The sequence below is a fragment of the Vicugna pacos genome, chromosome 16, assembly GCF_048564905.1.
Source record: "Vicugna pacos chromosome 16, VicPac4, whole genome shotgun sequence".
NCBI lineage: Eukaryota > Metazoa > Chordata > Mammalia > Artiodactyla > Camelidae > Vicugna > Vicugna pacos.
In genome coordinates this window covers 33,429,518-33,500,723 of record NC_133002.1, presented here as the reverse complement: position 1 = coordinate 33,500,723, position 71,206 = coordinate 33,429,518, and the positions used below count along the sequence as shown (strand labels likewise).

At 39.5% G+C, this 71,206-nt stretch overlaps 3 protein-coding genes, 1 non-coding gene and 1 pseudogene across 6 annotated transcripts; 1 reads left to right on the top strand and 4 right to left on the bottom strand.

The window, feature by feature from the left end:
- Positions 1-5,045: 5,045 nt before the first annotated feature.
- SMARCE1 (SWI/SNF related BAF chromatin remodeling complex subunit E1) lies at positions 5,046-23,867 on the bottom strand. Its single transcript, XM_006214281.4, has 11 exons — positions 23,635-23,867; positions 21,603-21,654; positions 21,384-21,427; positions 18,289-18,393; positions 13,181-13,261; positions 12,231-12,362; positions 11,794-11,965; positions 8,718-8,890; positions 8,093-8,194; positions 7,252-7,462; positions 5,046-5,319 (listed from the first exon to the last, which is right to left on the bottom strand). Exons 2-11 carry the CDS (start codon positions 21,607-21,609, stop codon positions 5,111-5,113), a joined length of 1,236 nt encoding a protein of 411 aa, XP_006214343.1. The 5' UTR covers positions 21,610-21,654; positions 23,635-23,867; the 3' UTR covers positions 5,046-5,110.
- Positions 23,868-28,411: 4,544 nt separating this feature from the next.
- On the bottom strand, positions 28,412-37,322 carry KRT222 (keratin 222). 2 transcript variants are annotated; one of them, XM_072940024.1, is made up of 6 exons: positions 37,063-37,322; positions 33,920-34,048; positions 32,993-33,213; positions 31,225-31,301; positions 30,916-31,051; positions 28,412-30,492 (listed from the first exon to the last, which is right to left on the bottom strand). In XM_072940024.1, the coding sequence occupies exons 2-6, from the start codon at positions 34,022-34,024 to the stop codon at positions 30,264-30,266; spliced, it is 768 nt and encodes a 255-aa protein (XP_072796125.1). In that variant the 5' UTR covers positions 34,025-34,048; positions 37,063-37,322; the 3' UTR covers positions 28,412-30,263. The 2 variants fall into 2 exon arrangements, with proteins under 2 accessions (XP_072796125.1, XP_006214347.3); XM_006214285.4 differs by having other exon boundaries at positions 37,145-37,322.
- Positions 37,323-50,856: 13,534 nt separating this feature from the next.
- Positions 50,857-51,939, top strand: LOC102536457 (forkhead box protein H1 pseudogene; annotated as a pseudogene).
- An 8,137-nt stretch (positions 51,940-60,076) lies between these two features.
- Positions 60,077-64,703, bottom strand: KRT24 (keratin 24). 2 transcript variants are annotated; one of them, XM_072938681.1, is made up of 8 exons: positions 64,002-64,703; positions 63,114-63,196; positions 62,586-62,742; positions 61,906-62,067; positions 61,691-61,816; positions 60,973-61,190; positions 60,632-60,762; positions 60,077-60,433 (listed from the first exon to the last, which is right to left on the bottom strand). In XM_072938681.1, the coding sequence occupies exons 1-8, from the start codon at positions 64,578-64,580 to the stop codon at positions 60,330-60,332; spliced, it is 1,560 nt and encodes a 519-aa protein (XP_072794782.1). In that variant the 5' UTR covers positions 64,581-64,703; the 3' UTR covers positions 60,077-60,329. The 2 variants fall into 2 exon arrangements, with proteins under 2 accessions (XP_072794782.1, XP_031541857.2); XM_031685997.2 differs by having other exon boundaries at positions 60,078-60,433; positions 60,632-60,759.
- Positions 61,388-61,459, bottom strand: TRNAG-ACC (transfer RNA glycine (anticodon ACC)). The gene has a single exon. It is a non-coding gene; the product is annotated as a tRNA-Gly (tRNA).
- Positions 64,704-71,206: the final 6,503 nt, after the last annotated feature.

Sequence of the window (71,206 nt, the reverse complement as noted above, 5' to 3'; positions counted from 1 at the left end):
TTCTGAAAGGTTCCCCGAGGCTCACAGATTGACAGGAAACCACAACAGTGTGAAATGCAAACATAACACACCCTATCAGACACGAAGGCCGTTCTCTGTGCAGTACAATAACTTGTATCATGGAAAAGTTTGTAATGCATTTATTTCAATTCTGCATGTGTATGTGTGTATATCTTTTCCTTTTGGTGGATCGGGTGTTCTGAGGGAAAGGAGGTGAAGACTCAAATGGGAATAACTTTTACATGTACCTCTCCCATTATAAGAACACTGATCTCCAAGGAGATTCTCTTGAATCTTCTGGATTGTTAGTCCATGGTGATGAAATCCCTAGGACAAATCTTCAATTTCTGTACCATTTAGTACCTTGCGTTGCAGCCCGGGGCTATTTTTTTTCCCCCCAAGAATGATTTGTAGGAGTTGATTGAGCCCGAGGTTATAAACATAGATTTCATTGGTAAAGTGGTCTACTCTAAAACTGACTTCAGGAATTAGAAAATAAGATTCAAAAGTATGAAAAGTGCATGGGTAGATAGTAAATGCTCAACAGATGGTGGTTTTTATTATTATTAGCTGATCATGGGATTCACTTTCATGACTTTACCCTTGAGTTATACACCCTGTTGACTCTGGGATAGTTTCTGAGAAGACAACATTCCTAAAATTCCAAGTAGTAGGAAAAATAACTTCCCTTTAGTGCAGTCTACCCCAAAGATCTTTATCCAGGCAGGCTATGTGGTGGGATCCTTCAGATGATTTTAGATCGTGTGCAGATCTTTTAAATGATGTTCTTTAAAATAGTATGTATTTAAGCACAAACGATAAAATGTCCATGTTTAAGTATCTTTTTTATGACAAAAGCCAATGGTTTTGCATTTATGCTGATATAAAGTTTCCTTCTGAAATAAATTATTCAAGTGGAATAAATGAGTTGATTCAAAGAAAGCTATTAAGTAACAACAGTACAGATGGTACCCAGAAATGGTCAAAATTGTGGCAGTGGTATGCAGATGACTGAGCTTTGAGAAGTACTGTGTGATGAATTGAATCTACCTCCTCCCCATTTTGCTACATATGAAAATATTAACCTTCCCCATTTTATAGACTTTACATTTATCAGTTTTAAAATTTTCGTGCTGGACAAGACCTTGAGATCATCCCAGAACAACCCTCCTTATTTTAAACAGGAGGTTCCTGAGGTCTAGAGATGATGCTGTTTCTTGATTAAGTGCAGTACATTCCAGAGGAACTGGGATCAGACCCTGTTGGAGAAAACATTCGTACTTCCTGGTGGTCTAGGCCACAAAAGGAGAAAGCGATAGTCCTTTATCCCCAGTTCATCAGGGGAGACATTGGAAGAAACTGTTCTGTGGCAGGATCTCAAGCAATACTTGTCTTGAAATATTTGGAGGTTCTTTCTTTGGAAGAAGGTTACATTTATTCTGTTTGACTTCAAGGTGTAGAAGCAGAACCAGCAGGGTGAGATTAGAGCAAGACAGATTTTAGCTCAAAGAGAAAAAATACTTCTTGTTAACTCAAGGAGGAATGAGCTGTCTTAAGAGAGGATAGGTTCCTCAAGACCAGAGGCATTGATTTTCGGTGACAACCCTGGAGGATGTGGGGAATGCTTTCTGTCCAAGGACTGATGGGTGCTTGAGGTGGCTGATCCAGCATCCTTGCCAGTCCTGAATGTCAAGTAGTCTGAGGTGGCCTTTCCTGCCTTTCAAAAGGCTCACCAGAGGGGCCATTATCTGCATTATTGCCTCAGTTCTATGTGAAAAGCAATTAAATCATTTGGGAATTTCCCTTCCCTACGTAACACTTCTTACTCTTGAATATATGCAAAAAATAAGGAATTTTGGTGCTAAACAGGAAAACACGTGAACACAAGCCATATACCAGCTCGTTTAACTGTTTGCCGCAATACATTAAAAAAAATCATGCTGTTAAATACGTGGTAGTTTGGGATTTGCATTTTCATCAGGGTTTTGTATGCAGTAATTATTAGGGAAGTGTATTGGTCAGTCCGGAAAATCCAAAGTTCCATCATTGCACACTCAGAGAACGGCTATTAAGAGTTTATCACTTGGACCATAAACTGCAGAATTATTAGGCTGAACCAGATGAAACTGACATCTTGTAGATAAAAACTGACATTGGCAATTTCATATGGTTCAACCTAATACTGAGATATTTATAGTTTTATCGCCATTAATACCTGTAGACATTTTTGACTAAAAGAATTTTCCCCACTGTACTGATCAAAGAAACATCACCGTAAACCACATGATAATCCAGCATGATTTCTTCTAAGAAAGCTTGGAGTTCCTTTTAGCTTGTTATTGTGCAGTGGATTTTTCATTGGTAAAGACACTAAGCCCTCTGATGTGCAAGTCATTAAGAAGGTAATTGTTGTCATTCCAGCAACGCCTGCCCAGCGGTGAAAAGCAAGATAAAACTCCTGCATTTGCTGAAACAAGGTGGGGAGACTGTGTGTGGTAGTGCTTGGGGGTGGAGGGGAATGATTTCTGAAGTGAGGATTTAACACTGTATAATCCCAGCTTCATTGCCTGTTCACACGAGAAACCAAAGCTTCGACTTAACTGCAAGCAATAGGAGTTTCAATCTGTCAGCACTAATTGTTTAAAATCCCCAACCAGTATCTCAACGGGAAGGGTCAAAATTGAAAAACGAGAGATTTAAAACTCCAGATTCTCTCTCAAATATAGTGAATCAAGTATTATATCGTTTACATAGGATGTTCATATTATCATGTTAAAATGAGCTAGCTCCTAATTAATTTTTCCTGAAAGCTCGGCTATACAGCATACATCATTTTCATGTACTGAAAGCCACTTAAAAAGACACACTTGTTGACAAATGGGGAAAGATACGAATGTTTGAAACTCCTGTAAGAAAACTGGGGAACTCCCATTTGTTAAAAATTAATAAAAATTTAAGCCCTCAAACTTCATGCATTCATACTAAAAATGCATTAAAAATCATAGCTACATGGAGAAGGGGACTGAAAATAGTTCCATCTATTTTTTAGCTGAAACAGGCTCAGAGTTTGACTTGCCCATTGCCTATGGGGATATGGAAAAAAAATCAAAGGTCTTGACTATATCCCACATTATCAAAGAAACTAGGAAACAACTCACACGGTGGTGGTTGCTACATTATTGCCCCGACAAGGAGGAATTTAATTCAGCCTTTCCCCACTGCAGTTAAAAGCTGTCAAATCCCAGCTGACTTAATTCCTTCTCTGGCCAGTTGTCCTAGCATTGTACGGGCAGGCTGGGTCTAGAAACACTGGTTTTCCCAGTGCCATTTCCAGCTTAGCAAAGAGCTCTTCCATCCTCTTGAGACTTCAATACCAGAGTAAATAACCTGGTATCTTGATTTGGCACTGTTTCCCACCCATATTATGTAACTGCTTCCCTGCCCAGTTTTGACATAAAGTACCAAAAAGGAGATCCAGTTTTTGGGGGATGAGATTGCTCAAGTTCTTAACCCCACAACCCAGAACTGATCAAGTGGCTTTTGATTCAGAAAACAGGAGAAAGATTCCATATATTTTTCAGAAAAACAGGTATCGAGGGGGATTTCCACCCAACTTTGTTTTCTGTCCCCCTCTCTTAGGAAGCTGAACAGAGTGGAGTCATGGTTATTATGTGCCATGAGCGCAGTAGCAGTGAATTCATTATCCATTAAGTCTTGCCCATACAGAGAAGTTATCTACGTGTAAGCAGGAACCTTTATTTATTTAGCTGTATTTTTTTCAATGCAAAAATTTTTTCTCATACGTAAATGCAGAAACTTACTTCCTTTACTTTTGGAGTCAAGAGACCATACGTGACACAATATTGTGAGTAAACTTAATACTGCAGCCAGTTACACAGTTGGCTGAGACAGGTCCTTACCTGAAGATGCAAATTCTTAAGAGCTGTGAGTGGGCACTCCTTACTGTCACAACAATAACAATTATATGCTTGTCTTGCATAAAAATATCTACTGCATTAAAAACACTGAGACTTTTTTTTCCACTTTTTTATTACATTTGGACCTTTAAGAAACATATATCATCAGATATACCACTATTCAGTAAAAATCTATTCTAGTTTTTGGAACACATACGTGTGACAAACTATCTTGCTTCTAGTCTCTAAGACTTTACTAAGAGTTTATCAAAAAGGTAGGCTCTGATCTGGGATCCTGAGCCTTGAGGTTTTAAATGTCTTGATTACTGTAAAACAACGTCCAGTGGATGAACTTAATTCCCAGCTGCTCTTCTAGAATGGGCTAATCATGGTGAAGTTATATACTCCATTGCAAGAATATTCAATTCCTTAAGCTTTGTGATATATTTTGTCTTTGGAAAACTTGATAAAAAAGTAATTTCCCCCCTCCCTGTACAGTAAGGATGAATTCGCCAGAACATATCCAATATTAATTATAACAAAAGGCAGTACAGATAAGCGTTTATGTGCCATGTTCACTATAAGGACTATTTCACAAGCCAGTACCTACTCTAACTACAGAGACTATTTCTGGATCAATACAATCCAAGTGTAGTTGAAGGTACACTCTCAGCACTTTAACACAACTCTTGGTATCTGACATTGAATGAAAATAAAAAGGGTTAAGTGAACAACAGATACTCACACACGATTATGCTTTCAAGAAGCTACTCTTCGTGGAAGTGAACAGGGAGGGGGACCTTCAGGGAGCGCTGATGGGGACTGGGAAGGTTTAAAGCTATGGCTTTGGTAAGCACCCGAGTGAGCTGTAGGAAGGCATTTGTAAGAGTAGATTCTGCAGCATCAAAGGATAATTCTCTAAAAGAGGTGGGCATCTTCTCAATTAATTTAAACTGTGCGGCTTTCAGCAGTTGACGGTTAGAAACAAGATCCAAAGAAAGGAACCATCTTCACAACCGCTTAAGAAAGGTGACTGTGCCATTGGGCTCATGATGCTAAATGGTCCAAAAGCCTTTGGTGGTGTGATATGGACAAGAAAAATATTAATACACAAACCACATAACGCCATTAAAACTCAAAAAACATTTTTTCATTTTAAAAAAGTATTTAGAACACATAAAACAAGGCAACATCTATTCCTTCTTCTCGTCTTCTGGCGCGGGGTCCGTCGGGGGCTCCTCCACTGTCGCGCTGTTGCTCTCTGAGCCAGTGTTGCTGTCACTGGTCCCTTCCTCTGCCATACTGTCCACCCCCTCCTGCCCGCTCTCCTTGTCCTCAGGAGTAGACGTGCCCTCTTCACCGTTCTGCTGGCTTTCCGTCGTTTCCTCCAGGTGTGTCTCCTCTGTAATCACACATTTGTCACGGTGAGTTCCAGGGAAAAATGTACTCTTTCACTTATGCTCAGTCTAGAGCTGTGCTGTCTGGCGAGGTGGCCACTCACCACATCTGGCTATTAGGCACCTGAAAGGAGCTAGTGTGACCGAGGACCTCTGAGCATGTTTCAAACAATTTGGGATTTGGGGAAAAAAGAAAAAAATCTACTTTTTAACAGTAAATTTATGAAATCTAAATACTGATCAAACACTTCTATGGAAAATATAGCTTCCAAATTTAGATGTGCTATAATAAAAACACACATCAAATCTTGAAGACATTAAAATCAATTTCAGTTGTTTTGCTTTACTTCTAAAAGATGTCGTCAGGAGGAAATCTATAACCACACAGTGACATATTTGGTTTCTCCTGGATGATGCTGTTGTGAGGTGCTCTGGATTTAACGAGGGAGGAAGCAGGTGTGGAAATGATATTAGGCTGATGTTTAAGGTGCTCTGTTAAAAGTCATGCTGGGCTGTTTTCCGTAAGAACTTAAGAGCATGAGGTTTTCACTCTAATAGTCTTAGACAATTTTCTTCAGTTTTTTTTTCCTTAAGCTAAAAGAATAAAACTTCAGTAAAGACCTGTAGGCACGCTCTATTTTCACAGATGACAAAACGGAGGCAGAGAACTGAGTGTTCTAGTTGCAGGATGAGCAAAGAACCATACTCTAATTCTCAAGCTCTTGCTTTGACCACAAAACGTGTTCATGCTCCAAATTTGTTCAGATAAAAAACAAGTTCACGCAAAACAGAAAAAGGCTCAGATAATGAAACTTAAAATCTGACTATCTGAAATGTTAATCTGCTGAATTAAATTTTGTAGAAATATCTGGTAAAGAACATTATATTCCATTTCATGCTTTCCAGGTGTCAAATGGGAAGCTGTCAGTTGAGCACCAAGTATGACTATGGTCCCTCCCATTTCTTGCAATGATGGTCCCAGGAACCTTCGGTTGTGTTTCCCGTACTTTCAGCTCAGTCCTGTTTATTACACAGTGCCCGGTGCAGGGTCAAAACAGTACCAGAAGGTAGGGTGAACCCAAAATTTCATGCAATAATCGATTTAATCAGTACTTCATGTAAGCGTTACATGTTATCTTTTGCTTTGAGGAATGCTTTTAATCAGGAAAAATCATTAGACCCAGAAGTAGGATTTTTCTAGGATGGGGTCAACCAACACTTCCTGTGAAGGCTAGAGCGTAAGTCTTGGAGGTTTTGTGGGTCAGGCCGTTTCTGTTGCAACTGTTCAACTTTAGTACTAAATCAGGTGGCAGGCAGGATTTGGCCTGCAGGTTTTATCTGCCCAGCCCTGTTCTAGGACACCACAGACGACTGATCTTGAACGATCTTGTTTAAACGATTTTAGCAGTAAAGGTTAAAATACTGAGTGCCAATACCATGTCAAATCCAATAATAAGGACTTGATGGGCATTCTTAAAAATTTATCCTTTGGAACTCACTCTTGGAGGCAGGTGCTAGAACACTTACAAATGAGGAACTGAGATTAAATAAGTTACCCAAAGTCATAGTGCTAGCAAGTGGCAAAGAAGTGTGAGACCCACGTCTGTCTGGCTCCTTAACCAGCATCCTTAACCATGAAACCATTACACTTTACATTCCCAGCCAGAGAATGACATGACTCAATCTGGACAAATAACCAAGACCTCAAACAGCAAGACTAAAGACAACACACCACTGCTGTTTTGTACCAATAGTATTTTCAGTGAATCCACTGTAAGAGATTAAGATCTGGAAAGAAATGGGTAGCTCACATGGAGAATAACTCAAGAGGCAAGACTAACAGAGTGACTTCGGAAAAGCACTGAGGAAGGAAAAGCCAGATTAAAGACAGCTGTAAAACCCTGGACATTCGCGACCGCTGTCGGCTGGCAGGTTACCTGTCTCCATGGGAATGCTCTCGTCCTCCTTCTTCTCTTCCGGCTTACTGGCCGCCTGCTCGTCCGCGGGGACAATGCCGCTCTGGCTGCGTTCAGCTTGCTCTGCTGCCTCCCTCTCCCTTTCCTCCTGCCTTTTGCGAGCCTGCTCCTCGGCCTGAGCAATTTCAGCTGCGATTTTTTCCATATCCACTTCTACTTTCAGGCCACACAGCTAGTAGTCGGGAAACAAAAACCAGAAAAATTCTCTTAGGAGTGTGCTTTTCTTACAATCTCTGAATCAAGAGAAGTTATTTCTAAAGTGAGTTTTCTTGGCTACGAACTAAAGACATATATATGGCAGAAAAAAATGTGGTTCTAGGTCTTCTCTGAAACGCCTGTGTCTACAGGAAACTTTGCTCTAGCAGCCACAGGGTATCACAGAGTAGCTGGCGAGGTGGAGCTCAAAGTACTGCATCACGTACAGAGCTTCTGTTTCATGTTTCAGGCTGCCGAACACTGGGTTTACTTGTTTCAATATAAAGTGCCAACTGTGAACTACAACTAATGAAGACATCTGATGAATAAATTGCAAAAAAGTGAAAATAATTCATGATTGCCTGAGAGTTTAAATGAAAACATCAGAGGGTTCTAGAATCTAAGGCCTAGTACATATGTGTATACTACATATTTCTAACCTATTGTATTTCTGCCAGAAAATGTAAATTGTTTTATAAAGCAGAGCTCTTACCGGTTATAGCCAAAGTGAACAACATTCCACAAAAACACTATTTTGGAAAAAAGAATGAGAAGAAAAGGTAACAGACACAGTGATAAAAGTACAGCTAACACATTAAATTGATACCCTTTTAAGTTCGTTGTTAAATGAATCTGTACTTTCCAGGAATTTCCTCTTCTTTTCCTGGTGTCGCTCCTCTATTTGAAGAAGTTCAGCTTCTAGTTTTCTCTGTAAAACATATGATCAGGATGTTTAACTACTGAATTGTTTTCTCTACAGTAAATGTCAAATTCAAACACCGAAAATGTCTCACTTTTTAGTGCTCCACACAGTCTTAGTTTGTCAAATGTTTTGAATTTTTATTTATTACATAATGTGTCTAGCTAAGATTTTAAAAATGTAAAATGCAGCATAGAAGAATGACTGATTAGTAAGTATACGTTGAAGAACAGTTTCAGGCCTCAGCAGTTTCTTCAGGAACACATATTTAATATACCAGTAATGGCTGACAGGATGTCTCAAAATTCTTAACAGATCTACTTTCCATCAAAAGGCTCTAGGTAACAGTTTTGATGAGAAACTTATTAAACCTCTGGGAAAGGTCTACTCTGTCAAGCCTCTTCCCTGAATCAGGAACAGGTCAGACTGAACATAAATATTTAGCAGGCACACTGATGCATGGTATAGAATCAGGTCACCTGGCTCCTGTGCATGGGCCCATTTTATTAGAACAAATGTTTTGGGACTTTACCTGATGAACCATTAAGGACTGGACCTGTCGTTTGAGGACCTGCATTCTAGCTGTTGTGACGACTGACCGGACGTCCGGCACCACACTCTCACTAAGGATTTCACTGATGAGGCGGTGGTTTCTCTGGAAACGGGCGGTGGCTGTATGCTTCATTGAAAAGCCATCATCATAATCTGGAATAAAGAAGATGATCTGGAAATCAGGTCACCAATAACCACAATCAGGGGAGTGTAACAATGTCAACACTTAATTACTGAGGAGCCACGGCCCTCACTGGTTTGATGGGCATCAGGGAAGCGCCGGGGCCATCATTTGATAAAAACCCTATGGAGGATACGTGCTCACTGGACAAGGTATTGGTTTCTCTCACAAATTCTTTAAGTGATGATGTGTATCTGACAAGATCTGGTTGAAACACGAGTGAGATATAACCATTTGTCTCTGGGCTAGGAGTCACTGTGAAGGCCACATGTGAGAGCAAGACGGAGATTCTGCCAAATGTTTCACTCTCTGGGCGGTAACTTAAGGCTTTTACAGCGGATGATACACAGGAACTGGGCAGTGGTCTTTGTCATTGTAGCACTTTAATGTTAAAGTAGTGAAAATGTCCACTGCAGAGAAGACGTTCTCTCTACAATATTCAGGTTCCCAGATGGGCATATACATTTTACGAGATTAAAAAACCACTAAGGCCTTAAAAATGTTTAATTCTAAATTTCACTTCTCATTTTTATGAACACATATATACATTAGTCATCAGCGCATGAAGGTATTACATGTTGTTTTCATCCACTCAAGTTCGCATACATGTACTATGGCTCTGGTGTATAAGCGTGTATTTAATAGCGATCACAAGCTTTCCTTAATCTCAACCTTTGCTCTGTCACCACCAGTTTTTGACATTTGCTAACAACCTGTACTATTATTGACTTAATATTTTTATTTAAATTGACTCACTTAAAAAAAAAAAGAGCTTCCTCTTAAGCAATACATATAAAAACAGAAGTTCCTCTCTGAACCACCTAATAACCTTAGTGTCCCATCAGAGGGGAGGGACCACACCTTAGGAAACTCTACTACAAAGGCCCAAATTGTGCTGTGGTGTCACAGTTCAGTACCTCCCTTATTATTTGGTACTGTAGTTCCACACCGCTGTGAGCTGTTGTACAAATTACTTTTTGTTTCCTCTCAAGTAATTTCTTTAGGATATATACTTCTGAAATTAGAAATATTGGAATAAAAGATACCATTAAAAAGACTGTGAGCTTTTTTCTCTTTAAGTAAGAGTCTTTCATGTTTATACTTAAGATTAGCTGTGGTACATCTGTGCGACCTCCATCTATTAGGTTATATTCTTTGTTGTTTTTTTCTTTCATTTACATGTCCCCAATGTTGACCACTGGTAGGGGAAATAAAATCTTAGCAACTTGGGCCTGTCTTTCTTTGCACCTTGGTTGTCTATAATATTTTTGAGGGTGGCTTACATTTTCTAACTCACCACGTGTTTACTTAACCTCATGGATATTCTCTCTGAAGAATAAAGCTTTCACTGTCTCAGTGTAGGTAACTGCGTATGTCCTGTAGGTCGTTCAACAGTCTTCTCTGTTAAAGAAGTCAGCAGCCGCTGACCTCACAGACACGCTGCCCTTCTCTTGGTTTTATGTACATCTCCACCTCCCACGTCTTCCTCTTTCTATTCAGTTCTGAGGGATGAAGTCCAAGGTTTGAAGTCATTCTTATCCTGGCACCTTAAATTATGACCTGTCCTTTCTTACTGGCAGCTATAAGATCCTATCTTAAACTTGAAAAACACAGTGGGCAGAAGCTTGAGAAACAGAGAAAAGGATTCTCTTTTGAAGACTGTTCCTGAGTGTGTCTTCAGTCCTTCCCAGCGTTCATGCTGTCACCTCTCACCCGGTGAGAACTGTCACTCCTGTCTACGTTACGGTGTCTATGTTTCTAGCTTCTGTTTTGACTTATTACTGACCCCCATCCTTCCAATACCTGTAGACTGGATCTTCTTCTGTTTTTTAGCTCTGTATGTCTCGCCTTAGCTGTCCAATTTGAGCAATTAAAAGCCTGCATATGCTGCTGTGTCTTTAGCACTGCTGATCCTGCTTAACATGCTGTACTGTTTCTGCTCCCTATATTTATTTTGAATTTATGAGAATATTTATCAATATCTCAGTCTACTCTTTTAAAAAATCATTTTTGTTTTTCTCTCCTTTTAAGTTTATCAGTTTATTCATGTCTTTAGGTGCTATTATTGCTTCTTAAAGGTATCCTCTTTAAAGTTCTTTCAGCTTTCTTTGTTACTACTACTTTAAAATGGGATCTAAAATTATTTTGATGTTTTTCTTTCTTGTAGCTAGACCTTCCAACCTCTTCCACATCACAGCAGCACACAGAGAAAATATTATTTGCATAACATCCTTGCTATGTGGATGACTGTACTGACAGCTAGAGGTAGCTAGCTCTGAAGCTCCCTACAACTTCGGGCCCTACTTGGCTGCAGTGAACCAGAGGTGCAAAACCACGCCTGGAAACTCTTCATGGAATGCCCATTAGGAAGCTCTGCTGGGTGTGCGTGTGGCTATAATGTGTATGTGCGCAGCCTCGTAAGTGTTATCACAAGCTGTATTTCTAAGTTCCAGTTGGCTTTCTGAATTAACTAGAATAGAAAGTTCATAATGCCTCTTTCCCACTCATTAACTTTCTCCCTTAGGAGACTTTGATTCAGCCAATTTAGGGATCCAATAAGAGAGCAGAATATAACTTGAAGGCATTTAGCTTTTTAATAGCAGCTGAAGCAATATTCTGTCACTAAAAAACTTTCATGTGTTCTGAGTACAAAGATTCTAATAAACAATACATAGTTTTTGCTATTTTCTGCACTAAAAAGGGTACTTCTTTTCCTTGTGGGAAACTCACATACAAATCTTAATCAAAACAACTATTCAAAATACTGAAATGACACTTTTGTTTTCCATTTAGAATAGGAAGTAAGACTTAAAGAGATTCCTCATATTTTAATTCTCAGAGAAAGCATAACCAAAACCCCATTTTTTGTTTTTACCATCTGGATCTTCAGCAGGCTGAATGCTCATGTAAGGTTCTCCTTTCTCCATGCGAGACTGTCTCTGTCGACTTTCTTCCTCTAAAGCAGCTTCTGCACGGCTTTTTGCATTTATGTAAGCAAGGTATGCGGGGGAATTATGATAGGCCTTCATAGATTCATTGTACTCTATCTGAAATTCAAGTATTTTTCAGTTTTAGAGTTAACGTTTTGCAGATTACAATGAACACTTTTTTTTATCTCATTTGAGTATCAAAAGGTATCATAATTATCTCCTTTTTACAGACAAGGAACTTGAAGGCTAGAGGAATTAAGTGACCTGACCCAAGCAGACGAAGCCTCAGCTGTCTGATTAGATCTTATGTTTCTTTTATACATAATAAGCAAATGTTGATGGATTTTACATTGCACCCATCCCACTACAGTCCCCATTCTACCTTTTCTGCTTCGTATTCGTTTAAATATTCCTGTTTTTCTTCATCAGTGAGATCTCGCCACATGCCACCAATAATCTTGCCAATCTCCCACAACTTTAGGTCAGGGTTGGAAGCCTTTACTTGGTCCCAGACCTTAAAAAGGAAACAGTTGAAATTTCAGGACTGATGCCTAAAAATACAGACCTTTAATAACAACTTTTTAATATAGAAATCTTTCATTATCAGCAAAGGCAGAGGGAATAGTACCAACTCCCTATGTTCTCAGCAGCCTGCTGCAACAATTATCCCAAGTCCCCCACTGGCTTACTTTAAGGTTAGATCTCAGAAATCTCCAATCACTGGAGACACTCAATAACAGTCTATGTTTTTCTAAACATTCATGAGAATTTTGAAGGAATGTGGTCACTTTGTATCATGTAATACACCGTATTGTCAAATATATACATGATTAAGATAAAAAAATTTTAAATTCCTAAATAGCGGTGAAAATAGCTAAATGCTCTTGTCTTTAATAAATATTATCAGCTGTACTAGTTACTTTAAGAGTAATGTATGTTCATCACCAAGTAACCACTGTCTTCTAAGTTTTTTCCCCCTTCAAACTAACATGCAGTTGCTATTATTTTAATAAAAACAAGATACTAATACACGTAGTCTTGCATCCCTTTTTTTCACTTAACATTTTCCTCATGTTATTAAATATTCTCCAAAAGACTACATAATATTGGCTACATAACTTAAGGTCTTAAGTATTTTAACTATTTAGTCTTGTTCTCATTGCATTTTAGTTCTGGAATTCTGAAATCAGAACTAATTTTTTTAAAAACTGTAATTCTTTATCTGTTCCTCTGACTATGCACAAAAAGGCTGGCTACGCCACTGTGAAATGTGATGTAGAGCAAAGAGCAAAGACGGCAGTCCTCACTCCTTCCTGGCTCCTGGGCACCTACCTTTCTGCTGTACCTCATGTAGGGCATCAGCGGCTTATCTGGTGGCTTTGGGGGTTTTGGAATCGTAATACCAGAGGACGCCTACAAAAGAGTTAAATAGATTCATTACTCAGTTGCAGGAAGTTCACCAGCAAACTGAAAAGAGAGTCCCTTAAAAAAATTCTAATGCGCCTTTCTTCTACTCGTCCATGGATACAAGATTCTTATATTTTCTCCACTGAAAATAGCTATCACTGCAAATTCAGAAATGTTCACATCAAAAGGAAATAAAGAAAATGACTTTAAGTACATAATTTTTTTTAATATGTTACTTAGCAGTTTATTGCCACTGCTTTGACAACCTGGCTGTAAGAACAAATAAAATATTACACAGTAATCCATACATCAGAAATAAATGGTTATATATCAGATGTCCCACATTTAGGACACTATCTGGCATCCTTTTATTTAGCTTAATTTACCATTACACATACAGTCAACACTTGATTATCTCACCAGAAGCTGGACCCCTTCAGCACTTACCATACCTCACACTGCCTACAGGAAACTGTTTACTATCTGTACAATTTCAGGAACACACCCCTACATAAACAACAACCACCACCACAAGACCTGCTTCCTAGGTTCAAAAATGAAAAACCTTCTTATCACCTTTATTCTGACTAGAGATTTTATTTTTGTTAGAGTTCTGTGCCCATAGCTAGTGGTTTTTTTTAAATAAAGGAGTTCAGGAAGTGTGATCTGAAGTCCTGACTTTTTCGCCCTTAGTCTGAATCACTGTAGGAGCAAACACATTTACCAGAAACAGAGAAGTGACAGAAACAGGGCCTGATGAAGTTATTTTTGAGGCCTTATGTCAAGGAACTCCATTTAATTTAAAAAATGCTGGTTTTGTGGGGAAGACATAGAGGGAAAGGAAAAGGAAAACAGAAAAAAGGAGGAGACTGAAAAGCAGTTTTTAAAAAGGTAAAGAAAAAAGTGGGCTAGAGAAAGAAAAAAAAAGAAAGGAAGAGAAAGATGAGAAGCTGGTTCTTTCTGTGGGTTAACTTGAGCCACCAGACAGCTTTAGTGAGCACCCCAAACATCTCCCCCACCAGGAGTGCCTACTCCTGAACTTCATCTCACCTCTACACACATGGCTGCACGTGATCAAGGACCTCGAATCAAATCACGGCTGAATCATATTTGCTTTCCCCAGATTTCTGGGAGACTCCTGATAACTGATTCTCCTTGCCAGGCTGGGGGAAGAAGTGCTGGCTTCACTCTAATTATTCAAAGACAGGAATCAGCAAACCCTTATAAGAAAACTAACTTTGTTCCCTTGCCCTTATGTTGCTGTTGTGATAAAACCAGAGGGAAGCTCCTCTATTCTGGGCTGAGACCTTAACCGTAACCTAATTTTCCATCCAAGGGCTCAGGGAATAGCATGTCTGTGTCCATTTCACTGCTTTCAAACAACAATGCTGCCTCTTCCTATAAGGGTGGTCTTCCTCTACCTCTATGTATTTGTCAATAACTGTTTCTTCTTTCTTATGTGAAAATATTTCACCTTTGAAGCAGTATTTCCTCTGTCTACTCCTCCCATATATTCTTACCACACCCCATGCTGATGCCTATGTAGACAGATCCTGTTTTCAGCCAGCAGTGGGCAATGGGGTGAGGTGAGCCACGGAGGATGGAAACTAAACAGTGGTGGTAGGAAGAGCCAGAAAGAGAAGATCTGTCTCAGTTCTTCGAGGGGAGGTGGAAGAGGATTTCTGCAAGCTAACCTTATGTCTTACGGATTCAGAACAAGAAACAGAAAAGTCTGATTCTTCATCCATAAAGTTATTAGAAAGTATTTCCAACTTATATCCAACACAAACCACCAGAATTTCATGAAGTGAGTTACAAATAAAGTTGGAATTATGCCAGTAACCAAAAGGGATACCAATGTTAACAATTTTTTTAAAAGAGAGGTAGAGAATTCTAAAATGTCTATGCTTTAATATGTTAAATTAAAACAGTTTAAAAACATATTATAGTAGTATTTGATCTTTGATATTTTTCAAGGAACTGCATTTTGTAACAATGAATTTGCTTATTTCTCTTCTTTTCTCCCAAAGGAAGGTACCCAAATCATCTACACGCAGAGGCCATATTTTCATTACATTGACTAGTTCATTTTACAAGTGCAAACCAAACCAAACCAAATCCAAAACAGTAAGAACAAAGTTAAATTCTAGATGGTTTTTAGGATATTAATGGTTTATATGATTAAACATCCCTAATTTATTAACCATCTCAAACAGACATCTTTCTACAACGTCTCAAACATCTCCCTACGCTTTAACAACAACAACAAAAAGCAGTTTGCACTGCACACACTTAGAACCACTGCTGTGTTATAATCCTCTGGGTTCAGGGGTGGAAAACTGTTGGTCCCTTTATTAAGTGGCCCCGCGGTCATGCTTTTGGACACCACGTTTTCCGTTTTAGCTGTTTCTTTCCTTGCTGCTATTAGGAAACCTACCTCGAGCAGCAATTGTACCTCTTTCCAATTTTCTGCTTCCAACTGGCAATGAGTTGGGGGAAAACCAGTAACTATGCAGGTTAAAACTGTGCTTACAAGAAGAGTAAGATTCTGGGGAATCTTCCATGAATAAAGCCCATGATTTTCTGAAATTTTGGCTACTCAAGAGTTTTTGTTGTTGTTTCTTTTCAATTTTCAGCTGTTTCTCTGGCAGGATCTTACTTTTCCTTTTGGGATGGAACCTCCATTAAAGTGCAGAAACAAGCTGTTTTAACATTTTGTCTCAAACTGTTTTCACACCTGTGCTTAAGAGAATGTCAATTATCATCTGCTGAGAAACTGACTAGAGTGCATTCCATCTCATAGCTCCTACCATAAGCACTCCAAAAAGCTTCAACTTGCTATGTAAAGTGTTAGACTGTCTGAAAACTGATCCAGTGCACCGGAGTCATCAGGAAAGCCAGGCATTCTGGGAGACGCTACAGGAAGCTACTTCATAGGGTGTCACTGAATCATTTCTTCAAACCAACGACTGAAGGTGATTTGCAAACAGTAATACCAAAGAGGAGCCAAAAAACCAAAACCAACAACCTCTCAACATCCCCCCACCCCACAGAATTGGGGTCATCTTAAAAAATTTTACATAGGTCAAAATCAGACCTACTGAGTCCTAACCGAGCTTATGTTAACATACACACATACATAAAAGTAGTGCAAAACTTCAGATACAACTAATTTTCCTAGAGGATGATTCAATGACCTGAGACGTCACTAAAAGTTGAAGAGGCTGGGATTAACACAAGCTACAAGCCTCCACATTTTCTAGGTCCCTCAGCTTAAGTCTACAGAGCACTTTGATTACACTTTAGTCTGGTGCTGAGAGGACAACACTACAAAGAAAACAACCATTAAGAACCATGACACCAACTTTTCCATGCCCGACAACCTTCCCATACTAAATTACCCCGAAGCTAGTGCCAACCCCAATGCTGGCTTCTAATACCCCAAGAAGGAATATGGAGAAACGTAACTGGCTCAGGCCCCAAGATAGTAACTACACTTTCCTTTTCCCAGTTAAGTCTCCACCGAATGATCTCACTGTATTAACAAAGGAGTCCCAAAGATATACCCAAATGAAGAACAAAATGCTTACAGAAACTGAAACAAATGATTCTAATATTAGTTACCACCATTTCTTTTCCATTAACATAGATAATCAAGAGCTGACTGTATAGAGCTATTAAAATGTAATCTTTCTTTTGTTTACTGCCATTGAATAATTTCCTGTATTAACACGAATGATCCAAAATCGATTCTCCTTCTTCTTTAAATTAAATGTTCTTTATCATTTGGTAACTTTGCCACCTGTCACACTTGTGAAACAACACATTCAGGCCAGGGAAAAACAAGTACCAGTGCACATAAAAATTGTATGCATTTCACAATGCATACATACACACACCTAATCAGAATTCTTTTCAGATACCATGAAATATGCATGGCACATAAAACTTGATATGCTTATGAAGTACAAATTATGCAGAAACAATGAAAAATTTGGACAAACGAAACCTATCAAGCTAAGCAATGTGCTTACCAAGATAGACATACAGTTTGATAGTTACAAGCTTTCTGCACTAGCTTGACTACAGGGTGAGAGGGCTTTTTTGAAGTCACACTAACTGAATTATTTATGAATACAGCAAACAAAACCTTGTATTAATAACTTTACAGCCATTCTGGGTTGTATAAATTCTCACCAATACCATACTCCAATGTATGTAGGTATTTGACTTTTGGATTTATTATTTATTTTTGGTAAGTCATTTTTACAGTTATTTGTCCCAAACTTCCTTAAATGGAATTTAAGATGATTGTAAAATAAAGTCTGGAGTACATCATCCAATTTTGGTATTTTAGGCTATCATTTAAATGAAACAGCCTAAGTTTCAGAAATTACATCCTTTACCTTCATCCTTCATGGATTATAAATGCACTTCCAGCTGTAGATATTTATAGTCTAGTAATTCAAATTAATTTCATCCCATTTTTGTTCTGCAATTCTTTGAAGTGACATAAAAATTTTTTTTTTTAAACTGGAGAGAAGTGAATCTCAGAAGGTCAACAGTTAAATCCAAAAGACAAATAATTATGTGCAGCAATTCAAACCGGTAGGGGAGTCAAAAAAAAGCCAGGTCTACAAACCCAGCCTTTATTAAGAAACTAGGTTTGAGCCCAATGCCAATTACTTTAAATGAAAGATGCTCTTCATCAAAAAAGGGCATCTTAACCACAGGAAATTCGAGGTTTGTCTACATATCATATAAACGTTAGGTGCCCAAGGCTGTATCTCTACCAACCACCAAACAGAATCAATTTTTCTTTTCTTCTATATACATATCCAGATCTCACTATTCTTTTTTGTTGTTGTTTTTCATGTAAGATTGTACAATGAATATTTAAAATAGTCTAATAGCCAGGTTAAAAAAATTTTTTTTTCAGTGGCTGTGCTGATGATTCAAAAGGCCCTAACTCTGAAGGCATTTCTGGTCAATTCCAGTTGTTTGCCGGATGCTGTAATAGTTGATTCTCCTACCGTGACCCGGCTGTTGGTGCCCGGGTTCCCTCCCAGCCTGTAGTTGTTGTAGGCGAGATGACTGTATGGATTGTATCCCACAAACCCTGGTGTGCTGGGCATTTGCTGATGGAAACAAATGAGACAAAAACACGAATGAGAAATGAGCTCAAACGAGGAAAACACAGAAATGAAAAATGATCTGCATATGGCATGCAAAAGCAACCTGAATTTAAACAAGCAATGATGTGTTGTAATTGTTCTTTTTTTTTCACTGAAAAACCAGTCTGCAAGTGGTTTTTTTTTTCTTTCCTTTCTGTCTCTTTGCAGGGGCCAGTGATGTTTGTATGAGTGTGAAGTGTGTGCTTGTCTTTTGGAATAAGCAATGCACTGAAGTGTCTCAAACATTCAGGATTCCTCTATGGTCAATAGTATGATACAACTTGGTGATTAATGTCTGAGATAAGAAAGCTTGAAATGTGATAAACTACAAGTCTGAAAACACTTTACATGCAAAACAAAACATGATTTGTTTGACAGTTATATGAATACCACCAATGTGTTTATCTACCAAAAGCAAAAACAAGAAATGGGTCGCTTTCAAGACAGCTTTAAGTCGTTTTATATAGTGCGAGAAATGAGAAGAGGTTCAAATCAGGAAGCCAGAAGTTGTCAATAGAAAGGAACATATGTGAGATTCAATGGATGTCACATACATGATTTCAAAACAAAGACTTGTAAGAAATGCATGGACTTCATTTTGGGGGTACTGTCTGATCTTTTGAACCCAGTCATTTTGTTATAGGCCTTCTCTTCCATCTCTTCTTTGATCCATCTTCCAAAGGTCAATCATGGACAATTCCTGCATTTAGTTTTAATGTGAACTACTTTTCTGGTAGATAGACTTGAACTTTCCTTTCTCATCTAGTTTCCTAACAGCTCTAGCTCTTTCAAACCACAACTGCTTATTGCAGCAACAGAATTGTTAGCTTTTGTAAACTGTGTGTTGATGTGATCACAAATGGGCTCTTACATAGCAGTGCCCTTCGTGGTTAATAAAATGACATCCAATGTTCATGAGAATCAAGGTATAATGCATAAAAAGGATGTAGCAAAGAGAGACCCAAAGTAGGGTATTTCACCTAATAAAACTCAATCAAAACAAGTGACAGTAATTTCATTTTAACATGCAATTAACCATATCAGTGCTGAACAGTATAATGCATCCCAACTAAGCTATAGTTGTTATAAACACAACTTTCTAAAACATGCCATTGCACATATCCTTAGTGTCCGAAAGACATTCAAGCAGATAATACATTTGATATTCTTTAGAAGAGAACACTGATCAGTTTCTAGTCTATGTAGTTATAGAAGACGCAAATCAAGCATATTTAAGTAGGCAAAACACAGATGAGGTATCAAAGGCACAAAAGAAGTGTATGTTACTTGGAGTGGTACATTTGGGTGGTGGTGGGTGGAGGTGGTGGTGATGGTGGAGGTGGTGGTGGTGGTGGTGGTGGTAGAAGTAATGGAAAAAAAAAAAAAGGAAGGATAACTCATTTAATATCCATTCTGCTGGATGTCCTAACCCCTAGTCTTCTGTATTTTATGTGTAAATGTGAAATTATCATGGTACAGAAGTATGACTAAACAAAGGTAAAAATATCCCTTTCTACATTTAAGAAGCCATAGGGTTGGTTTTTGAGCTATTTTTACTATCTCGAAAAAATCAAGTTTGTCTTCAAGATCTTATACACTGTCAGAGGTAGCATTTGCAACAAAGTGACACCTTCAAAGGTTGCATAAACAATGAGAATCACTGTTCAACATTATGAGGCAATAATGTAAGAAAATTAAGGAAGGGAGCTTAGGAAAAAAAATTGAAACTAAAAGGTTACAATTATACCATTTCCAAAAATGAAGTACATAGTTAGCTCTTTGAGGTCAGAAATCTCAACTGTTCAACTCCACCTGTATAGCCACCAGCAGAGTGCCAAGGAGATGGTCATAAGAAATGTTCTTTGATTTAAGAAAGAAAACAAACCAAACACAGGACTTTAAGATCTACTGGAAGTAACTTTATAAAGACTGTATGTTATACAAATTGAGCTGAGAACATGTGATACAGTATCTCTTTTTAAAAGCATCTTACTAATTTTAATCAAACTGCTGATACACGTAACTAAAACATACATCTGAGGGTTAGTAAATAAAAGTAGTCATCTAGTGGAAAAAACAAAATTACACAAGGACCCTAATTAGTAAGCTAGCCAGAAGTTTAGGGGTAGGGGGTATGGTAGGAGGGCTAAAAGCTTTAGTTAAAGAACTTCTTTTGTAGGATATGGTCAATGTTAACAGTGTTTTGTTTTCCGTTTTTAAATAAAAAAACAAGGAATCCATTTCAGCAAGGCCTGAACAGTTACTGTTAAATCTGTTTGTGGATTAGATAATTATTTTACATGCTGACCAAGCTGGGCCAGAGCTTGCTAGGTGAAAAACTAGTTCACAACTATTATTTAGACACTTTGAAACTTAAAACTTCTGAAACCAATAAAACATTATTATTGTTACTTTGAAATCAATAAAATATTATTTATGCAGTAAAATTCAATAGCAGGATCTGACCCACAGATAATGAAATCCTCACTTGAACAGCTTGAAAAATAAAGATTTACAATAAGTGTTACTATAGAACTGGAAGCTTTAAGGTTTGATTTAACATGAAAATTATATATAGACAAGGAGAGAAAAATGTAACCAGTTGAAGGTTAGGTTTAATAATAATAAATGCCAAAACCAGCATTTATTCCTTATTAACTTTCCAGACTCTTAATAGAGATTAACAAGAAAGAAGTGTTAAACTTGTCACTTATTCCCAATTAAAAAAAAGAACTGAGCATAAGAGGTTGGCATTTCAGGAGTATGTTGCTTTAAATGTTGGGGTTGGTTCAAGGTAAGATGCAGAGTTATTTTATTTAGCAGGAAGTGCTGTTTTTTAGCTGAATTTTTCATCCTGTTGCTGTGATGACTGAGTGACTGTCACTGGAAGACATCTGGGTTTTTGTATCAAGGCCAGACTTGGCTATTACATTAACAAGAAAATTAAAACTTACTGTTGCAGGAGCTGGGGTGGGAGGTGGGGCATAAGATGGTCTTTCTGTTTGAAAGAAAATAAATAACTTCTTGTAAACAACTGAGATATAATACTATGCAACAAAACTACCAATGGTCCTGTTTTGAAGAAAAAAAATGAGAGTATTTTGGAATTCCCACTTGCTAGGGCATTAGTCTCTTATTAATATAGATTGATAAATATAAAAAATGAAACTTACTTGACATTTTGGAAGATTAAGTTCTCAGTTCCTTAAGAATGAATCTGAGACACTAAAATAAAAAAAGAAAAAAAAAGAAAAAAAAAGATAATCAAAACTCAGCAAGCATAAAAGAATGTTTTCCTAAAGAATAGGGTAGTTTACTTGGTATTTCTTAGTAAAATTACATTATGTTCTAGTAATCAAGCCTTTTAAAAAGTTTACTAGTTCTTTAGGTCATTTGGTTGATCAAAATAAAACAACTGAAACAAATTGCTGGGGATATTAAAGTAATATTAGACTTGTACTTGCAAGGTTTTATTCTTTGTTTTGTTTTTATGATACTGAGCCACCTCTTGTATGTCAAACATTTTGCTGATGCCATTTAAACAGATTGATAAAAATATGACAATAGAATGTGATATGTTATCAGGGCCTACCGCAACAAGGCGTACCAGATACTGACAGCTCCCTGATTAGCCACATCGCTACCTTCCTTTTAGGATAACAACTTCTATGAAAATGGAGCAGCATTTTATTCCAGGAGGCAGTGCAAAAGATAACTGGTGTGATAATGACCTTTACATTCTCTTTATGACTGCTGGGAACCAATTTTGAGAGTCTACCTGAAACTCTTATTAACTCTTCTCAGCCCATTTCAAAACACAACATCTCCGTGGAGCGTTCTTGACAAATTAGCCGTGCAGAATTAATTGTTTCCTCATCTATACTCCCATCCAATTTACATAGCATCGTATTATACCTGTTACTATGAGTAGATTGAGAGCTGCTTGGGAACAGGGACCATCTAAGTCATTACTGCAGTCCCAGTACCTAGCTCAATTCTTAATACATTGTCTTAGTATTACTAGCTCACGACTCGACCAGACACGTGAGCTAGTTCCCTAAATCAATATACATCACACACAGTGCGTACAAAGAGAAAAACATTCATTTTTAGAAAAAAGGCAGTAACTTCTATGATTACTGGAGCACTTTCATCCAATATTATGAGAAACAAACATGATTTTTTTCTTGCTTTCATTCTGCATTTTAAAGGAATTTCTGGAGCATTAGGAATAAGAAGCCTGTTATGCAAACAGTTTATTTTTTTCAATGGCCCAACCTGGGTCTCCCCCTCTCTCCTTAAGGAACAGGCACAAAACTAGCTGAATCTGGTGCAGATTTCCTGCCTTCTCACATTCAGGTAGGCTGTCAACATTCAGTAGGCCTTGCTGTGGGGAGCCCTGACAATAACATTTACAAGTTCCCTGGCACATCACACTTCATTGTTAATACTTTAAAATTACTGATCTCCTTTGCTATACTATAAATTCTAAGAGTAAGAGTGAGCTTGTTAACATCTGTCCACCACCGGATCCATCCCCGGTGCCTGGCATCGAATCGTGGAGAAGTATTTGTTCAATACATTATACGGGACGGACTTATTACTTATACCATCTGGTTTAATAGTCACAGCTACCAACAAGAAGTGTACTGCAATTTCCATTTTACAGAGGAAAAAAGGGAGTCTCGGCGAGTTTAAGTAACTTGTCTAAAGACACACAGCCAGGAAGTGCCAGAGTGGGGTTTCAAACCCAGGCCAAACTGTTCCGAGCTTTCGCTCTGCACCCTAAGCCACACCGTGAGTCGCTGCCTGAACCACGGGGAAACCACCTTCCGGGGGTGGGGGGGGGGGGACCAGGGGCTTGGCTTGTACCCCGGGGCTTCCTCGGAGGTCGTTTCCTTTAGGTTTGCTGAGAAGGATGCACTTTACCAGTAACTCTGCTAAAGAGGGTATGCAGAAGTGCTCTGAGCAATCTCGCAGGGTTGGTGGACGGGGCACCTCTGGCTGCCAAGGAGGAGCCCCAGATGGGACTCCCTCCCCACCCTCGCTCCGCTAGGCCTCAGAGAGGCCGCAACCGGCCCCCGGCTCTGGCCCCACGGCCGAGCCCGAACCCCAGCAACCCCCGGGAACTCGGGGTCCGGCCAAGCCGGGACACCACGCCTCGCTACCCTCCCGACCCAGTCGGGCCCAGTCGGAAACACTCACCCGCGGGCAGAAAAAGCGCCCGCAGCTCCGGCCTCGCTTCCCTTTGTCCCGCGCACGCCCCGCCCCTCGCGTCCGGAGCTTCCGCACTCGCACTTTCCACACTCTTCTTAATTCCTTTCCAGGCCCCACCCGACCCTCTTTAGAAAGATAAACCTTCTAGTGAGGACGCGGTAGTGCCGATTACGGGCAAGGATTTTTTTTCAGACCCCATACGTCTCTCCAAACTCCCCGAATTTGGGTATTTTGCCAGCCGGGTGCCGATTCGTCACAGCGGAGAGGGCGGAGGTGGCCCGACCGAGGGGTAGGCCCCGGACTCCGCGGCCGTGAGGAGCAGGAGCGGCGACGGGTGACGCGGCGGGAGGTGCGAAGCTGCGCCGAGGGGAGGTGGGAGTGCGGCCTCGGCTTCCCCGCGCGGGGCCGGAAGGCGGCGGGAAGCGCGCCCGGCCGCGAGCCCCGGAACCACTGTGGCCGCGCGGGACGCGCGCCACCCGGGCCAGGCTCGGGCCGCACACGCCCCCGCGAGTTTTTTTTTTTTTTTCGCTTGTTCCCTTCCGGTCTCTTTCTTTCCTCTTTTCTCTGGCAGCTGGAGCGTATGCTTCAGCAGAGGATGGCGGCGGCCAGCGCCCGGTTCTCCGAGTTTCGGTCCCTAGGCGCGCCTCACCCGGCTTCCTGCCCTAACGGCCCGGCAGAAGCCCTGGCGAAAGCAACACGGACTTTTTCAGTTTTCCGAAGCGCGAGGCTCGTGTTATTGCTGCAGGTTTTTGAGCCAAGGCCCGGAGATGTTAACCCCCTCGTCCCAGGTTGTGTGTCTTAGAAACGAGGGGCCGGGGTCTCAGTCCCAGCGCGCGCCCTCGCTCATTCTGCTCCTTTCGCCGGGAAGGACTGCTTTTCACTTTTCAGCTGAGATTCATCTGCCCTTCCGGCTCCAGCTCAAATTGTTTGTGATGCCCTTCTGGAACTCCTCCCCCCGTCCAGCCCTTCCCAAAGTTGTTTGATAACTTTATTATCGTCTTCACTTGATACATGGTGTCGGAAGGTTCAGCCATCTGCATTGGTCATCTTCGTCTCGCCAGTGCCCAGTAAGGGCTTGACACATTATTAGATGCTCAGTAAATGTGTATTGAGGCAGCCTCTGGTCTAGTCCAGGGCTCTTTCCACTAAATCATGAGTACTTTGATTTACTAGTTAGTAGCCTCTCCTTGGATATACAAACACCTGGCCGATGTTGTGGGTTACTGTGGAGGGAGAAGGATCTGAAATTACTTGAAAACAGTATTGACGTCTAGAGTGACTGATTTCTTCAGCTGCCTTTAGCCACGCATTCTATAGAAGTCTGCGAAGCCAGGGACAAGTGACCATCTGTCCAGTTCTTCCACCTCCAGTATTTTTAAACTCATGAATAGAGATTAGTGAAATCGAAGAGCGTTTGGAAGGGAAAGATTAAAAAAGAGGTCATTAAAGGCTAAAGAGGTCATTAAAGCCTGAATGGTGCTTGAGCTAATGTACATGAAATTGCTTTTCCTTTTCCTTTTTTTTTTTTTTAAACATAAGAGCATCAGAGACATAGATTAATGTAAGGTACACGAAGGCCTCAGCAGGTATGGCAGTACTCTCCTCGGGCTTTTACGGTGGGGTATTGGATTGGGCTGCGCTGGGGCAGGAGCTCTGTTGTTCCATCTCTAGGCAGTCGTCTGAAGAAAACCTGAAGGTGCTGGGTGTTAGGAACAAAGTACGCCATAGTGGGAAAGGGCTGGCACAAACAATGGTGGAAAAGGAAAGAAGGGGATTTCAGTGGAGCATTTCATTTCATTCCCATGCCTTTACTCAAAAGTCACCTTCCCAGTAGGCCTTTCCTGACCTACTTAAAATTACAGCTCATTCCTCCGCCTCCCCGCTCTTCATGGTCTGTGCTGTTTTTTCCTGCAGCACTTCTCACAAGCATACTATATTTGTTATGGGGTTGGTTTTTTCTTCTCATCAGAATGAAAGCTCCTTGAGAGGGGGTCTTTGAACATCTGGAACAGTGCACTCTCAGGTGCTGAATATTTGTGGAGTGAATAAATGAGTGACTGTCTCGTTTTCATCCTTTTGGTTCTTTCTCTACTCCGAGGATTTGCAAAAGTAAAGGAAGAATAAAGGCAAAATATGATAGAGAAAGCCCTAGAAATTAAAACCTAGAAATTAAGAGTGAAATATAGCAGAATGGACTCCACTTACACTGAGTTGTTTTTTCCCCCAAGCAAACATCGGGACATATAATCTTGCACATACAGGGTTATTGATGGGGACCACAGGATAGACTTTTGGAATGGTGATTATTCCTGGAAAATATGAGATGCATCATTAATGTGACTGTTTAAACTGTATGTAACTGTAAAGTTGTTGGGAGCCCTCGCAGGTACCTAGTGGTAAACCCCAGAACGCATCTTAGAACCGAGTAGTTAAGTTTTCTTTCTGGCAGCAAGATCTGGGAACTTGGCCTGCTTTCCTCTCTGACACTAGGAAGTATGATTCCTTGAGTTCTTCTTTCCTGCAAGGCAGGGAAACCAAAACAGGCAAGTGACTAGTAGACCTAGGATTGAAGTCCAGGTTTCTTCAATTTCTGGGAGGGAGACAGTTAAGGGTAGAAAGAAAACCATGACTGGGAAGGAAGCAGAGAAGGGAGAAAATGGGAGAGAACAAGGGAAAACCCATAGCTCTTGGGCACTTAGTAGTCTGTGAATTGGCTCTAGGAGGTTTATTTCTTTATAGCCCTTTATAATTGTATATAATTTTTAGGTGCTTCCCCCACCCCCTCAGATAGAGGGTTTGGAGTTTAACAGGTTTTCAAAGAGGTTTGTGGCTCAAAAAAGATTTTGAACCAACCGCTGAGCTGTGCAATTTATAGTTTGGTCTAATGAAACTTATTTAAATGGCTTTTTTTTTTCTTAAAATAGGGAAGGAAAGGACAGAACTCTGTCCGAGCCAAATAGTTTATAAAAGTCTGGCCATAGGAAAAATGGTGAAATAAGCTAGTTTTCTTAGCCATGCTTGTGAAAGCACAAGTGATGGCTATTCAGTTGCTATCTCTAGAAATTGTTGTGAAATATCGAACCCCAGCAGATTGCCAGGACTGAGTGATTCATGATGTTTTGTAGAATTTGACCAAGTAGGTTTGCTTTTACAGCCTTCAGCAGTGCCTTCAAAATACCTGGGGATTTGAGACATGAGCTTTGACACATAGTGTGGAAAAGGATGAAAGTGTTTGAAAACAGGATGGTCCCGGGGAATCTGAGGTATGGTCCATCATTCACAGACCTTATTTGAGGGTCAAGGGCAGGTGTTGGCAGACCACAGGTGCAGGCCAGATCTGGGCTGCCTCCTGTTTTTGTGGTTTTATTAGGACACAGCCATGCCAATTTATTTATGTATTATTTATGTAACAGCTGTTTTCAGCTACAAAGGCAGAGTTGAATAGTTCCAGGGATTGTATGGCCCTGAAAAATCTAAAATCCCTGCTCCGTGGGCTTTTACAAAGTTTGCCAACCCTGGTCTAGGGTCTCAGTGGTTAAGGGAAACTGGAAAAGGCTTGTACTGATTTACACTTACACCTTATTTCAAAATATTTGTGGCATGCCCTTGAACACTGGCGATCTGTGCGTAAGTACTGGCCACAACTTATAAGCATAGAACCAAATTCTACCCTGTGCACAAACTTTCCTTTGATTTCATGTGCCGATAATTTGAGTCATGTGTGTATGCATAGTATTTAGCTAAAGTTTATTTTTGGTCCATGTGCCATAATAGCATTCCATTTGAAACTTTCCATTTTTTTTTCACGTTAGAGAACATTTTGTACTTTAAACTATTATGGTAGAACCGTTCAGATTGGATAACTCACTGAGAAAGAATGACTCTTCTAGCAGTAACTGAAGAATTAAAAATTTTTTCTTTACTTGTTGTGTTTTGAACTACTACTTAGTCATTGTCAACATAATTATCCTCCCAAATTCTCTCCTGGTGACAATTTTCATCCAAATAGTACTGTGTATTTGAGTAGTGCTTTGCCAGATCTTTTCACGAATGTAGTTATTTCAGACAGCTTTGTGAGGTAGGCAGAGTAGGAATTATGATCAAGCACCACCTTTCCTTTCATTTTCAGGTGTGAAAAATTGAGGCCTAGGGAATTTAAATGAGTCCTTCCTGGTTTCAGGGGTCAGTAGTGACAGCCCCAGGGCTGGGATCCTGCAATTGTTGATAATTAGAATCATTATTTACTTTTGTATTTTGTTATGGAATCATGCGTTTGAACCATTTCAGAGAGATTGAAGGGTATTAATTTCTTTTCATCCATACAGTGAGGATAATATTATGCATCTTCCAGGATTATCATAGGGATGAGGGATTGTGCACAAAGATGTTGAGGACAGGGCCAGGAGCAGAGTGAGCGCTCTCCCAATGGTGACTGTTCGTATATGTTTTTCCCTGGGATTATGGGATTATTTTTATTTTTATTTTTAAAATCAGACTATATCATGTGTTAGAATATACCATTCTAAATTTTTCTCTTGTAAAATTTTTTCTTTTGTATAGCTCAGTGGTAGAGTGCATGCCTAACAGGCACGAGGTCCTGGGTTCAATCCACAGTACCTCTGTTCAAAAAAAAAAATGTATAAAAGTGTTATCTGTCCACAGTGGTTACAGTTTTCTTCATTCCCCAAGGGAGGGAATTGGGACAATTATTGGAACAATTAAACTTGACACAGTGTATCAAATACAAGGCAGGTTAGTAGTTCATGTTTCAATTTTTTTTTTATTGTAGTGGTATCATTTACTTTGGTAAATTCATATCCCAATTTTAAATGTCCCAAAGCAAATAAAACTGTTATAAATTCAAGTACTGTATTTTAAAATGTACATGTTATACATACAATAGCTGCATGGTGGAATTACTTTAACAAGCAGTCACATTCATGATGCCTGGTACAAAGTTTTTAACACTGCATGTAAATTACACTAGCTATATTCCTTTATTATGATACTGTTGCTTAGTACAGTAACTTTAGTACAATAGCTTCTATGATTGCATTTTCAAAGCTTTAATAAAGTTAGTAGCATTTAACTAACATTGAATGAAAACACTTTTATGTATAGGATGTATTTTAGGTCAGAGGCTTATACAGGAATAAGCACATAACATGCTGTTGTTTCCTTGACAAAAAAATCATCCTTTTCACTAAATAGAATAAGCCAGTCTAAAAGAAAACTAAAGTAATTGAAAGAAAATTTAAATGTTATTCCCTGTATTATGTTAAAGACTAACATAATTTTCTTCTGGTTAAAAATATACCTTTTTTTTTTTTTTGGTTGACAAAGAGGACAAAGTTGCAAAGGCTGTATTAATATGCTAACAGCTGTAGCCCTTAGATAATACTTTAGCTGGGAGAAAGTATAGTGAATTATACTCAATGGTTTTTTTTTTTTTTGCTTAGAAAAAAATTGATAGCCTATAAATTTCTAATGTTTAAAACAGGTATGCATTATTTAAGGTCTTTAAATATACCTGTATTAAACAGATTAGGTTGTTTAAAAAACTGCAACAATACTTGACTTATTCACAAATATATTTTCTATCCATATTTATTACGGTTTGAACATTTTAAAAACACAAATCTTGCAAATACTCTTAGCTTAGATAACACTGTTATCTTAATTCACATAAATAAATACAAGAAATATTTGTAATACTTTATACTGTATCTTTAATGCTCACATCAGAGACTCAAATTAATCACATTTAACTTTACAGATGGAAAAGTTGGGATGATGAGAGATTGGATAACTCTGTTCTAGTAATTGTAGTAACTAGCTTTCATGTTGTGTTTGTGCAGCTGGCCTTCTGATTTTTTGTGGGGGAGGACACAACCTTTGAAGTTCTTTGAATAGAGTCACTTCTGCCAGTCAGATAATGATTACAAAAAACTTTCAGGTGACGATTAACTTGATTTTTCTTAATCATCAAATTAGCCCTGGGGTGTGCTCCATATTTTGCTCAAAACATCTTGTGGAAGGTAACTGTTCTTTTTCTAAGTATGCAAATTATTGTCTCAAAATGAAAAAAATTTGGTTAAGTGAATAATGCATCCTCTTTCAAAGTTTGTTTATAAGTGCTTTCTTTTTTAAGTAGAAAAATCTTTTTAGATACAACCAATCATGGAATAACAATGAATAATAATTCAGTGTGGTTCTTAACATAATACAATCATATTTAAACAGACTATCCCCTTTTTCTTACAGTGTCCAGCCACTGAGTGTAATTTCAAAGACTTAACCAAACCCTCTTAATACTTACAGTCTCTGATAAAAATTAAATTTTGAGGGAAAAACAAGACTCTTTGGAGAATAAATAAAATAGAAACTGTGCTAAATTTCTGATTTTATTTGAAGCTCCCCCTCTCCAAAAAGTACGCTTATAATTAGACTCAGAGAAATATTGTCCCCTCCTTTTTTTTTTTTTCTGAAGAGACTCGTATGTTGGTCATACCAAGTGTACTTAATAACTTTCATTTAGGGACAGGTGATAGTCAGCATGGCCCACCCTTGGTCCATCTTAATGTCATCTTCACATCAAGTCAGACACTGTCTTTGGATTAATTAGTTGCTGATGGAGGTTTGATAGAGGGGATACTGCATGATCTTCTCATGATAAGCCTGACTTCTATATCCGGTAAGTTATCCTGCTTAGTCTGTAAACACCCTTCATCAGTGGCTGCTAAATGCAGATCAAATCGAAGAGAGACAGATTTTTTCCTTAATCGAGGGTTATCTTTAAAGAAGGAACCTTCCCATTCTTTAATAACTTCATCCACTTTCTCTGTCCTAAAATGATAAAATAAACCTTTCTATATGAAGAAGTATGGATATAGCGGGAAAAAAAAAGTATTGCATATGAAAAAGAAATCAAGAAATACATTTAATTTGTAACTTACATTTTAAATTAAAATTTATAATGGACATTATGGCATTTATAATTTATATTCTTTAAAAATCATATGAATATAATTTCTAAGGGATTCTGTGGCATTCTCACATTTTGGTTATATTTTTGGAAAAATGATGGGTTGATGATTGAATCTTCAGCTGAGTTTTTGTTTATATATATTTGTTCATGTCAGATTAAAAATCACAGTATATAAAATTATGTTAGGAAACATTCAAAGATACTGAAGTTATTACTCAATTAAAGTTAATTTTTTGGTGTACATTCATTATTATTTCTTAACTCAGAATTGTTTTACTTACTGAATCGTGCCGTGAGCTTCAGTGCTTTCTTTCACAATACTTCCATTTAATATTGCCTGTTTGGTCACTGTTTCCACTTTTTCGTTCTCACACTTTTGTGGGACTTTTGTGGAAAAAGATATTTCATTTATAATGGCTGTGAAAATATTATTTATGAAACATTAAATGACAATGTTGAAGTTCTATTCACAGCCAATTTGTATGTCAAACTTTATTCAAATATTGCTTGTTGTTGCTACTTTATTTACGTATAATCTCTATAAATGGCCCTTCACTTTTCCAGTTAGTTTACTTATATCAGAAACTCACCTGAAGGTAAAACAAAACCAACTCTACTTGTGGTAGGTTTTTGTTCTTTTTTCCCACCTTGGATACAACCATAATATCTGCAATTGGAGAGAATTATATTATAGGAGCAACATTGTATTAGCATGTAGTTGAAACAAATGCTCACCAGTAAGAGAATGGATAATCTGTAGTATAGTCATACAAAGGAAATACTATTTAGCAGTGAAAACAAGGGCACTAAGGATATACTGTATCTGTATGGAGCAATCTCCCAAGATAACATGGATGGGGATAAAAAGATCGTAGCTAATTTTATAAAGGTTGAAATAATATGCAAGACAATTTCATATTTTGCTTAGGGATACATTGTGAGACTAATGAAACTACTAAGCCTTAAATTTGGGAGCAAGGTTAGACTGAGGGAGGAGGATGAAACTGTTGGGGGTGTGGTTTAGGTGCCTGGGGCGGGGACTGGGGGGGCGGAACTTCAACAACATTATAAATGTTTCCACTTCTTAAACTTGGGAGAAGTGGGTATGTGGGAGTTCATTATATTTTTCTTTAAAATTTTTTTTTCTGGGGGGAGGCAATTAGGTTTATTTATTATTTATGTATTACGGAGGTACTAGAGATTGAACCCAGGACCTCGTGCATGCTAAGCATACGCTGTACCACCAGAGCTATACCTTCCCCTCCTCATTGTATTTTTCTTGATACTTTCTTGTGTATCTTAAATATAGCATAATAAAAATTTCAAAATTATATTAAAGGAATATTAAAGACATCTTGAATGATTTAGACATTAAATAAAATTCACAACCATGTTATTTAATAATAAGTTCTATGTATATAGCTGTATATATATTTACATAGCACTGTCTTAAGCACTTTACAAACATTAATTCATTTAATCCTCATTGCAATTCTATGAGGTAGGCAATAACATTCCCCTTTTATAGATGAGAAAATGGAGGCACAGAGAGATCCAGTAACTTTCCCAGCATCACTCAGCGAGTAAGTGGTATATTTTTAATTCAACTTACGTTTTTCAAGGATTTAGCAAATGGCAAGACTTATAGGTGAAAGTAGTTCCATCTAGTTTCACAGAAGACTCAGAATTCTGAAGCAAGTGAGAATAAAGATTTCTTTTTATGGGAACATGGAGGCTGTGCTGTACTCAAAGCCATATGACCTTATGATTATACAGATTATGAAATTGTGTGAATTAATAAGAATTCCTCTTTTGATACCTTTTGTTATCAGGATATCTGGAAGTCTTTCAAATCATGTACTCACAACAACATTGCTTTCCATGGTTGTACTGTAATAATAATAGGAATAATAACAACAATTATTTTATTATTTTGGTATTTGATGTATGCTGGGAGTGGGCCCTTGTGGGATGGAGGGATGTGGTAATACGTGAATTTTTCAAGCTTTTTTTGTGGGTGGACCATAGAAGGCACTTACTAATTCTAAATGAGGTGAATGGCAACGAAAGTAAGAAAGTTAAGGAAAGTCATTTTTGTAGCAGTTGAGAATTATTTACATATTGTTCTGGACTTGCTGTGCTCTTTGTTGTAGATAATGTCCCTGACTTTGGCTAGTCTGTCCATAATTTTGGGAGGCTGGAAATAGTTCTTCCACATATTATTTGCAGTGCGTACGAGTCTTAGTTTGTCTTAGGTACTCTGAGCACGGCATGGTGATGCGGATTTTTTAGATTACATTTCTCTGACTACATCAGTGACAGTTTATTTCTGGTCATTAACTACAGGGAATTAGGTACCTGATTTCTTCCTTTTCTAGGAGGCGGCGATAAGTTGCTATTTCTTGCTCTAGCCTCATCTTCGTGTTGAGAAGCATCTCATGCTCTTGAAGCTGCTTTTCGATGCCGCGCCTGACTTCCTGGAGCTCTTTTTCTAGTCCTTCAATCACTGCCTCTAGGTCTTGCAGCTGCATCTGGTAATGCTGCTCACTGGCGTGCAGGGAGTTTTCAAGGCCCCTCTCCTGTTTTATATAGACCTTCATCAGTGAATCAGTGAAACAAAAGGTGTTTCTGAAATCTGATTTGCAATGTTTTTGTTCTATTGTGTTCTTTCTTAAAGGGGTTGCAGTGTTTATACGTCACTTAAGTAAGAGGTGTTTCCTTACAGCTTTATGTATGACTCAGTTTTAAAAAAAATATTTTATATCTATAGCTAGAAAGCTTACTAGTTCAAAGGAATCCTGTGATAATTCTTTTGCGCCCCCAAAATCTGCAGTGTGATTAGTTTAGCATCCTGATTTATTAAATATTGAAAATATAGAATATTGAATATCAAAGCCAGAGTAAACTGCTGATAAAAGGCATTTTAGGAAAGTGTTTAAATATTTTTCTGTTAGAAGTCTCAGTGGTAGAGGTCAGAGACTCCCAACTGTTATGACTTTGGATGATGACAAAGGCTCTGTTCCCCTACTCCAACAATTAGAGAACCCCAGGGTGATAAGCAAGGATTATTTCATTTTTATGGGTGTGAACTAAACCTGCAGTGAATTGATCATGGCCATGATGGCGGCAGAGGGGTCGTTGAGCTAGAACCACGGATTCAATGCACTGGCCTGATTTTCAGTTTCTCACTGTCCAGTAACGGACAGTCGTATTATTCCTTTCCCTCTCTTAATCAGATAACATCTGGGGACCCAGGGGGCCAGTTGCTTTTGAGATCATTCTCACCACAGCATGGAGAGATTCAATTTCCACTTGCAGATGGTGCCACTGGCGTCGAGCTTCCTTGAGTTCTGCTTGAGCCGCCTTTAGAGCCTCTTCATCTCTGTCCATTTTTTGGCTTATATCTTCTTCCAGCTAGAAGAAAGCCAACAACAACAATAACAACAGCAAAAAGAGCACCCTTGAAAATGAGACATGTAAAAGCAGTTCCAGAACAATAGTACGGGAATCGAATCATTTTTTTTCCTTTAAATTGTTAAATTACACGTGTGTGTTCTGGTGCTAACGAATTATGTATGCAGGCAAGTCCATTGCACCTTCAGCCTCAGTTTTCTCAGCTGTAAAATGAACCTCAAAAGTTCCTTCCTACCACGACTGTCTATGAAATGCAGAAAAATACATGTTAATGAGAAGTAAGTTTGCAAGACTTAAGTGTGAGATCTCTGATTCTTAACTTTCTAGCATCATAAGAACTTTCTGATTCTAACTTTTATAGCATCATTAAGGAAGAAAGGTAGAGAATTAGTTACTATTTCCCCCCCCATATTTTCTTGTAGACTGCTTTATAAAAACAGATAAACAGCTATGTATCCTCAATTGATCATTTCTGGGACTTGGCATATGGACAAGGAGTAAATATTGCTAGGAGGTATATTATGAATAATTTAATGCGTTAAGTTATCATGGGCATTAGAGATTCTTACAGCCTTCTGTATTAAGAGAACCCACTGTTGATTTACCTTTTTCAAAATGATCTTTTTAGAAAGCATGTTAATTCTGGGTATCTGGGGTAGCAGTGAAAATGACTTCTTCAAAGATTGTTTTCTAAATGTTCTCATGTTAAATAACAAGTGGATTATTTTCTGTTCAGCTTTAAGTGTTCTTATGCTGATGCTGGGGATTAAATGAAAGTTATCTTTTGACAGAATTCTCAGCATTTGGCCCCCAGAGCAACAGGAGAAATGTATAGAATTGATGGTAGTATTTTGAAGCAAAAATGAGAACTTTTAAATGTCCATATAAAAAATACATTTTTAAAGTTAAAAACATTTAATTTGGTGGTACCGTGGATTTTTCTTAAAGGAAATATTGGATTAAATGAAAGTCTGAATAAAGTTCAGCACAAGGTATTAGAGAACAAAATTCATTTGTTTCTTTTGGTTTGTTGTATCATTTATTCGTAGTGTTAAGTTGGCAAAGCCAAGCAGTAACACATATCAGAGCAAGTACAAGAGAGAATGACAAGAATTAGGAAATAGAACATAAAAATGCTGGTTTCTACTGGTCTTTTAGATGTTGAGTGAGAAACTGACAGCTAGGCTTGTGCAGTAGCTAGATTCCCAAGATGGCTCCCAATGAGTCACACCTCCCAAAATTCATGTCCTGGTTTGGTCCCCTTCCACACTGAATCTGGGATGACCTGTGTCTTGCTTTAGCCAGTAGAATACAGCAGAAGTGCCAGCTATAGGCCTAAGCCTTAGGAAGCCCTGACAGCTTCCACGACTATGCTTTGGGGAGCTTTGGGACAACATGTAAGAAGTTTGGATACCCTGATGGAGAGATCACGTAGAGGGGCCAGGTAGAGAGAGAAACCCGTCCAGTTGTCTTAGGTGAGCCAGCCTTGCAGGAATGCCCTGCCAAGGTGCCAGACAACCTAGTTGTACCCCAAGATGACTGCAGTCCTAGTTAATGTCATGTGCAGCTAGAAGAATCACCCCCACTGAACCTAGTCTACCCACAGCATCATGAAAGAGAATACAATGGTTGTTTTAATCCACCAAGTTCTGGGGTGGTTTGTTATACAGCAGTAAATAACTACAATAGCTTATTTTTATTGTGTAATAATTAAATAATCAGGCTTCCTTGAATGTATTACAGTTGGCTTTCTAAATTCTTTGGGAAAAAAATCCCCTAAAGTAGTTTTATGCGAAGAAGACTAAACAAAATTTACTGTCATCTTGCTTTTTCACTTTAATTTATTCATTTCAGCATTGTGACTTGTAAACTAAGTAACTTGTATTTCTGTCATTGCAATATAAAATGTTTATTTGGTTTATAATTTTCAGAAATTATCATCTCTTAATTTTTTTCTTCTCTTTGTAAAAGGTGAGTGAACTATTCCAACACTTAAATATCCCAGTGAGTTTGCTTAATCTAGGATGCTGATCGTTCTTTAGGAAGACTGAAAATGTTACCCAGAGGTTAAATTGATGTTGTTACTAAAAATGAATTGCTAATGCAGTAATGTCCTATGGTTTCCCAGAAATATTTTTTTCCCTTTTGGTGATGTTCTTAGGTAAACTCTTTGTTGTATTTGTGTGCTTGGCATAGAACTTGAACTCAGATATGATAGGTTAACTAAAAAAAAAAAAAAAAGACAAAAATAAAAACCAAACCCTGAATTTCTGAATCTTTGTTTCTAAAATATTTGTTTGTACATTTATTTAAAGATGAAACATTAATCAATTGCTAAAGTGATTGTCACTTTAAAACAAAGTATGAAATTAGGATTTAGCCCTTATTTAACTTGGCTCTCTTTCTAAAAAATACTTAAATATTGCATGCTTAGATAAAAATAAACATTTGTCATCTTCGAGTACAAAAGCAAAAATCTATAATCTAGTGGAGAGTCCTTATCAATTTGGGGAGTTTTGATCGCCCCAATTTATATCATTTTCTCTGAATGCCATGTTCACATACCAGATGATTTCTATTTATAACAAGCTGGTATAAAATTGAACTCATTTTAAAAAATAATAGAAGCCTTTTAGCAATATTTTACTTAGATGTGTCTTGCAAAATGTACAAGCTAAAAGCCTTACTATAAAGCTTGTATTTTAATGATATTATTTAAATTATTTCTATAAATAACTCCATAACATCTTCGAAGGGTATCTGAAATGCTGCCTTCACGTAGGATGTCTGAAAGAGGTTAGAGTGCACCATTTTATTGGATGTTGAGCCTGTGTTTTGTTAATGATAGTAACCTCATAATTTATATGAAAAATCAAATGCATCAATCAACATTTATTTAATGGTCATTTAACAGTATAATCATGGCATTTCCCCCCCTGTAGTCCCAATCACATTGCAGTAAAAACCTAAATTCCTTCCCCAGTATATGCTGCATTGAAAAGGAAATACTGTACCTCAGAGAGGCCGGGACAGGAATTGGATAGACATGGATTGTCTCCTTATCCTGGAAGATGCCTGTCTGTATGAAATCATTACCTGGATCCTTGTTGAGAGCACGGTCTCTATCTGATTTCTGGTGAGGAGCTTTTCATAGTTTGCCCTGATCTCATTGAGTAGCTGGGACAGCTCCATTCTTTTCCCATCCTCCACCTTGGCTAACTGAACCTTATCGATAGGATAGGCTGAGATCTGCGGCAGAGCCTGCTCCGTCTGCATCACCAGCAGAGAGAGCTCTGTGGAGCCTTAAAGATGCAGAGCTCCTTTTTTTCAGAAGCCATAGAAATTCCTGGGTTTCTCATCAATCATACAAATATTTGGTAAACCCCTTTCTCCTATTGTTGTTGGTCTAGTTGAAACATCAGACTCACCATAAAGGAACAGGAAAATGAAGACATTCTCAGTATTCCTGAATTGGTTTTTTGGAAAATTGAGCACATTTTGGGGGTGTGGGAAGTCAATTTTTATCTTGTGGAAAGGAAATGGGGCGTAACAGGAAAATTATTTTGTTTTTCCAAGATACTGCATGAAAATAAATCTGGGAGTAAAACATAACTAAACTTGTTTTTTTATGGCTTTCCTCACCATTTGGATTATTTAAACAGAAGGGCTATGGGAGGGCATTAGAATACGTTGTAAGTCTTGAATATTCTTACAGTTACCATTCCTGATGTTTAGCAAGGTTGAAGAAATACAACCGGATGGTCCCTGTGCAGGGTGGATTCATTGAGATAGGACGTACTGTGGGGTTACTCCTTCATGAGTAAACGTATAGTTAATGACAAGTCCTACTTGTAAATATAACATTTGTGCAGCTCTTCTAACTTTAAAAAGCACCTTTACACCTGTCATTCCATTCGACTGTCTTAATCCCTGTCATTTTGTAACCTGTAAAGATGACAAGCCTGAGGCGGGAGGGGTTAAGGTGTCTTTCCCAAGACCATATGGTGATGTAATAGCATCCATGGGCTTGGAACCTTGATTCCTTGGCTGTATTCCAAATATTATCCCGTCTACCTCTGCATTATGTCTCTCGCCACCTAAATTCCTTGTTTAGCCTAGCCAGCTGGCTGCTAGATCTGAGGGAAATATTTTTGAGAATAGATCTATCACTGTTGTTATTTGAAGAGTGGCTTGGCTGAAATTCTATCTGGAGTGTAGTTCAGGAAATAATCAATCTTTGGCTGAAGTGCTCACAGGACCTTTGAATGTGCAGTCATGCCCTTTTTTTGGTTTTTATGATTTTATTTTTATTTCTTAATTTGTTTTTTTTTCATCATGCTCTTTTAATTTCTGAATTAACTCACTGCTGGCCAGCCCAGTCTGTGTGGGACATTGGGACATTCCCACAGTCCCTTCCAAACAAAGCTGACCACCCAGAGCCCCTGCTGAGTGTAGCGGTTCCATATCATTCTTGTACTCTGGCTAACCCATGCCTCCTCCACTCTCCCCACCAGCCATTGGTCTAGGGGTGGACACTTGACCTAAGATAGCCAATCTGTAGGTCAGAGACCTGTGAGGTAGTCCAACACAAAAGCTCCGACTGAAGAACATCACTTACAATTATTTAGGCCAAATGATTCTCTTTTTTGGCAACTGCAACTGAGAAATAGGAAGAGAATCAGACATTGATAGTGGGAAGAGAATCAAGAAAGAATTAAACCTTTGTTATTCTATGTAGCGCCTGCTGATCTCTGCCTAAAATACAGAGCGTTGAGCTAGGTCCATGGGGGGCAGGCCTCGTAATCTGCGCCTCAAACAGGCCTCTCCAGTATTTCTCAGGTACCCTAAAGCAGTGCTTTGCAACAGAAGCAGAATGCAGGTCACACATGCAAACCACACAGGTAATTTACACGTTCTAGTAGTCTTATGGAAAGAAACAAGTGAAATGAATTTTAATATTATATTTTATTTAACTTGATCTATTCAAGCTGTACCATGTAACCAATATAAAATATCAATGAGATATTCTACATTGATTGCTAATTTTTGATTCTGTCTTCGAAATCTAATATATATTTTTATGCCCGTCTCAATTTGGATGAGTCACACTTAAAGTGCTCAGTAACCACGTGGCTAGTGGCGACTGTGTTAAACGGTGCAGCTCTAATGTTTGGGCCCTGCTGGCCCACCCAAATGAGCGTTCCATGTCTGGAATATTCCATGTCTGTCCACTGGATTAAAGGAAATAGTGCCAGATTTCTTTTATGAGGGGAAGGGGAGGAGTCTTATTTAGAAAGGTATTCTATAAGCAGGTAAGTAATGGAGTTAACTAATTCGAGACCTCAAATGTCACTTTTCAAGGAAAAATATTGCCAATTTACTTTTTAAAAATACTGTCCTTTATTAAACAAGTCAATAAGATTAGCACATAAAGGCTGTGGCGTATGTAAAATTGCAGGGTCCGTGTAATTCTCAGTGTATTAGCTACAGTTACAGCCTGTTCTTTATGCTTCAGAAATCATAGCAGAGTGCAAATAAGCAAGGGAGTCTTTTTTTTCCTCTCCAGAATTTTAAAAATTGAAGTATAGTCGATTTACAATGTTGTGTTAATTTCTGGTGTACAGCATAGTGATTCATTTGTATATATGTATTTCTTTTCATATTCTTTTTCAAGCAAGGGAGTCATTCTTATAGGGATCATTTTAAGTTTTTTTTTTTTCCGGGGGGAGGTAATCAGGTTTATTTACTTACTTATTTTTAATGGAGGTGTTGGGGATTGAACCGAGGAACTTGTACATGCTAAGCACATACTCTACCACTGACCTATACCCTTCTCCCTTATAGGGATCATCTTGAATCCACTCTAGTTATTAGAAAAGTACATCATTTGAAAATGTTGTACTTTATTAATAGGAACAAATTAATTCTAACATACCTCACAACTGCCAAAGTTCTGTGGTTGAGAACACCAGCTCTAGGGACATTTGTGAGATGAGCCTCCAAACCCTTGGGAGTTAGAATTCAAGGCTGAAGGTCATTCATTCATTCAGTTATTGGACGGCTGCTGTCTTCACAGAGGCATATTGGGTGCAGATAAAATGCTAAAAGAGTTCTGAAGAGGAGAGATGATCATTTGGGGGATATTGTGGGGAGAATAGATGGAGAAGGTATTATAGAGGAAACAGTCAAAAAAAAAAAGGGAGGCGGTTCAGGGTCAGATCATAGAAAAGGAGGCTACAAAGGCTGGATTTTATTTGGTAGGTAATGGAGAATCATTGCTGGGTTATGAAATGGGGAGTGACATGGTCAGATGAATTTGGGCAGATTTCAGACTTAAGGATACCAATGAGAGAACCGGTATTCATGAAAAGAAACGTAAAGCTGTTTTCACAGTTCTGGCTGGGAGATCATAGGACACTGGGTTTGAGTCATACTATGGGCAGAGAGGAGGGGGAGCATAAGTGAAATCAGTGAGTTTTAACAAGTGGTACCTGATTATGAAGGGAAGGGGAGGGGAGGTCAGTGATGATTCAGATTTATACTCTGCAACTAGAACATTAGTAGTTCTATGATCAGAAACAGGGAAGAGAGAAGGACAATCAGATTAAATTCACTCTGGACCCTTAAAAGGGAAAAGACCTAGGGTCAAGCCTGTGCTGCCAGTTACTAGCAAGGTGTGCTCGGGTGAAGTACTGATGCTCTTTGAACTTCAGTTTCCTCATCTGTAAAATGAGACTGATGCTACACCCCTCATGCTACTACCAGGACCACTAGGTACTGTTATCATCATCCTTGTTTTATAGGTGAAGATACTGAAGTACCATGAAAGTGCAGACCCGAGGTCTAGAGCCAGGCAGCCTGACTCCAGAGCCCTTTAGCCCGTAACTGCTACGTAACGTCCTAGTAATCAGGAGTCAAACACTTGACACATAACAGAGGCCTTTAAATCCTTGCTACTCAAGAGAGGGATCTTGTTTGGAATGCAGACTCTTAGGCTCCGCCCCGGACCTACTAGATCAGTCTGCATTTTAACAAGATCTCTAGGTGACTTGTGTGCACGCTGAAGTGTGAGCAGTACCGCTTCAAATCACGGGTTCTCAAACATGCCGCCCAATGAACGCACCTGGGGAACTTTAACAATTAGCGATGGCCGCATCTCCCTCCCAGAGATTCTGATTTAATCAACCCGAGATGTTGCCTGGGCATGAGAGTTAAAAAAAATTTCCCAGGTAAGTCTAATGCGCAGTATTAGAGTTTGAGAATCACTGTTACAAATGCTAGTTTTGCTTCCTCTCATTTCCCTCTCATGCTTCATCCAGAGGAAGTGAGTTGTTAGTACAAGTGTCTGAAATAAGACTCCAAAGTAAACACAGGCAAGTCCCGGTATTCCTGCTACGGTTGGTGCAAGTCTGAGTCCACAGACTCAGGTAGACAAGATGTATGCATTGCTCTATTTTTCTATAACAAATTAATCTTTTTATTTATTAATTTTTTTAATTGAAGTACAGTTGATCTGTAATAGGGAAGAACAAATCTGGCTCTATATTAGATCTGTTTATTTTACTTTAACCTTTGTATTCTATTGCTTGTTAATCACTAAAGGGATGTTGCCTATAAGCTTAAATTATACATAATGGCCTATCTTGGGGAACCCTACCTCCCAGGTAATGAGCGTTAAGCTAAAATACCTTTGTTTAGCTCACAGGAAACGGCCTGACCAGGCCCCCCTGTGAATGGCTGCAGGAAGGAAGAAATTAATACATCTTTTCCTGGGTCTGGCCGGAACCAGGACTTTACCTCTTCCTCTTTTAGTATAAAAGAAGCCTGAATTTGAACTCAGAAAAGATGGTTCTTTGGGACAGTAGTCCACCATTCTCTTGGGCTGCTGGTTTTCCAAATAAAGTCGCCACTCTTTGCCTCAACAACTTTTCTCTTGATTTATTGGCCTGTCATGGGGCAAGCAGTATGAGCTTGGATTTGGTAACAGTTTTACAATGCTGTGATAGTTTCTGGTGCACAACAAAATGTACAAAGAATATGTATATATTCTTTTTCATATTCTTTTGGTTTATTACAGGATATTGGATATAGTTCCCTGTGTTATACAGTTGGACCTTGTTGTTTATCTATTTCATAGATAGTAGTTTGTATCTGCTAATCCCAAACTCCTAATTTGTCCCTCCTCTACCCTTTTCCCCTTTGGTAACCAAAAGTTTTTCTATGTCTGTGAATTGTATAACAAATTAATCTTGAGTTCTCATTCTGTAGAGGAAGTGTAATTAGATCTCACCAATTGGGCTTCCCACCTTTTCTGTAAAACACTGTATCTAAGTTTTGGGGAACTTCAGCAGTTGTGACTCTGGGGCCCCCGTCTCATCTTTGATGTCATTTGTCCAAGTCTGTGTTCACTGAGTCAGTCTTTATTCTTCCCACTTGTCCCATTTGCATTTTGGGGGAGACAAAAACAGAATCTCCCCACCCAGAAATCCTCTCCACAAAGGTAGTAGAGAAAGAAAACACCTTTGCTATGGAATCAGAATTAAACTATGATGTGACGCCCATCCCAGGAATTGCTAAGAGAGTGCAAAGGCAGGAGGAAATCCTTCCCTTCCATAGCCAAGCAGGTACAACCCCTCACATCCCTGTGCTCAGGAGAAACAAGAACTAGTCCTCAAGGAAGAGGGCTTGACAGCACTGTTTGTCACACACAGTTCATCTGGTCACCTGACCTGGTAATTGGGGTCACCATCTGTGTTTGCTAATAGACTTCATTTAAAGGAAAATTACACTTCTTATAACTGGAGGTCGTTTTGGAGACAGGCTCCTCCCTTCCCGCTGGAGCTGGGAGACGGGGCTCTATTTTCCTTGGATGTTTACGTTCTCAAATATGGTTCGCAGGTCCTTGAGAAAGACGTTCCTGGGCTGTAAAGCTGGCCAAGGGCTTATTTAGCTTTTAAAAGGTTCACTTACATTTCAAAGAGACTGAGAAAGAATTTACAGTGACAATGTTTCTAAAGTCAAGGCTCTAAGAAAAGCGGGGGGGGGGTTGTCTCTTACCTTATTTCAACAAGGAAGATTGAGCGTCTTAGTTATAGTTTGTATTTGTCCTTACAGCTTCCACCTGCTCTCTTCCATGCTTCCTTCCCTGCTTGAGGGCTGGAGAATCATTCTGCTGCTTCAGTGTGCCGGTGGCATGGAAATACCGTGTAGATTGTTTGTGGCTCCATCTGCCCAGACACCCTGCTCAACTGTAACCTATTTGGCTCTTGTCCCTTTCCCGGGGCCACGATCCCATAAGCAGGATGCAGTGCTCCTGAGCGGCCAGGTCCCCAAACTCCCCTCCCGTCTTGCTGCCTTACGGGGGCTCTGACTCAGAAGCAGGACCAGGGGCTCCTCTCTTGGGGTCCCACCGCTGCCCTTGTCTCTTCACTCCTCCTTTCTTCCCTCTCCCTTCAGTCCAGGGGAAGCTCTCCTATTCTTGAAGGTTCTAGTCTAGAGTGTAAAGCCCGATATCTGGCTATCCTGTTCGTTTCTCTCTCTGTGCCAGGCACTGAGATGGGAGACAGCAGATACGTGTAGAATGAATGATGTTTCTTCTCATAGTTCTGTTTGAGCTCTGAGTCCTCTTCCTTCTAAGACCATGGACTTTGCTTCACTCTCCCCTGAGGCAGTGAACAGAGTCACCTACTGGCTTGAAGAAGGTGGAAGTGGAGGCAGTGAACTACCAGGAGACAGATAAGTAGTTGAAAAATGTTACACTCCCCAGTTTTCCCTACTTATAAATCCAGGCAGGTCAGATGCACACCCGTCCTTCATCTTGATTTTTTTTTTTATTTCACTGAGTGATACGTGGCGACTTTGGCATTAAACTTTGGAAGAAATAGCATTTCTTCTAACCTTTTTGTACTGAAGATTGGATTTCAGCTTTAAGGAGGAAAAAAATATTGAAAGGCAAATAATGGGTTAATTTGTTTTTATATAATGCACTTGGGCACATATGTATGTACTTTTGCCTTTTTTTTTTTTAGGAGGTACTGGGGATTGAACCCAGGGGCTGGTGCATGCTAAGCATGCACTCCACCACTGTGCTATACCCTCCCCTGTGTATGTACTTTTAATGTAATGCACTTGGGCGTCCATTAAAGTACCTAATTTTGTTGTCTACAAGCGTCACAAATCTTGATCCATTTCATGTTTTGTCTGTCCTACACATAACTGTTGTGATCAGGTTTTATTCTAAAAAGTACATACCAGGCAGACTTGATGACAACACAATTTTCTATCAAATGGATTTCTCCTCTGGGCAGCTGTAAATATGAATCTCTTTTCCTTAGACAGACATATCAGTCCAACTGATCTTTTAATTTGGGGGATAATTTCATAGAGCTTGGCTATTACTTTGCTTATTAAGTGTAATTTCTTTAGCAGCTTAAGATACTGTGAATTTCTTTTTTAATCAATCATGCCTTTTAATAGGATTATAGATGCATAATTAGTCAGCAAATAAAGATGTGGGGTTTTTTGTACTTTTAAAACATTATAAGTCACAGGATTTGACTTTACTAACTTGTCCCCTTTTCTGTTACATTGTTGATTTTTTTTTTCCACAAGAGCATGCCTCCACATGATATGGTTTAATCTTATGTTTCATGTTTCAGTTGAGAATATAATTAGACCGATTTGTGTTGGGACGTGTTTGTCAGCATTTTCTAGTATGTTCCAAGGTGCTCGAGCAATGCTGACATGCATTTCCGTATGTCCTACATATGCATTTCATGTGGAGTGATTAAGCAGGGAATCGTACACATGCGGATGTGTTCTTGGCAGATACTGAATTCATTCTTTGCTGCTGTAACTCAAGAGTAAAAAGCAGGGCAATTTCTCTCACCAAACACTTGGCCCTTGGGTCCCCGCCATTTTCTCTGGTATTTTCAATAGCACTTCCCCTTCCAACCTTGTTCATTGCAGCCCAACACACAGATGTTTCATGCTCCCCAAATGAGCATTGCTAGAAGGTGAGGCCAGTTTATGTATACATATATATATAATACACTGAAACTGTTTGAAACTGTTTCTATATATATAGTTTCAGTGTATTATAAATACAATTCACATTCTATCGTTAGCATTGCAGACCATAAGCACTAAACCAAACTATTCAGGAATTCAGTTTCCTTTATCCATTCCCTTTTCATCTGGAGACCCCAACCTTTGAAGTTATGGTTCTCAGACTAAAGCTCTGCACGCAGCCGCTGGCCCCGTTTGAGCTACAATACTGGCCTTTTGTTTCTGGTCCCTGGAAGAGAGATCTTTGTTGGGTCCTAAGTACATCTCCCTCACCAGTTTGATGGTGTTCCCTTAGTGTCCCTTCCTGTCTTTGAAATACTGATTTTTCTAAACCTCCTTTCTCTAACTGATGACCTTGGCCCTGCTGTCTTCTAGGGAGTGTCCTGGAGAGTCTAGTTCTAGTCATTTTCTCCTCGTCTTGGTTTATTCTAGACAATTTAATCCCTTGTACTTGCATTCATCCTTTCTTGGATTTTATTTATTTATTTATTTTGTCTCTCTTTAAAAATTTTAATTTTTTTAGTTGTTTTTTTTCATTTTTAAGCCTATTCGATCCTCACAGCTCTCTGCCCTGCATAGCAGTGTTTAGCATCTGGAATGAAAATCCCCATAGTTTCCTAAAGGCATCCTTTAATCCTGCTCAGCTCCTCCCCTGACTGCAGCTGTGAATTTTCTTCTCTTCAGTTTGGTGTGTGTTTCTCTTTATAGTATCCTGTGACTATCATTCAGTGGTTAAATGATTCACCTGTGTTTATGCATTCAAGGACATTTAAAAATTTTAATTCAACTTTTCACTTTGAGGTAACTGTGGATTCGGTTGTAAGAAATAGTACAGAGAAACGGTGCAGACCCTTTTCTGAGGTCCCATACTTGTAACATCTTATAAACAACAGGACAAAATTACAACGCGATATTAACAGTAATGCAGTCAAGATTCAGGACATTCCCATTACCACACGGTTCTCAGCTGTCGTCCAGAGCCTTTTCCGAGTGTTGGCTCTGGGCAGTGTGCTAGGCACCAGAAGGGATGTAGAAAAGGAATAAATGCTGATCCTGTTGAAACCATTCAGTTCAGGGTTGGAAGTGGGAAGTGCCACAGAAAGGCACCTTCGAGGGGGAAGTAATTACTTTTTGCTGGGAGGATCAGAGAAGGCTTGTAAGGGCAAATACAAATGAAAACTAAGAGGCTTAATTCTCCTTGTTAAAAATAAGGGAAGAGACACCCATACCCCTCTTTTCTTAGAGCAATTAGTTTCGAAACCCTGTAAATTCTTTCTCCGTCTCTTTGAAATGTAACTGAATCTTTTAAAAGCTAAATAAGCCCCTGGCCAGCTTTATGACCCAGGAATGTCTTTCTCAAGGACCTGGGAACCATACTTGGGAATGTAAACATCCAAAGAAAACAGTACCCCTGTCTCCCAGTTCCTGTGCAAAGGTAGGAGCCTCTCTCTCGAAAACCAGCTCCTGTTATCAGAAGTGTATTTTTCCTTTATATGAAGCTTCTTAGCAAACACAGATGGTAGCCCCAATCACCAGGTCAAGTCACCCCAATTACCAGATGAACTGTGTGTGACACATGATGATGTCAAGTCCTCTCACTGGAGGACTAGTTGTCATTTACTTAGGGATTTAAGGTGTTGTATCTGCTTGGCTATAAAAGGGTAAGATTTCCTTCTGCCTGCAGTCTTACTGCATCACATTCTGGTTTAATGCTTATTCAATAACAAAAGTGTTTTCTTTCTCTACTAACTTTCTGGAGAGGCTTTCTGGACAGGGAGAAGATTTTATTTTTAATTCTATTTCTCCAGCAAGCTTCATGGAGCAGGTAGTGTCTGATCTCAGCAGTGAAGGATTACCTACATGTTATAGACAATTCATCTAAAAATAGGTCACATTTCCTATTGTCATTTAGCCCACACGTAGGACCTATTTTAGGCAGGTGGCAATGGAGGCTTTGCCTTGAAATTAAAAAAAAAATTGATTGAGGTGAAATTCACATAACATAAAATTAACCCTGAAAAAATGTACAGTTTATTTAGTCCATTCACAATGTTGGGTAGCCAGTGCATCTATCTAGTTCTAAACCATTTCACCACCTCAAAAAGAACACCTGTACCCATTAAGCAGTCACTCCCTACTCCCCTGATCCCCCAGCCTATGTAACTATCAATCTGCTTTCTGTCTTTATGGATATCAGCACTAATCATAATGCCCAAAAGGTGGAAATGCCTCAAGTTTCCATCAACAGGTGAATGAACAAACAAATTGTGGTATATCCATACAGCAGAATATTATTCAGCCATAATAAGGAATGAAGTACTGATACACGCTACAGCATGGATGAGCCTTGAAAACATGACAATAAGTGAAAGAAGCCAGACACAAAAGGATGTGTATTGTATGCTTCTCTGTATGAAATATCCAGAATCGGTTAAAAAACCAATTTTTTTTTGAGGGAACCTTCTAGCACATATGGAAGGACCTTATATACTAGATTTTGAACCCTTATCAGAGATGGCGTGGTCTTCAATGTGAAGTGTTTTCTGGTAAACAGTAGCAGTAAAGAGAGAGAAGTTGGAAGTAGAAAAACCAGAGGGTGGCTGATGGTGGAGGACACAAGAGTTTATAGAAATTCCTCTGTTTGGCTTTCAACATCCACCTCACTCAAGTAAGCTTGTGTCTCTGTATGAACCTTCTCTGACATTAGTGTTGTCTGCTTCCTGATCTTGGATATATGCCCTGCACAACTATTACAGTAGCAAAGGTCTAGTCCTCAGAATTGAGCATTTCTGTCTTTCCAGTGCCTTGAATGTAGGGCCCAGCTGTAGTGTTCCTCTTTTGTCTTCTCCAGTAGCTTTCCCCATGACAGATGGTGTGGGCAGGGGGGAGGAGACCAGTGTGATACCATTCAAAAGTAGGACACAGTACTTCTCTGTAACCAAAGTTCATATATCTTTGGAAATTATTTTTGCTTATTGGTCTTCACATAATGGCTTGACTTACTGAGTTCTATTTTCAGGCTTACATATCCTCCCACTACACCAACCGGCTAGATGGATGCGCCTATTTCAGAAGCACACTCCCCACGTCCTGTGTCCTCTTCTGCCTTCTTACTTCCCGTGAGGCTGACTGCCTCCCTGGTTTTCTGCTGCTATTGCAGAGCCCTCCAACTTTTCCTGGGTTGGACTCTGCTCCCTGACAGCTGCTATCAGATGCATCGGTTTCTGTCTCCCCATCCTTCTCTGTTTCTCTTGATTTCAGCTTCCCAGTCAGTCTCAGTATCTGAGCCCCCTCAGCGGCTCGGCGCTGTCATATAGCTTTGAAGGATGCACTGTGTATCACTGGTTGTTCGCCAGCTGGTATTTATATGTAGATCCCTTTCTTAGCAAGCTTTGTATAAATCTATATATATGTATATGTATATATATATGTGTGTGTGTGTGTGTGTGGTACATTTAGGCTCTTTACAAAGAGACCTGTAACAAATGAAATTTTAGCTGTACAATTTTTTTTTAAATGGTATTTCCCCACAGGCTTGGAGGAGGTAGAATCTGACTTTGGTTATTAAAATAAATGGCATTGAAAGTATACAGATTGACAAAAATTCTGTTTGCTTACTACCCTGAGGTTCAAAATGCTTGTTTTCTCCTTAACTAGATGGTGAACTTCTCAAGGGCAAAAAGTGCATGTCTTCTGTTTCTTTGGAACCTGCCCCAACTCCCACTCATTTAGTGGGTTTTCCCACTAACCCATTAGCCTTCACGCTTATTTAATACTTTTGAACACATGAATGAATACCAGAGTAGACCATCTTTTATTGACTTTATATCTTCTCTTGAAAAGGACTTGGTTATTGTTAAACATTTCTTTTTTCTTTTAATTGAAGTACAGTCAATTACAATGTGTCAGTTTCTGATGTATAGCACAATGTTGCAGTTATGTGTATACATAATGTATATTCGTTAAACTTCTCTTCTTTTGAGTTCTGGAAACGTTCATTGCAAGGCTCAGGTTTGTTTTGACCTTCTCATTGTGTAACCAGGAGAGGAGTTGCTCGCGTAGGGATTACTGTTGTGTATTTAGGATGGAATGATAATCTTTTCCTCTTGGGCGTGGGGCTGCATTCAGATTAAAGCCACTAATACAGCACACCAACACTTTTCAGTTTAATGCAACTTAATTACACCTATAGATCGTATCATCTTACATGAATATAAGGCTTCTCCTTCCGTGAACAATTTTGAATGTTTGGAAGAAATGCTGGCGTCTGTAGTTTTTACCCTCAAAAAAATCATTATCTTTGGAACCTCCCCAGGCAGCCACAAGACTAGCTACTCATTCCTTGAAAGAGATGTTCATTAAAGTCAGCACTGTTTGAGAATTACGGAAACATTTTCTATTCTCTTTGACAAGTTCTCCACGTTAATCTTAAAGACTGAGTTAAAACAGAACCCATTCTTTTTTCAACTATATAATCCAATATACCTTTGCTAGTTTAGCTATGCCACCTTTGTACTTTTAAACTCTAACTTCATGTAGTCAACAATAACTTTTGAGTTGCCTATGAAAAATAATCTGGTATTAAGGTAAAAGTGTGCATGATTTATTTTCTGATTCAGTGCTTAACACAGTTGTTGATGTCTTGAAGACTGTAGTCTGCAATACCATTTGTGGTACTGAATGTTCTGAAATTTGTGAACATTAAAAGAAATTTCTTTTTAATTTTTTGGCCCCTCAGTTTGACTTTTATTTCTTTTCTGCTTCTGACACCACTGGTCCATTCAATAAAAATAAAGATAAAAAAGTTTAATACATTTTAAGATGTCTTTGGCTTCAGTTACATACATTTGGAAATTAAGAAACATTCTGAAATGTAGTCCAGCTTATCTGAAAAGCAAAGCTGTTGGGAAGGCAAGACTAGTTGCCTTTTAGTATGTCCACATTCTGCTGCACCTTTTACAAATATTTCTGCACTGTTGCCTTCAGAAAAATTCATTATACTAACGCATTACGCTTCAATTCCTTGCTTTTTTTTTTTTTTTCCAAATGTCTCATCTCACCGGTGACTCAGTCCACCAATTCTGGCTCTGGAAACGAAATCTGGTGCTATGTGGACACACAAGTACTACAAGCTCACTTACCCTCAAAAATCATTAGCATTGAAATTTCTCCAAGTTGTCAGAAAACTCGTGACTCATACCTTGAAAGAGATGGTCACTGAAGTCAGCGCTGTTAGAAAATTAGGGAAACGTTTTCAGTTCTTTTTGAGAATCCTAAAGGTTAATCTTTTCGGATTAGCTTTGGTCTTTTTCCAGCTGTGTGATGCTGTATAAGACCTTTGATTGTTTAGCTATATCAGCTTATTACTGTACTTGCTTATCATAAACAATCAATAACTGTTTTTTGACTTGAGTCAGGTACCTCCAAGACTGACTTGGCATGACTCTGCTCTGAATATAAGTTTTTGTGTGTGACTCACTTCTGGAAAGGACCCCTCTGTTGTGGTTCTTGAGTTAAGATAATTCATACTTCAAAACATCATATTTAGTTCTGAATTTCTAGAATTTTGTTAGCCGTAACGTGATTTTTAAAAATGTACTCTAAAAGTTTGAATGTTTACCAGTTGGCTAGGATTTTTGCTATACATGACAAATTTTTCCTAGCAAGGAAGACTATTGTATTTTCAGCCCTGCGCTCAACCACCGGGTCAGGCCCCTGCCCACGTTGCCTGCTTCCCCTGCATGGGGCCCTGCAGCAACCCAGGCCTGGGGCTCCCCGGGAGGGAGTCGCCCTCCCAGCCCCGCAAGAGGAGGAAGAAGAGATCCCTGCGGCATGACAAGCCCCCGTACACCTGCTTGGCTGTGATCGCCCTGGTGATCCAGGCCGCACCGTCCCGCAGGCTGAAGCTGGCCCAGATCATCCATCAGGTCCAGGCCGTGTTCCCCTGCTTCAGGGACGACTATGAAGGCTGGAAAGACTCCATCCTCCACAACCTCTCCTCCAGCCGGTGCTTCCACAAGGTGTCCGAGGATACTGCGAAACCCCAGGCCAAGGGCAACTTCTGGGCGGTCGATGTGAGCCCGATCCCGGCCGAGGCGCTGCGGCTGCCGAACGCGGCCCTGTGCCGGCGCTGGCAGAGCAAAGGCGCCAGGGGCGCCTTCGCCAAGGAGCTGGGCCCCTAGGTGCTGCCTGGCAGGCCCTACCGGCCATCTAGTCCCCAGCCGCCGCCCAGCGAGGGCTTCAGCATGAAGTCTTTGTTAGGGGGCTCCGGGGAGGGGGCGCCACCGAGCGGCCCAAGTCTGTTAGGCTCAGTGCGCCGGCGGGAGGAAGAGGAACCCACTCCACTCCTGCCCTCTGGGAGGCCTCTGTGGCCCCTCTGCCCCCTCCCAGGGCCCGTGAAAGTGGAGGGGGAGACTTCCCAGGGTGGAACCAGCAGGCCCTCGCCCCTCTCCCCTGATTCCAGAACATGGCCCCTTCACTTACTGCAGGGCACCTCAGACCCGAGAGGGCTGTCTGGTGGAGGTCACAGGGCCTTACTTTGGGGACAGCTGCCCACCTCCTACTTGCCCATCTACACTCTCAATGTGGTAATGCCCTTGGCCCCAGTACCACCCACCTCCTGCCCCCGGTGCCCACCCTCAACCAGCGCAGCCCACTGCGGGGTGCCCCCTGCAACCCATAGCCCCCCAGGGCTGCTCTGGGATCTAGATGCCCTCTTCCAGGGGGTGCCACCCAATAAAAGCATCTATGATGTGTGGGGTAGCCACCCCCGAGACCTGGCTGCCCCCAGCCCAGGCTGGCTACTCTCCTGGTGCAGACTGTGAGGCTCCCAGGGCAGGGGCTGCTTTCCTCTCCCACCCTCTCCTGCCACCATTTGGCTTGTTGCGAGGAAACCAAGGACAAGAGGACCAAGAGGTGTGCGTAGGTAGCTATGGCAGCATTGAGACGTGAGGCATCCGTCGAGCCGAGAGTCCACACGGTTGTTGGGCTGCCCCAGGAGAGCTGTGGCCCAGCTGGGTATCACCCTGGCCCTGGTAGACAGTCATGCCTCACCTACCCCTAGGGAAGGCTGGGAGCAGGGCTCTGTTTGGAGTAGCCATTCCTGTCCCCTTCCTGGTCCCACCATCTTTGGCCCTCTGTCCGTCTAGCCACCCATCCATCCGTCACCATCAGTCATCTCCCCTCCCTGGCTCCGGGCTGGGGAAGGGAAAGCCTAATGGCAGCTCTGGCCTGAAGTTCTGTCCTCACTCAACTGCCTGGGAAGGAGGTAGCACCTTCTAGGGGAGAGGGAATAGAGACCCTTCCTGGTTTTGGTGGTGGTAGTGTGGAAGGTAACAGTAAAGGAACAGACAACATTTTGAAAAAAAAGACTTGTATTTTTCATGCTGTCCATATCTGTCTTAGTGCAACTTGTGGGCAGTTGTCCATTCATATCTTTGGTTTTCTATTGGTTATTTCCAGTGGGGTGTTCCACTCTTATATCAAACTCAATACACATACAAATTAATCTATTATCTTTCTGTCTAATTCTGCTCTCCTTCCCAACTTTCTAATTTGAAACTAAAAAAATTTTTGTTTACCCTATCTTAGCTTTTGAAAGTCTAATCATTAACCAAATCCTGTCTCTCAGATTCTTTACTTCTCCCAGAATGATCTCAGTCAAGAAAAATTCAATTTATCCTTGAATTGCTATAGTAACCTATTCACTTTATCTCCAGTCTCTATCCCCACCACTCCAATCCATCTTGTGTCAGAGGTCATATTAATTCCCTTATTCAGTCAACCCTTGATGGGTAATCCTGAGCATAAAGCTTTCAAGATTTCCCTGCAGAACTTAAAATTAGTATCTACCCCATCCTTCTCTATTTATTCTACCTTCTTTCCTTCTTTACTTCCTTTGAAAGGGAAAGTGCATCTCCCTTCCCTGTGTTGAACAATGCTTGGAAGGAAACTATTTAAATGTGATGTAGTAAGAGCTTCTGAGACATTTATTATTATTCATATAGGTGTAAATTAAAAAGAAAAGAGCATGACTTTAACAAATGTCTCAGTGAAACTTCAAAACTATTCTACAGTCAGAGCCTTGGTTTGATATGACTTTAACTGCTTAATGCAAATGATAAATCCATATAAAAACACAACTCTTTGTGACCTGGAATATACTGTTCCTCTGAAGAAAATGAAATAGAATGATGGAAAATCTCTCTCTCTTTTTTATTTTGTAATTGTTCTATTTTTTTTAATTGAAGTGTAGTTGACTTAACAATATTAGTTTCAGGTGTACAGCACAGAGATTCAGTATTTTTAGATTGTACTCCAAATAGTTATAAAATATTGGTTATATTCCCTATGCTGTGTATTATATCTTTGTATCTTATTTATTTTATACCTAATAGTTTGCACCTCTTAATCCCCTTCACCTATCTTGACCCTCCCCCTAGCTGGAAAATCTTTCTTATACAAATTACCCGTGATTTTATTTTCTCTTTTCGATCCAGGTTCAGACTCATGATTGAAAAGGAAACCAGAACATCATATACTCTTGTTTGGTTTTAGGTATGCATAAACATTGTCATATCCAGGACCATCTTTTAAAACTCTTAAGTTGGAGTCATTGAGCTTTAGCTTTTCATATTTTGTATTCATTCTGTTTTTAACCTACATCACCCCAAATGTCTATTAAGCATATACCATGTTGGTTGTAATGAGCTAGTTTTTCTGAGGAGGGAAGGCAGAGCCACAGTGCTGCCCTAAATTTCAGTTCAGGTGGGCAAATGTTTGTGGAGGGCCCTGTGCGGGATGGTGATGTGTGGAACTAGGGCTGGGTTCGTAAGTCAAGGCCTTGGTCATTGTCTTCATAGAGCCAGTAAGAGGGTATTGAAAATTGGACTTACAGTTGTACAAATTGTCCAGCCTTTGTAGTATAACATGGTTGCATTTAGTTAAGATTGTAAATAGGAGCAACCAGATACCTATACTTTCCGCTAGCCCCACCAGATTTCCTATTTCATTAAACTTGAAGCTGCTCACATAGCAGCCCTGCCCCGCAGGCAGGCAGTAGTGGGTCTCAGTTTCCTTCTGCAGGTGCATCTTGATGTCCAGGAGCTGCTGGTAGCCTGCACTCCAGCTCTCTGTCTCCCTGCGGAGGCTGGAGGCCTAGAATAATCTTTTAGAAAGAACTTCTGGGTAGGAGGTTGGAATAAGTCACCACCCAACTCTTTAAAATCGTGTTTTTTTTAAAAATTGAAGTCTAATTGATTTACAATGTTGTGTTAGTTTCTGGTGTATAGCATAGTGATTCAGTTATACATATATACCCTTTTCCATTGTGGTTTATGATACAATACTGAATATAGTTCCCTGTGCTATACAGGAGGGCCTTGTTGTTTATCTATTTTATATGTAGTAATTTATATATGCTAATCCCTAATTTATCCCTCCTCCACCCCTTCCCCCTTTGATAACCATAAGTTTGTTTTCTATGTCTGTGAGTCTATTTCTGTTTTGTAAATAAGTTCATTTGTATCATTAAAATGTGTGATTTTTTAAGTTGTTATGATTCTGATAGAAATCACAAGTGTTAACATTGGATCTTCGTGGAAACTTTTGGGTGTGGAACACCCAGTGGGGAAAGCAAAATGACCTCATTTTGAAATGATACAATGAAGCCCTTATTTGCATACAAGCATGGATATTTAAAAAAATCTGACTTCTTGATCTTAGGCAAACTAATAAAAATTATTTGAAGCAATTTATCTTACAGATAGCTGCCAACAATGAGTAAAGCTAAAAGCAGTGTTTGTCTCTAAAGGTGGGGTGTAAGGCTTAACTGACAGAGGTTGTGATAGTATGAAAAGCTCTTTCCGCAAGGTCAGTAAATTCCAGGCATTAATAATTGCAGTTATGCGTTGTACCAGTCCAAGAGAAGGTGCTTGGACTATGATTATGCTTCTCAAAATATACATGTGAGTTCTTTACAAAGTCCTTTGCAGAAAATCTCACCATCTTATTATAAAAAGCTTAGAATGGCTCTTGCTTAGATTGCTTATCTTACGTACTTTTTGTGCATAAAAGTTGAGTTTTCAATGAAATATTGCCTTGCCTGTCTCACCTCCCACCTTTGCTGCCACGGTGAGATCATGACGCTCATTCAAGATGCTGCACTTGACTTCCCCAGGACACAGCTCTTGTTCTACTTAGAAAGCTGGTCTTCCCCTGGTTTTGCCCTCTACATGAAATCCGGCTTCAGTTTTAATGGCCAAAGGGGCATTTAGTATCCTGCTCTCCAGGCTGACCTCAGGCCAAGGGCCATCTTTGTTAGCACTTCCTGTCTCCAGAACGTCACACAACATCCACAAGTTCCTCCTCTCTACGTAGACCGAGAACTGTCCTGGGAATTTTAAAGCCTGCTTGTTTGCTTTAGGTCGGGGAGAAGCAGTTTTGTAAAATGGAAGTATACACAGTCGTTTTTTAGGTATCTCTTTCAGAATTAGACTACCCTATGAGTTTCATATAGGAAACTGTAGACCTTCATTTATGTTGGTAGAGTGGAAAGAACACGGCTTTTGGGATTAGGAAGACAGAACTTCGACTTCTAATTCTTCCTCTTACTTGCCCTGTGACTTTGAATAAATGATTTGACCTCTCCAAGCTACATTCTTCTTCCTCTGTGAAATAGGAACAGTAATATCTACATCATAGGGTTTGAGGAGTAAGTGAAATAAAGCATATAGATACCAAGCATTTATCTATGTAATAAGCGCTTATGAAATGTGAATTCATCTCTTCCCTCTCTTTTTTTGCTTGGTCAAAAAAATCATTATGCTTGATATCACTTGTAAAAATGCCTATTTAGATTAATTATAGACACTAACTCACTGTGATCCTCTGTATCACAGGTGGGACCACATTCAGCTGCACTTTTTCTAAGTTACTCTTAAATAAAAGGCAGTACCGACACCGTAGACCGAGTCAAGCAATTAACAGATGTGATATTAAACAACAAGGTCCTACTATAGAGCACAGGGAACTATAGTCATTATCTTGCAATAACCTATGATGGAAAAGAACCTGAAAAAGAAATGTATATTTCTGAATCACTTTGCTTTACAGCAGAAACTAACATAACATTGTAAATCAACTATGTTTCAATAAAAAATGTGGTTGGAAACTATTGGCTGTCAGTGGGGATGGGGTTTGGCTATGAGGAGATGCAGTATGGGGTGGAGGAGTAGGATGTACAAACTGCTGGGTGTTAAGGTAGGCTCGAGGGGGTCGTGTACAACACCGGGAGTATAGCCACTATTTTGTAATAACTGTAAAGTGAAAGTAACCTTTAAAAATTGTATAACAATAGGGGGAGGGTACAGCTTAGTGGTAGAGTGTGTGCTTAGCATGCACGGAGTCCAGGGTTCAATCCCCAGTACATCCTCTAAATATAAATAAATAAATAAATAAATAAATAAATAAATAAATAAACAAACCAAATTACCTCCCCCTCATAAAAATAAACAAACAAAAAATTGTATAACAATAAAAAACTAAAAAAAAAAGAAATGGTAATTATGTGACATGACGGAGGTGTTAGCTAAGGCTATGGTGGTGATCATTCTGCAATGAGAGGAGTATTAAATTCATACACTGAACACCTGAAACTTACACAATGTTATATGTCAGTTATATCTCAATAAAGCTGTGAGGTGGGGAAAGAAAAAAAAATGTAAGAATACAAGCCAAGATATCAACAGTGATTATGTTAGTGGGGTTATGAGTGATTTTAATTTTCTTCTTCTAGTTTGCATTTTCCAAATTGTCTTCAATAAATTACTTTTTTATCTTTAATTTTATTTCTCATTGAAGTGTAGTTGATTTACAATGTTAATTTCAGGTGTACAGCAAAGTGATTCAGTTATACATATACATACATATATATATTTTTTTCAGATTTTTTCCATTATATATTATTGCAAAAAATTGAATATAGTTCCCTATGCTATACAGTAGGCCCTTACTTTTAAAAAATATTTAAAAAATACTATTAAATTTTTTTATTTGTTTTTTGAGGGGGAGGTAATTAGGTTTGTTTGTTTGTTTGTTTGTTTGTTTGTTTGTTTATTTATTTATTTATTTATTTATTTATTTATTTATTTATTTATTTTTTGATGGAAGTACTGGGGATTGAACCCAGGACCTTGTGCCTGCTAAGCACACACTCTACCACTGAGTTATACCCTCCCCCTAAGTTACTTTTATTATAAGGAAAAAAAAAGTGATCGATGTGTTACCCCATTGTTTGCTTTTTTTCCACCTGATCATTTCATGTTGATATCGATATTGCACGTGAGTAAATGTTTTTAAAAAAGATCTTGAGTGGTACTTCCTGTTCTTCAAGTGTCCTATTTGAGCTACTGATACTTTTTTAAAAGTGATTTATTAACTTGCAGTATTTTGTTACTTGAGAAGATTGTTCGGAAGCTATTACTTGAGCTACGTTCTGGGTGATTTACATTCATCACTTTGTGTCCTTTGGTAGGTCTTTTGAACACTGTCTCATTCTGTGAAGTCTTTAAGCGGGTTTAGGTTGCTTACTATGGAGTCTCAAATCCTTTGCCTGTTTCCTCCCCTCTGCCTGCTGTAAACCTTGTTTCTTGTTTCTAATCTTGGTAAGGATGGCTGCCACTTCCAGCATCCTCACCATTCTTGTTCCTTGTCCTTTGGGGCCAGAAAGACAGGAACAACTTTATGAATCTCTGGATCAAAAGTCAACAGTGAAAATTCATATGCAAGTTGGCTCTTCCTTCCATAAGCCCAACTCTTAGAAGAAAGAAACACACTCCTCTTATTTAAAGGTTGACTGCAGAGCTGAACTTGAGAGTTTCAGAATAAAAGCATATGCCTGTTGTGTGGTTTTAACATAATTTGAGGGCCAATAATAACATGCGAACACCCTGGCCTTAGTATTTCATCTGGCACTCTAAATAAATTTCATGATCCAAAAGGGTTTAATAATTTCAGTTTTTAAAATTGTATGTGCTCATAACACATTCTACTGCATCTCAGTGTGTTGGCATCTAGGATCTGGTCCTTTCTGTATCTAAAAACAATTGTTTAGTACAAATGGAATCTCTCAACCCACGCCAAGGAAATCCAGAATGAGGATTTCACCTCAAGATGATTTTCAGAGTAACCACATACTTTTGCCTTGATATCAGGGTAAGTAAGACTAGCCGTAAACATAGGTCCCAGGTGGTACAGGACTGGATCTTCTAAGACTGGACCTGGGAGGACTCATGGAGAGAGGTTTTCCGGGTGTGACTGTGGTGGCCCAAGGGACAGGAGGCCCATACAGCTGGTTCCCATTTCTGTCCTTCTGCCTTGAGTCCAGGCTGAATCAGTGAGTTCATATTTCTTAACTTTTCAGTAGAGGAGAAACAGCCAAAGTTTAGTTTGCTCTAATGCTTTGATGGGAACCATATGTTTGATTTAAGACAGTGAGGCTCTTTTTCCTTTGGATAGTGGTTTGTGCTTAGCTATTAACTTCGTTCTGTGGTTACAGTGTGCCTACAGGTTCACTTTTATGTTTTAGTTAATGTGCCTGGAAGAAAAAAAACTACCTTATTTGGTTGTTTTTATTATTAAGGTTTGATACTCTCATACTGCTCTTATTTTTTTTTTTCAAATTTTTTTGTAGGTGGAGTAACTCAGTTTATTTATTTTTTTAATGGAGGTACTAGGGATTGAACCCAAGACCTCGTTCATGCTAGGCATGGCTCTACACTAAGCTATACCCCCGCCCCCTCCCCCTCCACTCCCCCACACCCCCCTCAATACTGCTCTTACTGATTTTATATTTGTAGGTACAATTTACATGAATTATATTCAGGTTGATCCTTTTGTGATTTCTAATTTGGGTTTTTAGGCCAAGTCCCATGTTCTTTTCTTGAGTACCAGCTTGTGGGACTGATGATCTAACATGTGATCTGGTCACTGTAAATTCCTTGAGTGGAAAAGTCCTTACCCAGGCTGGCTTTGTCTTTCGCCTGTGTCTTTCTGGGACTGACCTAGACCACCTCCTACCCTTCTTTGACACGCTTCATATCCCAATTGAGAGAAGACAGAGCCCTGTGGACCACCCATGGGGTAAATGACTTCAGCAGTGGGAGGAAACACCAGCTTGGCTAAGTGATGATTTTTGGCTCCAGGGGTGGCTCGATTTGACAAGGGAACCAGTATCTGAGCATCACTTCTCTTTGGGGCTTTCAAAGTTTTCAGAAACCTGGTCTCATATCACATATCCTATCTTCTTTCCCAAGATTTTAATTTTGACCCAGTCTCCTAAGTGTTCTGCAAACATGACTTGTCAGATTTCTCTAGTATTTCTCTTGACTGTTGTGGAATCAAGCCTTTCACTATGAACACCCTGTGTTGTCTGCTGTCTTCGTGTTTTTAGCTTTCCTGTCCATCTAAATGTAAGTTTCTTGAAGTAGGGGGCATATCTTATGCTTCTTTTTATATTATTAAATATTCAGTTTGGTGATGGACATAAAGAAACTAGACATTAATTATAGGTTGATTATTCAAATAATCACATTCTTCTTTGTGGGCTAAACTGTTGGCTTTAGTTTTAGGGAGGATGAGATCTAATTTCAGCTATAACTGAGTTCTAACGTTATGTTCAAATTTCCCATATACAAAATGGCTATAATCTTGCTTCTTTTTTTTTTATTAAGTGTATTTTATTTATTTATTTATTTATTTTTTGGTGGGGGGAAGTAATTAGGTTTATTTAATATTTATTTATTGTTGGAAGAAATAGTGGGAATTGAACCCAGGATCTCATGTATGTTAAGCATGTGCCCTAGCACTTGAACTATACCCTCCGCCCATAATCTTGATTCTTATTGAAGAAGATACTATCATTTCTAGGTAAAAATATTGGGTTTCTTTTTTTAAAAAATTCAGGAATCATTTAGTGAACTTGCAAAAGTAAGTTTACTGAAGCATAGAAACAATTAGAGCAAAGTCATCATTTCAACTTTTTCAAGAGCATTCTAATAAGAAAAGAAGAGGATGCAGAAAAATCGGTCAGTCATCTATTTCTGGATGGAAACTCTTCCCTGAAGTCATCCAGAAAGATGGCTAGATTGATGCAATATCTTCATTTGTGTCCTTTAGATTTTCCTCTCTGAAAGACACTTGTTGGCCTGGAAATTGCTTACTTAATTTTCACCTCAGAAACATTGCTGACTTGGGAAGAGACGACTTTGCCGTCCACCACCTCCTCTATGATGGTCTTAGTCACTCTCGACTTGCTTGGATCTGAAAATCATAGAATCACAATGTCAGCCTGGACACTGTCAGAGAAACACAGATCAGGAGAAACCCAAGTGCATTCACTGAGTACATTCTCCCTGGGCGAGATGATGTGAACAATAGCACGTACTTTTCATATGACAAGCAAAACGTGCCTTTACTTCTCAGTTTTAAAATTATTGTGAACATGAACAAAATGTTTACCTCTTCCTTGGACAGAACAGCTTCCGGATCTTGAGTCGCCAGACATGGATGAATCCCTGGATCCCATGTTTCTGGACCCTGTGTTTCTGGATCCTAAGCTTCTAAAATCAGATCCTCCAAAACCAGAACTGCTGGAGAAAAAGAACTGGTTTCCTTCGTGGTTTGCAAAGGCAGGAGAAACCCTCTGTGCAGAGGGCTCTTTCTGATGAAGGCAGATGTCTTTTCATCGGACTGTGCGACTGTTACCTTGTAAATACGAGTCCGGTCCCCAAGCCCCTTTTTGGTTTCATAATGTAAATACACCAAGGTATCTACTTAGCCTGTTCCTGACTTTCACTTACCCTCCTTCACCATCAAGCAGGCGGCGGTAGGTCTCAATCTCCATCTCTAGGCGGGTCTTGATGTCCAGCAGCTGCTCATATTCTGTGTTCTGGCATTCAGTCTCCCCCCGGATCTGGCAGATCTGCTCCTCCAGGCTGCTGATCTGTATCTGAATTTGTGACAGCTGAGCCATGTAGCCAGCCTCCGTGTCAGCCAAGGTCCCTTCCAGGGAGCTTTTCTAAGAGAAAAAGCAAATAAACATTTCATGATGAAAATAAATCATGGGATGATTAAAAAAAAAACTTACAACACTTTATAAGGTACTAGAAGTAACTTCTCCCCAAATTACAACCTCTATTGCTAGATCCATTCCTTAATTTTGTTTGTTTTTTGGAGGGGGAGGTAATTAGGTTTGTTAATTAATTAATTTTTTAATGGACGTACTGGGGATTGAACCCAGGGCCTCATGCATGGTAGACATGTGCTCTACCACTGAGCTACGTACCCTCCCCCCCGACTTCCTTAATTTTTGTTGGTGTTACTTTTTGAAAACTAAATCTTTTATGGAAATAGAGTATATTATCTTTAACTGGGATATTTTATGCTTTGGACGACCACAATATAGTTCCTCCTTAATCCTGCTTTGATTATGTGCCAAGTAGAACATCTTGGCAATGAAAGAAACCTGAATCACTCAACTCTCTGTTGGAGATTTTGGAAAAAAGTGTTTGCACAAACCATGGCCAGTTGGGACTGCAGCTCGATTTCCAGGGCTTGCAGAGTACGTTTCAGTTCTGTTATCTCATTCTTGGCGGAACTGGCTGCCCCCGCATCAGTAGAGATCTGTGCTTGCAGTGATGCACTCTAAATACAAACGAAATGCAGTCACTGCAGGTCTGATGAGATGTTGGAAGCAGCTTGTGTGTGGCCGCAGGCTCAGGGTGACAATCTACCTGCTTATTGAACTGCTCCTCGGCCTCCCGGCGGTTCTGCTCAGCCAGCTCCTCATACTGTGCCCTCATGTCATTCAGTAACTTAGTCAGGTCTGTTCCTGGGGCAGCATTCATTTCTACGGTCACATCCCCTCCGGAGCCTCCTTGCACACGCTTCATTTCCTAGCAAGGAGGGAAAAAAAGACCATAGTAATGAAAACCGAAAAACAATGACTCCCTAAAATGTGCATGAGCTGAAAAGTTGAAACTAGGACACTGAAGGAGGGGAACCCCATAAAATTCACATGTAATTTGCTCATTATTACTCTCTCTCCCCTCCTCCCCTCCTGCATAGGAGTTGGAAATCCATTCAGATGGAATTTAATTAATTAATCTATTGAAATATAGTCAGTTTATAATGTTGTGTTAATTTCTGGTGGATAGCATAGTGATTCTATCGTGCATATATATATATATTCCTTTTCATTTTTTTTATTATAGGCTATTACAAGGTTTTAGACGTAGTTCCCTGTGCTATTCAGTAGGACCTTGTTGTTGATATTATATATAGTAGTTAGTATCTGCAAATTCTGAACTCCCAATTTATGCCTCCACCCTCCCCGGGATTTATTTTTATAGAACGGAGGGTGGGGGAAACTCTGTAGACCAGAGTCGCTGATTCACATGTAACATGTCCCTACCTCCTCGTGGTTCTTCTTCAGGTAGGCCAGCTCCTCGGTGAGGCTCTCGATCTGCATCTCCAGGCCGGAACGGGTCGTGGTCAAGTCATCCAGGACTTTCCGCAGGCCGTTGGTGTCTACCTCCACTGTCTGTCGGAGATGTAGTTCGTTCTCATACCTGGGAGGGTACAGTAGAGCACATTTCGAAAAGTCCAGTCCATCCTTCCATATTCAAGAAAATATTTTCTCCCCTGACCAACTGGATAAATGAAGGCTAAGTTTTCTCTTAGGAGCTTTTCCCTGTAAAGCAAAATCTGAGCCTCATATTAATTCTATTGATGGCCAATCTTTTTTATAACGAAAAAATCCTGAAATGGCCTCTCTCTTTTCTTGTTGGTGGGATGATGGTTTTTAACATTTACCCTTGGGATGTTTGCGAATTTAGGTCTTGATCCCCTAAAAAATTTTTTTAATTTAGAATAAACTAAGCAAATGAATTACATTTTATTTTTCCTACAACATTTGTTTTCAAGCCTTCATTTTCCTTACTTCAGTCTGAAGTCATCAGCAGCCAGTCTGGCATTGTCAATTTGCAGAACGATCCCAGCATTTTCAGTCATGGCAGTAATGATCTAGAAAAGACAATAACAGTGAATAAGTCAAATTGCTTTTTACCTGTGTCTGGACACCCACCTGTGAGAGTAGACGTCCCCTGAATTAGCTTTTAAAAGTGATTTGCTTGGAAAACTTGCTTAGTAATGACACCTGCATTGATAATCCTGATGTATTGGACTACCTCCTTCTGCGAAAATTAACAGTTTGCACAGGTACTGGAACAGGCACAGAACATTGTTTCACAGAACACAGCCCTCGGCATAGTCTTGCTGCTTTGGAAGATCAGTTATTCTATGAGCTCTTTCAGAAAATAGTGTGAAACATGAATTTCACTTCCAAAAAAGTCTTAAAAATATATTTTCCATACATCCATGGTGAAACATTTTAGATTCCATCACATTCTCATATAATATTTGCACCAGATTTTCTAGGAAGAAAAATAGTCGTAAAGACTATTTAAATCTAGCAAGACACTAAAATACACCAATCTGCCAGAATTAATCATGAAATAATTAGACTAAGCTAGTGTCCACACGTTGTCATCACTCTTACATATATGTTAACTAGCTGCCTGGCATTGTATAAATTTTACTCGTATGCAGAAATCCTCAAATTTGAGATGCAAACAGAATCAATGTGGGTTGGGGGTCATGTATACAGTACTATCATGGTTAAAACATACCAAATCCCATTTGACAGATGCAACAAACAAATACATTCAAAAATAATTCCTTGACTTGAAATTCATCATTACACTACATGATCTGAATAAATGGGAAAGACACAGAAGTTGTACAAACTGGGCAAGGACTAGTGTCTCACCTGATTCCTGAGATCTTCGATGATTGGATAGTATTTGCTATAATCCCTTCCGGATCCACCATCTCTAGACCCAGGCCCAAATTTGTCATACCACTCCTTGATTTTGTTCTCCAGATCAGCATTGGCCTCCTCCAGGGCTCTGACCTTGTCTAGGTAATTGGCCAGGCGGTCATTGAGGTTCTGCATGGTTTGCTTTTCACCTCCGGAGAAGAGGCCCCCATCGCCAATGCCACCACCCAAACCACCGCCGTAGCTGTAGAAGCCTCTGCTAGCACCGCCGCCGAGTCCAGAACCCCCGCCGAGTCCAGAACCCCAGCCGAAGCCAGCCCCAGAGCCTGAAGCTCCTCCAAAGCCACCCCCTACTGAGCAGCTACTAACACCCCCCCCAAAGCTGCCTCCATAGCCCCAGCTGGAGCCCCCACTCAGGCCACAGCTGCCGGCCCCTCCTCGGAAGCCCCGGGCAGAGCCTCGCCCCAGCCCGCAACTGCTTCCGCCGCTGAAGCTGGCGCCCCCGGCGGCGGACACCCTGACCGCGCTGCTGCCTCGGGTCCTGGAGGACACGCGGGATGAGCAAGACATGCTGTTCCTGCAGAGATTTGGCTTGTCCAGGTGAGTAGGAGAGGTGACATGAAAAGGAGGCTGCCTTTTTGGCCCTTATATACACACTTTCAGGGTGTTCCTCTTCGGTGTCATTTCTTAATCCCTGATACAGTTTTACTAATCCGCAACTGGATAATTTTTTTTCCCGAACCCACTCTACCGGCTCTTTTTCTGAAGTTGGGTCAGAGCCTCGGGGCATTTACTACATCAAGGGGGAAAAAAATAAGGTGGAGGAAAGCCAAAAATTTTTTTGTTTTCCAAAATTACAGTTTTAATCTTGCAGAGGTTTCGATGACTGGTCTTTCTTTTCTGAAAGAGTAATTCTATTAAATTTGCTTCATGATTTCCCAATTGCAGGGCACATCCCCAGATTCACAGATGTAATTAAAATACTTAATATGATGAGAATGGAAATTGTCCATCAACTTGTGACTTTCTGTTTATATTGTTCTCTTAAAGTCGAAATTAACTTTAGCATCGGCATTTGTTTCAGGTTTACTTAATTGTCCTCAGTGATTATTTCAATCAGCATATTTCTAAGGCTGTTGAAGTTTGTGATTTTAGGTGACTGTTTTCTTTGTATTTTGAGATCAAGTGAAATATTCTTACTGTTATTAAGAAACACTGAAGCAAATAAGTCTTCCATGTACATATTATTAGATCTTAACAACATGTTTACTGGAGCAGAGAATGTCTAAGAAAGATGGGGGAAGTGTTTAGGCAGATCGTTTTAGCATCAGATCGGAGTTAATGGTGAGATGCTGCGCTAGTAAGGCGCTTTTCTTTCTTGTTGAATTTGAGTCTAATGTAGCAATACCAACTTGCTTCTTTAGAATCAAGTCTTAAGACACGAAGGGATGGTGTTAATTTTGTTATTATCTGGCGAAGAGGATCTGAATCATTTCTTTTAAATTTTATTTTGTTTTTTCTTTTATTTTTTTTAAACTTTTACGTGACTCACTTCTGAGAACCAGTGTTAGACCTGGAGTTTTTGACACCCAGATCTGGAGTTTCCCGTCTACTCTCTGCTCCCGTTTCTTCTGTTTTTGTTTAAAAGATATTTAGAAAAGAGGATCTGTATCCACTTCCGATAAGCAATGTTATGATTGTTATGACTGGGGTCACATTTTACAGATACCGAAATCTAGAATCCTCCCCAGTTCTCGTTCTGCTTCCTGTTTTTCTGTCCCTTTGTTCTTTAGATTATTTCCATTCGTCTCTGCTTGTAGTTTCTCTGGTTTGAAAGTGTTTTTTTTTTTTTAAAGACAAATACTATATGATTCTATTTATACAAGGTACCCAGTGTAGTCAAATTCAGAGACAGAAAATAGAATAGTGGTTGCCAGGGGCTGGGGTGGGCAATGAGTTGTTTAATGGGTACAGGGTTTTAGTTTTGCAAGATGAAAAGAGTTCTGGAGATTGGTCGCAGCACAATGTACCTGATACTACTAAATTGTACACTGAAAAATAATTTTAAGATGGTAAATTTTACGTGATGTGCATTTTACCACAATTTTAAAAAGGCTTTTTTTTGTTTTGTTTTTCCTCCAAACAGGACAGATGCTTCCAAAGAAATTGCTTGGTCTCCTGAGCTTTAGGCTCAAGTAGCTGACTTTTGCTTCTCTAAAACATTTTTTTTTAATTTTGTGTTTTTTATTGAAGTATAGTTGATTTACAATATTAGTTTGAGCTGTACAGCAAAGCGATTCAGTTATACATATAATACACACACATATATATTTTCCATTGTATGTATCTAAAACTTTCTTGCTTACCTTGGCCAACTCTGTTAAACTATGTGCATGCTTTAATCTTTAAATTCAGTCACTTGTTATCCAATGTTCTGCCTTCTTTTGATTTTTCCTTAGACTGCCTTTGGGACATATTGCTAAATAGGTGATAATTCCCTTTACTGTGTAGCTCTTTATGTTGTTAGCTTTTGTGGTCTGCCTGCATTGTTTTGGCAGTAGTGGTGTGTGACTGCTCTTATACTGAGGGTGCCATCGCTCCAAGGGGTACAAGGTGTTTTATAAATTTTAAATCGTTCAGCTGGGAGTCATTCTCATCATGCCCTTCCTTCTAACGCAGGTAAAAAATGCACCACCTATTCAGTGTTGTCGGTCATCTTGCCTCACCCCTCCCCAAAGCTATGAAACCAAAGAAGTTTCAACACTAATGGTTAAATGACATGCAAATATTGGAGGTGGGAGGAAGTACCCCTTTCTTTTCCTCCCTTTTAAAATGATGAAACGTAATCTTTCCACTTTCATAAAGGCTGGCATTTGGCTTCAAAGGTTTAAAAAAAGACACAACAGCTCAGTGAAAGAAATTTGATGAAACTCAGAAATTTCAGCTGTTAGACAGAAAGAGCTTTAAGTACAAACACAGACAAAAGACAAAATGGCACAGTATTGTAGCCTCTGAATGGTGCCTGGGGCTTATGCAGTTCTTCTTTCCTTGTTATCTGAGTTGTAGCAGTTTGAGTTTGGAAGCTTTATGGGATGTTTGGAACATTTTGGGTCTCAATTGAGGAAGCTTGTGATGACTGAGGTATTCTGTCTTCTTATTTTTTAGCTTACTTCTAGATACAGTTTTTAGTGCTGACAACTAGCTCTTTGTTTTTAAAATTTAGCTTAAAGATTAAGTTATCCTGAGATGCTTTTCTGATATTATTATTATTTTTTTAATTGAAATACCATCAGTTACAATGTGTCAGTTTCTGGTGTACAGCACAATGTCCCAGTCATGTATATACATATATTTGTTTTCATATTTTTTAATTAAAGGTTATTCCAGATATTGAACACATTTCTCAGTGCTAGACAGGAGAAAGTTTTTAAAAAAACCTATTTTTATATATATAGTGGCTAACATTTGTAAATCGCAAATTCCCATATTCTGATATTATTCTTTTAGTCTGTTATTGTATACTTGGGAGATGACGGATAAGAAGGGCATTTAATGAATAAAATGGCCATTACGGCCTCAAATTTTTTGCCTAATGAGGCAGTGTGTAAATAACATAGACATAAATGAATAGGATTTCCTTCCAATGTTATATAGTATATAAGGATATGCTTAAAATTTCCTTAAATGCATTTTTATGCTTTCTTTTAATGTATCCATGTGCCTTTTCTTTCCAATGGTGAATCTCTCAAACAGACGAATCTTGATTCAGTGATTTGCAAACTGGCCAGAAGGCTGGTGTTCAGTGGATTAAAGGATTGTAATCACATAGATAAAGACAGTTCTGTTCTTGCCTGAAGTGTTAGAATTCTTTAATAACCATTAGTCCCCATTGTTCTGAGACACCCCTGAATTTAATACTCACTCTCTTTATTTGAAATAATGATTTCCCAAAGATCACAGATTCGTTCTCAGCATTTCTTTCATCTGTAAAATGAAAGCTTCAAGAAACTGGTGAGGATCCAGTGAAACACAATGTTCAGAAATTCTGGCTTCAGTGCCTGACATCCAATAGTTGTTCCACATATGATTGTTTAAAAGCAATAGACTGAACCCAGATGTCTGGGCTTCCAGTTCCATACTCTGCCCTCAGTTTTATGTAGTTTTGAATACTTTGTGATCAACATTTTTTTTAACCTGTAAAGAATCATGTCAACTACACTTCATTATAGAATATGACTTTTGTAATAAGTACAGAATGGTTTGCAAATAGTAACCATCAACGTTTTTGTGAGATAGATTTGTGAGTATTGGAAACAATTTCAGATGGATCGACTGTATGTGTTTAGATTAGGAGGAAACCCTTATACCGAAAGGTACATGTTATCCCTGACGAATCTTTAGAGTTGAGAATGGAATGAACACAGGGCTTCTACCTTCTGTTCACGCCAGAGAATATTCTGAGTCTCTCAAATAAAAGCACCGGATCAGCATAGCTAAGGAAAGTAAGAGGGCACCGAGTGTCTGTTGAGTGTTGGCAGAAATTATTGTGGCAAACAGTATGGAAAAAGGAAAAACTCCAGTTTGATGTGTGCACGGCTTCTGTGACATGTAAGTTATTGTAGAGAGACAATAAATGTTCCTTGAATAAATAAAAAACAGCGCGGCTTGACTTGCTTCATAAACACCTTGATCATTTTTGTTCTTTACTGTGCGTTCTGCCTTCTAAACCTTTATTTCTCCATCTCTGGGTTTGTGATTCTGTGTGTGTGTGTGTGTGTGTGTGTGTCTGTGTGTGTGTTGGAAGGGTTGTTGATGGGGGGAGGTATTGTTTGAGAAGGGGGCGGGGAATAACATGCCAGAATCCAGGCCCTCCCCTATAGAGAATCATTGTTTAAGTCAGTGTCTGATGGTGGCCACTGGGGCCCAGGGTCCACTACTTGGAAGAATTTAAAAAAGATCTTGCAATAATATGTGTCCTAAGAGGCCACTTCTGGTGGATCTGACACCATCCCTCAATCAATTTCAGCCTGGTTGTATTGTCAGACACAAAGACATTATGTTACAAACACCTACAAAAATAGAACAGAAATCCGCCCATGCAGTGACTGTTCCTCTTCCTTCATGCCTTCCTCTCCCTTCCTGACTTCTTTCCCCGTCACCCTTTTCCATCCTTCTTTCAATAGTTTCAGTTAACACGTCTGCCCACAGGCTTCCTCTTCTCCACCCTTATCTGTTCGGTCATGCCCCTTTGCCAAATTTTGTTCAGAGAGAAAATGACTTAGCTTCGTACTTGTCGTGTTTGAATGCTCTAGAATCCCTTCCCACAGCTCAGTCTTCTAATGAAGGTCATTGAGTGAGTTTATGGGGAGTTAAGAGAAGGGGCATGTGACTGTGTAGGGGTGGAGGCACTTCTGTCCTCCAGGATTGAGAGTTCATACAAATTGAAGTAAGCACAGAGTGTACAGACTATTTTTGCTTAAAAAGGTCCTTTGGGACCTCTCTTCCTACCAGACAGGCAATAGCCTCTATTCAGAGAACCCACAGACATATATAACCCAGAGGGTAACCTGAACAGCAAGGCCCAGCCTCCTGTGTCTCTCTTACCATTGCTAAGTCAACCCACTGGCCATTGCTCTTTGAGTCCCCTCTGCTCTTTGAGTTTGACCCCCAGTTTCCTTTGTGTGGTCTCCTGATCACAGAGAAGCTGCAGACCTTTGGTCAGGGAGTCCTAGTGGTAAATTAATAGTTTCGTAAGAAAGGAATAGGGTATTTTTCTCTTGTCGGCTCAGGGGAAACCCTCACTGTTCATGTCCTCTGTCCTTATCCACCAGGCCTGTGACACAACTTTATACATATGATTCTTAAATTCCAACACTTATATGTCTGTAGATGAGGCCACAGTTTTCTGATCTGTACAATTGTTAGGTTGGACTCTGTAATTTTCAAGTTGCCTTCAAGCTCTGATATTTAGCAGTTTGGTTATTAAGTGCATCACTTCTCAGTCAGATTTAGGACGTGATTTACCTTACACTTAGGAGGGGTGTCCTTCACTAGCGTGCAGGCTGCGAAAGATTAGCGCTGGTACTTAAGAACTGGGTGGAGAGTCCTGCTTGTTTGGTAGAAATGGAGCCAAATTAAAGGTTAGAAGTCGGAGGGCCTCCTTCACTGGCCTGTGTGTGTCCACCCCAAGGGAAAGCCTGGTAGAGGCAGCTGACGGAAAAAGAGGTGCTTACCTAGGATTTCTTCCAAGGCAGAATTCCACCCGAGTTACAAGTAAGTGCTCATGATAGCCTGTTTCTTATGCCCTGCTTTGTCTTGACCTTATCTGGTCCGGCTTCTGTCTTTCCTACAGGCCCCTGAACCCTTCTTGTCCTCAAGCTTGAACAAGCACACACAAAAAGTAAAACAGGCCCCCTTCACAACTTCTCCTGGGAGTCAGCTGACCACTGTGAGATGCTTTTCCTGTAAGACCTCCGTGGTCCTTTCTCCTTGTTTGCCCAACTTCCCCTCCAAAGATACTGCTCGTCTCTGCCTGCCTCTTTTTTTACCTTGTAAAAGAAAATCTGTTTTCTATGCGATTTTGACATGCTTGCAGATTTCTGAGCTCAGAGAAATCTCCCTCTTGCAACAATCATCTTTCTCATGAAAGTCTCTCCTTATCCAAGTCCAGCTTTTTGTTTTTAAATTGAAGTACTGTCAGTTACAATGTGTCGATTTCTGGTGTACAGCACACTGTCCCTGTCATGCATATAATTACATATATTCTTGGCTTTGTTTTTATTTGACACAATTAGAATTCAGTAATAGAAAGACAACCAGAACAACCTTAATTGGTAAATTAAGATGCATTCTCCTAAACAACTCTTGGACCAAAGGAAATCAAGCCCAGTATTACAAACCAACTAGAAAAGTAGTGAGAAGAAGAAAACTTCGTACCTGGACTTTTGGGTTCTAGCTAAAATTGCAGAGGGAAATTTCTAGCCTCTAATGGCTACCTTATTAAAGAAGAGAGACTAACGATGAAGAAACTTGGTATAATTAAAAAAAAAAGGAACAACAAAAGAAAGCAGATGGAAAATAAATTAATAAAGATAAAAGCTGAAGTTGTTGATGGAAAATAATAAATATGTACAGACACTCAAAAACTGTTCTTTAAAGAGACCATTAAAATAGACAACCTCTTTGTGAGCCTGGTT

Coding starts and splice junctions, on each gene's coding strand:
- SMARCE1 (XM_006214281.4), bottom strand. Junction 18,394..21,383: donor CCACCCCAGCTCCTGCAACA/GTAAGTTTTAAT, acceptor TGTTTCCATCAG/CAAATGCCCAGCACACCAGG. Junction 13,262..18,288: donor GCACCAACAGCCGGGTCACG/GTAGGAGAATCA, acceptor ACTCTTTTGTAG/GCGTCCTCTGGTATTACGAT.
- KRT222 (XM_006214285.4), bottom strand. CDS start 37,240: ATGGAGCTGTCCCAGCTACTCAATGAGATCAGGGCAAACTATGAAAAG. Junction 31,052..31,224: donor TGGTTTTGTTTTACCTTCAG/GTGAGTTTCTGA, acceptor ATATTTTCACAG/CCATTATAAATGAAATATCT. Junction 30,493..30,915: donor GAAGCTCACGGCACGATTCA/GTAAGTAAAACA, acceptor TTATCATTTTAG/GACAGAGAAAGTGGATGAAG.
- KRT24 (XM_072938681.1), bottom strand. CDS start 64,580: ATGTCTTGCTCATCCCGCGTGTCCTCCAGGACCCGAGGCAGCAGCGCG. Junction 61,817..61,905: donor AGGAGCAGTTCAATAAGCAG/GTAGATTGTCAC, acceptor GTTTGTATTTAG/AGTGCATCACTGCAAGCACA. Junction 60,434..60,631: donor CTGTTCTGTCCAAGGAAGAG/GTAAACATTTTG, acceptor TATGATTTTCAG/ATCCAAGCAAGTCGAGAGTG.